The sequence below is a fragment of the Lactuca serriola genome, chromosome 3 (genome assembly GCF_051521515.1).
Source record: "Lactuca serriola cultivar US96UC23 chromosome 3, Lser_US96UC23_V15, whole genome shotgun sequence".
Taxonomy (NCBI): Eukaryota; Viridiplantae; Streptophyta; class Magnoliopsida; order Asterales; family Asteraceae; genus Lactuca; species Lactuca serriola.
The window spans coordinates 49,857,096-49,929,184 of NC_136410.1; the positions used below are offsets into that span (position 1 = coordinate 49,857,096).

At 35.1% G+C, this 72,089-nt stretch overlaps 3 protein-coding genes and 1 long non-coding RNA gene across 14 annotated transcripts; 2 read left to right on the forward strand and 2 right to left on the reverse strand.

The window, feature by feature from the left end:
• Positions 1 to 21,548: 21,548 nt before the first annotated feature.
• LOC145092230 (heat shock protein 70 (Hsp 70) family protein) lies at positions 21,549 to 27,991 on the forward strand. Its single transcript, XM_079030160.1, has 14 exons — positions 21,549 to 22,581; positions 24,029 to 24,261; positions 24,356 to 24,515; positions 25,305 to 25,550; positions 25,648 to 25,784; positions 25,863 to 26,166; positions 26,247 to 26,408; positions 26,475 to 26,549; positions 26,632 to 26,732; positions 26,819 to 26,888; positions 26,989 to 27,045; positions 27,137 to 27,198; positions 27,411 to 27,483; positions 27,574 to 27,991. Exons 1-14 carry the CDS (start codon positions 21,820 to 21,822, stop codon positions 27,748 to 27,750), a joined length of 2,619 nt encoding a protein of 872 aa, XP_078886286.1. The 5' UTR covers positions 21,549 to 21,819; the 3' UTR covers positions 27,751 to 27,991.
• Positions 27,992 to 30,077: 2,086 nt separating this feature from the next.
• On the reverse strand, positions 30,078 to 37,186 carry HVT1 (helicase in vascular tissue and tapetum). The gene is made up of 11 exons (XM_079030159.1): positions 36,828 to 37,186; positions 36,412 to 36,502; positions 35,981 to 36,296; positions 35,686 to 35,896; positions 35,522 to 35,580; positions 35,269 to 35,430; positions 35,042 to 35,094; positions 34,892 to 34,925; positions 34,696 to 34,785; positions 32,528 to 34,606; positions 30,078 to 30,852 (listed from the first exon to the last, which is right to left on the reverse strand). Exons 1-11 carry the CDS (start codon positions 36,988 to 36,990, stop codon positions 30,424 to 30,426), a joined length of 3,687 nt encoding a protein of 1,228 aa, XP_078886285.1. The 5' UTR covers positions 36,991 to 37,186; the 3' UTR covers positions 30,078 to 30,423.
• Positions 37,187 to 37,732: 546 nt separating this feature from the next.
• On the forward strand, positions 37,733 to 43,220 carry LOC145092231 (uncharacterized). Of its 10 annotated transcripts, none has more exons than XR_013702450.1 (6): positions 37,733 to 38,493; positions 38,595 to 40,351; positions 40,437 to 40,713; positions 40,864 to 40,973; positions 41,411 to 42,630; positions 42,953 to 43,220. It is a non-coding gene; the product is annotated as an uncharacterized LOC145092231 (long non-coding RNA). The 10 variants fall into 10 exon arrangements; XR_013702457.1 differs by lacking the exon at positions 42,953 to 43,220 and adding an exon at positions 41,171 to 41,257 and having other exon boundaries at positions 37,734 to 38,493; positions 41,411 to 41,867; XR_013702456.1 differs by lacking the exon at positions 42,953 to 43,220 and having other exon boundaries at positions 37,734 to 38,493; positions 38,595 to 39,325; positions 39,429 to 40,351; positions 41,411 to 41,867.
• A 1,692-nt stretch (positions 43,221 to 44,912) lies between these two features.
• LOC145094414 (cytochrome P450 CYP72A219-like) lies at positions 44,913 to 47,572 on the reverse strand. Of its 2 annotated transcripts, none has more exons than XM_079032622.1 (5): positions 47,293 to 47,572; positions 46,857 to 47,077; positions 46,504 to 46,745; positions 46,019 to 46,406; positions 44,913 to 45,397 (listed from the first exon to the last, which is right to left on the reverse strand). In XM_079032622.1, the coding sequence occupies exons 1-5, from the start codon at positions 47,570 to 47,572 to the stop codon at positions 44,972 to 44,974; spliced, it is 1,557 nt and encodes a 518-aa protein (XP_078888748.1). In that variant the 3' UTR covers positions 44,913 to 44,971. The 2 variants fall into 2 exon arrangements, with proteins under 2 accessions (XP_078888748.1, XP_078888747.1); XM_079032621.1 differs by having other exon boundaries at positions 46,857 to 47,083.
• Between the last annotated feature and the right edge of the window lie 24,517 nt (positions 47,573 to 72,089).

The window sequence follows — 72,089 nt, forward strand, 5'->3', positions numbered from 1 at the left end:
AAATAGTTATGGACTTAGACACTAATCCAACAGTCTCCCACTTGGATAAGTCTAATAACTATTATGCCTATGACTTCAGATCCTGATCTGCAATCGTAGCTTTCAAAAGCCGCTGTCAACTCTGATCTTATCAGATACGCGTCCTTTAGATAAGGGATCATATATTCCTCCATTCTAGATATCGTATAGACTTGAGACATGGATTGAAATCATTCTCTCTATATTGTTTTCCCGATTTCCGATTTTTAACAACTGACAACAGACTACAATTGAACACATCAAATTAGTCCCGGCTTGGCCAATCGCTTAGGTGCCATCACTAAATCATCGAGGGGCCCACACATATCGCTTTCATCCCACTTTGGATAAAAGGAATGGATAAAATTTGATTCAATGCTTGCTTGCACTCACTCACCGAATCACACACAACAATATGTTTTATGACACTAAGTTACTGGTTCGTTTACATATTATCAATGTGTAACCGACTCGCAAGATACAACTCACACATCTTTGTTTCAAGAATATAAGATATTATCGTCTCACTAATCACTCGTGATAAAATCCATGAAGTGATCGAAGTGAGCATGGGTTTAATCCAATGCTCAAATCATATTCATAAACACTCATGAATGTTGCAGCAAACATTTGCTTATGTCTAATACACTTTAGACAATCGACACACCAATTCACGACAGTCTTCGTTCATACCTACTTCCAACATATGAACGACTGTGGATCATTCGAATAATCTAATTATTCTGAAATAATTTAATTATTCAGGAAGTCAAAACATGCAAAGTGAAACATAAGAATAATACTAATCCCATATGGCCTCGAACTCTGGGTATAAATAAAACATTTTATTTAATCACCATATTGATTACTCATTATTTGTTGTTTCAGGTAATAAACTTCTTACTTGAATTATTACTACACTTGTCCCATGCTCTCAGCATGCACACAATGTTTACTTACGGTCCTTACTTTGTGAAATATATCAAATGAAACCATTTCCAATCATACTCATTTCACAACTCCCAATCCTTATCATAAGTATAAGAATATCACATTCTTGTTACTTATGCTAGATTCTAACATTTTATGCAATGATTCTTTCGTAAAGTCATAGCTCAAAATCATCAAGACTTGGCCAATCTCTATCAGAAACAATTCTATAGATATGATGTCTCTCACTCAAAGTACATTCCTTTGAACATCCTTCTTGCATAAAAGTTTCTAATCTAGACATAGATTCTCAATATTCAACTCCCAATATGGAAACATTTCCATATTTGCCATATGACAATTCATTCTTAATAGAATCTTATCTATTCATAATAATGTCATCCAATACCATACTTCCAACTACTCACAAGCGACCAATCCTCAACGAGCTTTGGATCGTCCTTTGATAGTTGTTTAATTATTTTAGTCAAAACCGATTCTAGTCCTTTTTCCTTCTAAATGCGCTAGACATTTGGAAAATTTTAGAATGGTCAAATATAATAGCACTGGCAATCAATCCTATACCCGGAGCGTATAGGACACGATACATAATGTCTTACATAAAGATATGATACTTTATCAATCTTCTGCCATAATATTTTATGTGTCTCGTTCTTACAATTCGAACTATGAAGAGGGATACCGTAATCATAATCGAAATTTAAGAACACACTATGTATCCTTTGACTAAATTTATTAAAATTTCTCAATCTAAGCTTTAGATTTTGAAACGAAGTACAATATTCTCTCCCTTAATTATAGCAAAACAGTTTTTCAACCCTTACGACTTTGCAAAGTATGACTCTTGTTTTCTATAATTAATATTGCTAACTTGCAATACTTGCCTTAATAATCATACAATCACAACATGTATGCTCCCACTACATGATGATTATTATCATATAAGCATAACACTTATGCTCCCACTAGCTTTAACATGTTTTAGAAAACAACTGAACTTCCAGAAAACAATACTTATTGAATTTCTGAAGTTCATATTTCTAATACCTAATGCTTTGATAATCCTTTATCTAAGCTTCTTAAACTTATACACCTTTGCCTTAGATAGCTCATATGTGTGTATAAACAATTCAGACTAATTGCCAAATCTCACAATTCGAATTATGGAAAGGAATACCGTTACCATAATCGAATTCGAGAATATAATTTTAACAATCACTATCTTCTTAAAATCTCTCTTAGTGAAAGCATTTCCTCACAGTCATTTTCATGAAGGATGGAATCTTATGACACTTAGATTTTATGGTGTATGTGTTTCTATCCATGTGAATTTGTCAAAACCAAAGTTTGCGACAAATCCAAACTCATATGGACTGAACTTTCTCAATCTTGATTTCTTGCCTTATGGTAACACGAGTGCCCACCATGTCTTCCAAGTAGTTAAGCAGCTCACCCTTTCCTATCAATGTACTTTTCATTGATCAAGGTGCTTGCCTTTTATGCGTTCAAATGTGAACTCGTAGAACTCACATGCATAATTAACTCAATTGGAATGGCACAAAAACAAAATAATGTCAACACGATAGGTTGTAAACCTCAAGTCGTGTGCTAGTGATGATCGATAAGGTTTATTCTTGATTAGTTCTTGAAATTTTCAAGACCATTAAGACTCCCACTGACTCCTTGACATATAAGATTCTTTTGTCAATAAACATTTCTCGACAAACAAATATTCAAGAGTTAGTGTAGCTTTTATCAAAACACTTCACAAAATTGGTCCTAGTTGGTCTTTGTCTTATCCAAGACATCACAACTTTCCAATTTCAAATGTGCAAGAATAAGAAAATCTTTTCCAAATTCCACATTTGATGAATATTTTAAACCTTCTTGAGACTAGTCACTCAATTCACAATCTTAACTCTAAGACTTGTTTTGGAACGAAGTATGACTGACTTCTTGATTTAACCATTTCTTCAATTCTTGATTCCTCTTCTCAGACATACAATTGCACCAAGACTCACTTATAGGATCAATTGAGATATGGTTCTTAATTATTAAGACCTATCATAAAACATAATAAAAGGTACTCTCCTTTCTTCTTAAAATAGAGAAACTTTTATCTTTCTACCCACTTGATTCTTCTTTATTCGTTCTGCTATTTATTGAAACTCTTTCAATTAACTGAGAATTACACTTAATCTCATAAGTATAATCATATTTACTTAACCTTAGTAAATCATGATGAATATCTTTGTTACTCTTGTGGTGGACTTGACCAGCACACAACCTTGTGTACTCGATCTCCTAGTCCTTCACTTGACACTTTGTCAACGAATTAGTCTACTTTCCAAATATTAAATTTCTCATTCATCATGCAACCAAGTTGTATGATTCCAAGTTTCTGTCCAATTGAAACTTGGTCGATGAGAAACTTTCCCTATTTGGTAAATTCTTGACCTTTCCACAAATAACATAATTAGGAATCAAATCCATTATTACTAACAATAGAAACTTACAAACGCCATTGCAAGGATAAATAAATAATATAAAATCAAAATTTATTTTATTGTGGAAAAATTTGTCCTTACAATGCAATTCAACTGAAAAGCTATGTTGTTAAATATTCCTAAGCAATCTATTCTAACTCCAAGTAATACCTTAAGAATTTAATCTTCAAGCAATGCGATCGAAATCCATTTCTTCACGATTAGATTCAGCTCACTTCTTCCCTTAAGCTTCCTTTCTTTTCTTTGATCCTACAAAACATTAAAATGTAATCTTATCACATCATGTATTAAGAATCTAGAATAGGAACTTAAAAGAGTTAGTTAATGGATTTTACCTAAAGTAGAGCCATACGTTTTGACTCTCCCATCTCTTAGATCTCTTAGGTAAATAGGGCAGCTTCGTCTCCAATGCCCTTCTCTTGGCAATAGAAGCAAATGGACTCTTTTGGAATGACACAAGGAACTATCTCAGAATTTACCTTTTATGGATCTCCAATGTCACCATTTTTAATGTCCATTGAAGTTTGGGAGTTTGATTCACCAGACAAATTTGCTCGAACAGCTCGCCAAATCATAGCTGATTCAGCAGCTATAAGCAAATAGGTCAAATCAATGAGGGTCACATCATGATCCATCATATAGTACTCTCTAACGAACTCACTATATGATTCAGGAAGCGACTGAAGAACCCAGTCAATAGCCAACTTACCTGAAATCTCGACACCTAACATCCTTAACCTATCAATGTGTGACTTTATCTCTGAGACGTGTACACACACAGGTTTTCCATGCTTACTTGCCAAAAGGGCTTGAGTGAGCTTGAACTTTTCAAGCCTTCGAACTTGTGGGTTAGGGAGAATAATTGGTGGAGGTGGAGGAAGTGAAACATGATCTCTTGTTCCTCGATCGAATCGTGGAATATCATCTTCATGTGGAAAGCTTGTTCCACGAGATTTGGGAAGACCATAGTTGTCATACTTTGACATCTACAAAACGGGAGAAAATTCAAGTTAAGTTGATTAGGATCCTCGATGTGACACCCAAATGAAACATCGAGGCTAGGATCCAACACAATACTCTACAACCTAGAAGAGGGATGTCGTAATCTAGTTGCAGAATATTTGAAGGTAGGTAAATGACGATTTACCAATTTCCATCATGAAAAACAAAAAAGAAATTTAAGTTTTAAATCTATTGAAAATTCCTAGATCCTTTGAGATTCATTGAACTTTTCAATGGCATGTTTAAATCTCGATATGCCCCTCGATTTGTGACTGGGATGCCGAGGATCACAAAACAGGGTGTGAATAACCATGCAAACTTACATGGTGCCCCCAAATGTTACAGTCACCTATTCGATGTGCCAGTTAACCACACACGCTCCACCGAACTATGACAAACATTGAGTCACCCTTTGCTACCTTTGCTTAGAACCACTTAGTGTGCCGGTTAACCACACACGCTCCACTAACGTCTTCGCAAGGGTACAAAGTGTAATTTCATGGAATTGCATCAATTCACTTTTGCCTAAAGTAACTAAGATTGGGAATTTTGTAAAAGCATTTAGTTACTTTTGTACTTCATTACACTTATAATGGAATGTTTCTGTCCTATCCTACCCGTTCGGCTAACGACCCTCCAATAGTCAAGAGTGCGGTGGGTAAGAGTGGATACCCATTCAATCGCCATTTTATAGGCAATTTCCTTAAACACCCCTTATAGACCAGCTTCGTGAATGAGGCCTACTAACGATAAGACTGACTGTTTACTCATACATATATAATACTAGACTTTTAATGTTATATATAGTATAGGGTGTATTTTACACTTTTAAAATACTAGGTGGTCTAATTTAATAAATTATACTTTTAATTTAATTAAATGTAAACCAAAACTTTATGGGTTTATTAAATCTCTTTTAATTATACACTTCAATTAATTAATAAAACCATAAGGGTGTGATTTGAACTTTTCAAAACAATACTAGGCTTTTAGAATTTAACATTTCTAAATTAAACTTTTAATCAACTTTTAAATTCCAAGACTTGAGGGCAAGTTTTGAAACATTTCAAAACATTAGGGTTTAACTTAGTTAAATTTCAAAACCAAAACTTTTAAGTTCAAATTCAAACTATAAAACCTAAAGGGATTAATTTGAAACTTTTCCAAACTTTGTCAAGAATATTCTAGATCACAAAATTCAAATAAGGCAATTAACAATTAATTGGTGGTTATCTAATTTGACCTAGTCCAAATTCTTGCAAGATAATTCACCAAATAATTCAAATAATTAAATCTAATCATATAAGGAAATAATTATTTAACTAATATGAAGTTATCTTTAATTTTGGGAAAGATAATCACCCAATATCATAAAAATCTGATTTATATCAATAAAAACGTTTTGGTAACTATCCCACAACCAAAGAAGCACAAAATCCTGATTTTTCCTCTTTCTGACCAGCTGACTCGTCGAGTCAGGCATGGACTCGGCGAGTTCACCATGGACTCGACGAGTTCATCTATGGACTCGGCGAGTTCAGCCCCCAGAAACCCTAAATTTCGAATTTTAAGAAAGGATAATCCATAATAGCATCAAATACATCAAACAAACAGCCATGGCTCTGATACCACTGATGGGTTTTGAGCAAAACATCATTCATATGGTGTACATGCAAACCCTAATAGCTTTTGGATCTAGTTTGTCTAATGAACATGCAATTGAATATCCAAAGCTATAAACCATAGATCTAGCATACAATTAATCATATTAACATAATATTGGGGTTCAGATCTTACCTTGATTGTTATGTAGCAATAACAATCTCAAATCCTCCTTTGTAATGGCTTTAGAAAGCTTAGAGTCACAAGTGTCACTCCTCTAATGGCTCACAAACACCAAGAGCAAGAGGATGAAGAATGATAAGAGATGAGGCACCCAAAAACGTGTAGAAAGCCTAAGGAATTAGTTGGCCACGTTTTTGGTGCCCTAGGGGTCCTTAAAGAGTGAGGCTATTAGGGTTATCTAACAAGGAAACCCTAATTTGACTGCTTAGGCCCTAAGCAACCCATGGACTCCCTCCTTAAAGGCCTTGGACGATTTCTAATGGGTTTCCCCATAGAATTCGTCCACTCCATCCTCTATGGAGTCCATTAGCTCAATATTCAACTATCACACAATTGACAGTTCTAGTCCCCTTTATTTAATTAATCTCTTTTAGCCACAAAATTAATTCTTATTAATTATTGACTAATATTAATTAAACAATATGATTTCTCCTTTAATATATTATTCTCATAATATATTAATAAATCATAATTACTCCTCTCTCTCTCTCCATAATTCATCCTATCAAGTTGCTTTGATGAAGGCAACCCAAAAGGACCATGCACCATCGAGTCAAGTACATACCAAAATAGTTATGGACTTAGACACTAATCCAACACTAAGTTGTCCATTAGGGTTTTGACTGAAACCCTAGCAGCACAAGTATAAATAGAACCCCTAGGGCATCTTTTTTCAGCCACTGGAAACCCTAGAAGAGTTCATAGCCGAAATCTTGCCTCTCCCCTCTCTCCAATATCATCCTCTTGCTTATGTGGTGTTTGTAAGCCATTAGAGGAGTGACATTTGTGGCTCTAAGCTCCAAGACAAGAAGATTCAAGCCATTGTTGAAGAGGTAATCATCTAGATCTATTTTTCATATGATAATTTTGAAATATGTATGATAGATCTAGGGTTCATAAGTCTTGGATGAATTGCATATACAATAGAGAAACCTAGATCCAAGCTTTAGGGTTTGCATGAGCACATAGGATGTTCTTTTGGCTTAAACCCATCACTTTCAATGACCTGGGATTGGTGTGTGGAGTTGCTTGTACCCAAGGTATACACTAAGTTATTTGTAGTTAGATTAAATAATCTCAGAATGGTTGATTTGAACCTGTTGCACAACTCTCGTATGAGTCTAACCGTTACAGGGATAAGTCTCCTACTCGAGGTATTATCCGAGCTTCGGTTAGGTATAGGTGTACTGCAGGGAAGTTTGGTCTGTGACTCTGCTTCTAGTGGGAATCTCTAGTAATTAGAAGTTGAGTAACCAGTTAGGAGATAGTGCAATGAATTCAACAATGATTCCATATGGGCGGTCTGACAGGGAGATAGACCATCTCGAGACTACAACTTTCAGAATGAGTAGATGTGATCATGTTGCAGGGAATTCGTTCATCTTTGGGTTTTAGAACCATGCGAGGGATAGTTTTGGTTGCCTTGGAAAGGCTGGGGTATGCTTGTGGTTGTGGCCGTGTTGCTTAAGGTGTTTTGGCCTATCAGGAGTGGTAAGGAACGATTTCGAGGATGAAATCTAATTTAAGTGGGGGAGAGTTGTAATCCGTTTGAAATTGAGTAATTAAATAATAAACCCTAAACCCCAAGATGTAAATTTATATTTTATAATATCTTATAGTAGCCCTAAAACCCATAATATTTAGCGGGGTGTCGGTTTCAGAGAGCCAAATGATATAATTTGGATTTTCGGGGGTTAAAGTGTAATTCTAGGATTTATTTTGTAAAGATTTTCATAAGTCAGGGGGTGTTTGGTAAATATTGGACTTAAATTGAAAGGATTTTGGAGTGCAGAGGGCTGCATGGTAAATTATGGACTTTATTTGAAAAGAATAAGAGGAGGGGTGACTGGAAGTGTAAACATGAGGAAGTTGCAAATGAGCGGGCATAATAACCCGTCACCACCATGTTCTGCAACACTAAACCTAATCTCGTCATCAGCCGCCACTTAGAGTACACCAACCACCACCACCCATGTTCTCTCGCTTTCCTGACCAATGAAGACCACCAACAACACCTTCTTCTTTACCTCAGGAGATACTAAGACCAACGAGGGATAACGGGCGACCTTCGGGTGCTGTCGGGTTCTCATCTCCAGCCGTCGCCTTAAGTTACGTCGTCGCTCGTGACCTTCTAGTCGCCGCCATCACTGTCGAAGCCGAAAATGACCGGGATTATCTCTGTTGTTTGCGTACCTGCTGTGGCTGAGGATGAAAACCAATGTTAGGATGTTGTTTCAGTCGGGGTCGTCGCCGTTCAAGTTGTTGTCGCCGCCGTACGCCACCGTATAGTAGTGCCTGTGTTCGTGTTTCGCAAGTTGGGTGTGTATGTTGCTGCTGTATTTCGTTAAATGTGTGTGGGTGTGTGTGGGTGTTGTGTGATCGGAATCAAAGGAGAACCACCACCACCACTGTGAGGTGGTGGTTGTCACCCTCTACCACCGCCTGCCACCACGAGGGTGGTTGTGTGTGTTTATTGTGTATTTTAGGTGTGTGTTGGTGGTATTATGTTGTATGTATGTTGTTAATTTATCCAGAAAAACCTGTCACCACCACCGTGAGGTGGTGGCTGCCACCTCACGCCGCCACTCTGCTCCCACCAACAGCTACCTTGGGTGGCCGTGTGCTCTTGTGTGTGATTGGATTGCTTTTTGGGATGTTTTGATGTGTTTTGATTTAGAATCATAGCCACCACAACCACCACGAGGTGGTCGTTGCCGCCATGAGCCGCCGTTGACCACCATCGCCCGAGGTGGCAGTGGGTGGTGTCCGGCCTAGTGAAACCCTAATTTGACCTAAAACTTAACCATTGGACTAATTGGCTTGCGATTGGGTTGGAAACCCTAATTAGGGTTTAGAAAACCCTAATTTTAGAAATGTGAGTTTTGGATTTGTCGGGACCCGCGTTTGGACCATTGTATTTTGAATTTTGAATTACGCCCGACCATATTGTATGTTTGGTCTAGTGGAGTTACGAACTTAATGGATTACGTTCGTAATGGGTTAAGTAGGAACAATTAACCCTAATCGTCATTTTATGTGAAAAACCCTAATTAGGTTTGGGTTCTTGTTGGGCCATTTCTTGGACTAAGTTGTTGTGGGCCAATTGGGAACATGTTTATGGACTAAGGAAATTATTGGGCTTTAGGATAAGGCCCATTGGAAAGGCTTGGGCCCAATTTGGAAAATTAGGCCATAGGTGGGCCATAATTAGGCCTTGATGATTATGAGATATTGGACCATCAGAATGCCAAATGTTTGGAGTAGGATAAATGTTTGGGCCATAAGATAAGACCATGTAGAGGTTTGGGCCCAAATTGGAAAATGGGGCTATATGTTGGGCTTTGGTTCATTGTTTGACTTTTGGGCCTTCAGAGTGTGTGTTTGGGCCTTGGGTTTGGATTAAGCTAGGCTAGGGGAAAAGTAGTCTTTTACCCCAAGCATGGACTTATGGTTGTGTATTGGAACCCAATTATTAATTGGGTGTTGTTTTGATATGGACAGTTCGGGAGTCTGCCATCCAGCAACTATGGTTTTATCCGCGGGACTTCGGCAGTGTGAGGTAAGTCTCCTCACCATACCAATGGGTCGAAGGCACCAAGGCCGAACCATTATATGTTATGTGGTATACTAGTCATTATGTGATATGTGGTATGCTAGTTGATTATGTGTCATGTGGTATGTTAGTTGTCTCTATGATACTTGTATGGAAGACCCCAGGGGGAGCCCGTGGCACTTGGATATCAGACCATGTGGGGGAGCCAATGGCATTCCAGGTAAATACAATGGGGAGTCCATGGCACTTGGATATCAGACCATGTGGGGGAGCCTATGACATTCTAGGTAAAGACCATGAGGGAGCCCATGACACATAGGTGTAAGACCTTGGGGGGGGGGGAGCCCACGACATCCTGGAGTAAGACCCTAGGAGGAGCCTACGACATCCTTATATGTTTATATGCATGGCTTATGTGATTGATATGGCCTATGTGATTGATATGGTTTATGCGGTTATGTGGGGTATGCTCTGGGGAACTCACTAAGCTTCGTGCTTACAATTTTTTTTATGGTTTCAGGTATCATTGGTTTGGAAAGGAAGGGCCCGACTTGATCGTAGCGCACACACCTGTTTTTTCTGCATTATGTGATTTTGGGATGTAACTTTGATAAATGTTTTAATTAAGCAATGTTTTTGAATGATTAGATGAAGTAGCATTTGTGTTTAACTATAATGAAAATGAAATTTTTACCCCTGATTTTTGGGTCGTTACATAGATCCTTGGATCTCCGGTTGTTATTCATATACCAAGCTGGTTCTTGGGGGAAACTCGCATTAGTAATCGTGAGTGTGGTGTCCAAGGTCTTTTCTTATGTAAAATTGAATTAAGGATTATGTAAGCCAAAGGTATCAGAAGTTGAGTAGTAAATTTGGAATACAAGTGGAACATAATTAACAATGGTTCAGTATGGGCGGTCTTCCAGGAATCAGATCGATTTGAGACTTCAGATTTCAGGTTAAGTAGATGTGATTATTCTAAGTGGTGATGAGTTTGGACCTTTTCGGGTGATTTCCATGGATGGAAAGGTTGCTTTGTAAATTGGATTATCCTGAGGAGCTCGGTCAGATTCACAACACTTTCCAAGTTTCGATGCTACGAAAGTGCGCATTGGATAAGGACGTGGTGATTTCATTGGATGATATTCAATTTGATGAGTGCATGAATTATGTTGAGAGGCCAGTAGCTATTCTGGAAAGGAAGGTAAAGGTTTTGCGTAGCAAGGAAGTACCTTTGGTAAAGGTATGGTGGCAGCACCGGAGGGGCTCCAAGTGGACCTGGGAGTTGGAGGCTGAGATGCGGGAGCATTATCCAGATTTGTTCACCACATCAGACTTCGAGGACGAGGTCTAGTTCAAGTGGGGGAGATTTGTAATATCCCGATTCCTAGGTATGAGATTTATTTCCTTAAGCATGTTTTTCCATTTGAACTTGGCGTGTTGGTAGCCTTAACTCGGCGTGTTGAAGGACTTTTCGGCCACGTATTTTCATGGACCAACACAACAAGTTGGTAAGGGGGACTCGGCGAGTTAGTGGCTGGATGAGAAACCCTAAATTTTAGGGTTTTGCACCTATATAATCCCCTTAAGTCCTTAAGTCTGATCTTTCCAAACCCTCATATCGACCCTTGTGAAACTAAACAACCTTCCCGCTCATATTGTGATCTAGTGTGGTATTTTGGATCAAAAGAAGAAGAAAAGTTGGAAGAAGGAAGCAAGGATCTAGCAAGTAAGCTCTCATCTTCAACTTGGCACTCTTCTAGACCTTTGTAAGTATCCAAGATCTGATTTTTAGTCCTCTATGCTGTTAGATCTTAAGTTTTCCCCTTTTTCTCCTTATTCTTGGATGTTGCAATGGATGGATCTCATAAAGTGTGCAACTTTATGAATTTCCAGGTCAGGGTGACCTTGTAGTGGTTTAGATTTGGTCTTTAGCCGAGTTTTGATGCCATGCACGGGGTTTAGGTCATATTTTCCCCTTTTTGACCCATTTTGGGTTCAAGACATGCATTGAAAATGCATGTCTATGAAGCACCAACCTTTGAGATCCATTTTGGGTTCAAGACATGCATTGAAAATGCATTCTGGAAAGGGTGGGTTTCAAATCTCAAGGATTTTGTGCTTATTTTCTAAGCCCTTGAATCTTTAAACCTTTGGTAGAGTTTTGAGAACTTGGGGTAGCCCTAAAGGATAAAGTTGGAAACTTTATCCTTTTTGATAGCCTTTGAGGTTAGATCTGAGTCTTGGAGTCCCTGAAATCGTAGGATCAGCTGAATATATTAAGCTCGGGCAAACTTGGCGAGTTTGCAAGCCAACTCGGCGTGTTGGCTGGGATTTTCCTAACCTTCTGATTATGGTAGGAACTTGATGAGTTTATTGGTACACTCGACGAGTTGGGTCAACATGGACTGTTGACCTTGATCTTTGACTTTGACTTTGACCATGGTTAACAAAGTTTGACTTCTAAGGGTATTTTGGGTATATTTTGGTTTTGATGGAATTAGTCACATGGTGGTTGTAGGCATTTGAGTCGGGATGTGATATTAGGAGTTAGACCTTATCAGTTCTGCACTACTTTAGAGGTGAGTGTTCCTCACAATACTTATTGGATCGAAGGCACCAGGGTCGGCCCTTTTGGATTGATTATCTTGATTATTGCATGATTGAGTATTATAGTGACGTGTTAGATTGTATCCTGGTAGATAGGATAATTCTATGCTTATTGATTAGTAAGATATGTGGTCGTCTGTTGATTGAGTATATGTTTATGAGTTATGCATATGTCAACATGTGTGTGTGGTTGGGTTAAGGCGGTCCTGCTTTGTGTGGAAGTCTAATAAGACCCAGGGCGGATCGGATAGATTGAAGGCATGTGAGGCGGACTTGTCAAGCCGAAGGCCCAGAGAACGGCCTAGACAAGCTTAAGGCCCGGTGCAGCGGTCCAGACATGCTGAAGGTTCTGTATGCATGTTGTTGTTGTGATATCTATGATTATGTGTTGTGGTGGTATTTTGGAGGAACTCACTAATCTTTGGGCTTACAGTTTTGGATTATGTTTCAGGTACCTTAGAGGATTGTGGGAAGGCGAATGCATGATCGTGTGCCTACTCATGTTTTTGTTTTACGATTTTGGGATTTCTCTGATATGAAGCTTATTTTGAAAACAATTTGTAAACAATGATGGTTTTTGGGTTGATTAAAAAGTTTAAAATTTAAAGATTTTTATGAATGTTACACAATCACTTCGTCCACTATGTTATCAACAACCTCTTCTTTGTGTTCTTCCAACCATTACTACATGTTACTTTCACCAAAATGGTCTACATATATAGGGACTATAACACCCCATTCATAAGCTATTCCTATAAAATCGACACAATCCATCTCACTGGAAATTAAGGTCAAACCTTTGGGAAAATGACTATCGACCCGACAAAATAAAGTTTGTTCCCTCATAAAGTCAATCAAAAAGTTAAGTGACTAAAAGGGTAAACCTTAGAAATTTCATAGGTCATATGTATCATTTTCCCATTTAAATATCGACATCTAAGATTTTGAATAACTTGTAGTTATATTCGTCGAGTTCTTACCTAAGCCATATGACATGCAAGGTAAAATTCTTCCTTATATCCAAACTTGAAGTTATTATACAAATGAATGCATGAAGGTTAAAGTTAAATGATCATAATAAACCTATCAAAGGTGCATGTGAATGTATTGATGATGGAGACGCAATCATATTTGTTATGGATCAAAGCAACAATAAGATAGGTAAACCCGTTTAGCCATTTATGAGAATGATAGTGCTAGGGCAACTAAAACAAAAAAAAATGACTTGCATAAGAAAAATATAAATCAAGTTTAAGTTAAAAAATGCTTTGAAAAAAAAAACTTAAAGTAAAGTTGTTTTAGACTCTAAAATTGCTTTAAAAATAAAAGTGCTAGGGCAAATACATTGTAAGCACTACAATTTATGTATAACACTCAATTTTGTTAATACCATAACATATTTTTTCAACACCTTAAATTTAAATATTGACATCCAAGATTTGGAAGAACTTGTAGTTATATTTGTCGACTTCATACCTAAGACATATGACATTGCAATGTAAAATTCTTCCTTATAGTCAAACATAAAGTTATTACACCAATGAATGTAGGAAGGTTAAAGTTAGATGATCATAATAAACCTGTAAAATGTACATGTGAATGTATTGATGATGGAGATCCAATCTTGTGCGTTATGGATCAAAGTGACAATGAGACATGCTAAACCCCTTTAGCCATTGATGATGATGATAATGATAGTGATTATGAAAGTGTTAGAAGAAATGTGAGAATCCTTTCACTTGCTAATATATCTCAAAGATATAATGATGTGATTAATATTTTATTGGGCAACTAAAGCAAAATAAAAATGACTCGCATAAAAATATATAAATCAAGTTCTATGTTAAAAAATGCTTTGAAAGAAAAAACTTAAAGTAAAGTTTCTTAGACTCTAAAATTGCTTCAAATATAAAAGTGTTGGACAAATACATTGTATGCACTGCAATTTATGTCTAAGAAAAATTTGTTAACAACATAACATAATTTTTTCAACACCTTAAATTTAAATATTGACATCCAAGATTTGGAAGAACTTGTAGTTATATTCGTCGAGTTCAAGATAGATGCAAGGTAAAAATTATCCCTTATAGTCAGACCTAAAGTTATTACACCAATGAATGCAGGAAGGTTAAAGATAGATGATCATAATCAACTTGTCAAATGTGCGTGTGAATGTATTGATGACGAAGATCTAATCATGTGCATTATGGATCAAAGCGACAATAAGATATGTTGTAACACCCCGTTTAACATAAAATAAATAAATAAATAAATAATAAACCCTAAAACCCCGAGATGTATTTTTTTTTATGTTAGCCCTAAATCCGTAATAATTTATTAGAATATTAGCACAAGGAGTTAAATGTTATAATTATGGAAGCCGGGGGCTGTTTGGTAACTTTTGGAATTGAATTGAAAGGATTTTTGGAAGCAAGGGGCTATAGAGTAAATTATGGATTTAATTTGAAAACGATTTGGGAAGGAGGGACTAAAAGTGTAAAAATGGACATAAGTTTGAAATGAAGGAGGCAGGGCTAAAACTTGTAACCTCTCCCTTGCCTCTCATTCAAACCTAAACCTTAACCCTAAATCTCTTCTACAGCCACCACCCTTATCCCTCCAACCTCCAGCCGCCGCCACCTCCTTGTCGCTGCCTTGCACCAACAAGCAACCGAACACACTTCCCGTTGCCGGTAAAGACGAGAATCGTGAGATCGACATTGTGTCAGTCAGGGAGATCGGAAGAAAAAGGCTCGTAGTTGATGTTGCTACTATTCTCAGTTGGGTTCATGCACCTTTCTCTTCTCCGTCTCTTTTTTGTTAATATGTCGTTGCCATCGCTGACGCTTCGAGCGGCTGTCGCATGTTGCCGCCGTTGCTCACACTGCTGCATGCCACCACGAAGGTGGCTGAGTTTGTGTGCGTGTTTCAGTGCCGGAGCTTGTGTTTCGTGTGTGTATGTGTATGTTGCTGCTGCAAGTTATGAGGTGTGTGTGGGTGCATCTTAGTTGGCCAGAAAAAGAAGAAAACCACCATGGCAACCAACCATGGTGGCTGCCGCCTTGTTACCATTTTCTACCACCACCTGCCACCGTGTGAGGTGAATGTGTGCATGTAATATTGTGTGTATGTGTGTTTTCTACGTGGTTGTTGTAGTGGGAGTTGTTTGGTCGGATTCTATCTTTATACCGCCACGACCGCCGTGAGTGCGTGGCTGCCGTCAAGGATCGCCACCGACCACCACTGCCCGAGGTGGCAGTGGGTGGTTTCTGACTTACTAAACAATAAATGACCTAAGCATCTAACCTTAGACCGAGTGGCACGTGCTTGGGTTGGAAACCCAAATTAGGGTTAGAAAACCCTAATGTCAAGAAAACCCTATTTTTGGAGTTTTATCGGGACCTATGTTCAAACTATTAATTGAACTTGAAATTATACTCGGTAATGCCCTGCGATTAACTTAATGTAGTATTGGACTTAATGAATCAAGTCCTTGAGGGGTTAAGTGTGGAAAACTAACCCTAATTATCATTTTATGTGGAAACCCTAGAATTAGGAAGCTCTATTTTTTACAATGATCGGACGCATATTTGGACTATTGCTTGGATCATTATTAAACCCGAGAACTAAGTCAAACCTTAATCAGTCCTACCCTTAGGTGATTAAGTCCTTAATGGGTTAAGGGTCCTTACTTAACCTTAATTGTCATTTTATGTGGAACCCTAATTGTCATTTCATGTGAAGTAGTCGCTGTTGCAAGTGACTATAACTTGTTATTGGGTATTGACTCAAGTATCTTCATGTAGGTGATTGGAAGTGAGTTCAATCTAGTAGAGTTCTTCGTTACTACGGTGGTTACCTACGCACATATCGAGGTGAGTTTCGCCTCATTGTACCGTGGGTCGAAGGCACCAATGCCGACCCACTAGTTTGGTTATCTTTTGTTAGCAGATGGATGCCCTTAGGGACTGTATGTAGTCATGTAAGATAGGCTGAGGACTCTTGATCTATTCTTTCTTACATGTTCCTTGTTGGTTGTTGTTCTAGAGTAGGATCACCTGTTCGGGTGGCTATCTCACCTCTGAGTATATACGGCCATGCATTCCTTGAATTGTTGATATTTAGTATGCTGATATGTTATAGTGATCTGTTAGATTTGTATTCTGGTAGTGAGTATGTTGCTTTACCGTAATAATTTGTAGAACTATATGTTATTTCTGCTTGCTGGTTTTCATCTATGGAGTGCCCTTAAGGACTATCTATGGTCATGTAGGATAGCCTGGGAACTCTTGGTCTACGCTTTCTTGCATGTTCCTTATTTGGTTATGGCTCTAAAGTAGGATCTTCTGTTCGGGTGTCTATCTCACCTCTTGTTACTTATGGTTACCCATTTCATGGAGTTTAGCTGGCGGGGGGACTGTATGTTGTGATTGGATTAGCAGGCAGTAGCGAGCTGTATGAGTGATGTTGCCTGTATTATGTGCCTACTTGATCCTTGATTGTTTAACATGACGACATGTTGTGTTTGGTGTGGGTTGAGGCGATCCTGCTTTGTGTTGTAGGCCAAGATACCTGGTGCGGGCCGACTGTAAGCCGTAGGCACGGAGGCTCGGGATGATTGGTTGGGTTGAGGTGGTAAGGCCAATCAACTCGGTATGGTTGGGCATTCCAGGCTGATGACTGACTGGTCCTGTTGCTTATTTATCTGTCTGGTTATGTGTGGTATTTTGGAGGAAACTCGCTAAGCTTTATACTTATCCAATTGTTTATTGTTTCAGGTATCAACAGTGTCTATGGGAAGGAGAAGGTGAGACTGTACACACTCATCAGCAACAACATCGAGGATTCCACATTTTATATAATACTCTGATTTTAAATAAATGTAATTTGGAATAAATGTTTTTTCTTAATAATGGATTTATAAATTGGAATGTTTTACCTAAATAAAAATGAAAATTTTTGGGTTGTGAAAATAGGACATTATAAATGGTATCATAGTTGGGGAACGGGTCGATGTATTCGATGGGGACGTCGAAACCTATAATGGGGGTGACGGTGGGCAGGTTAGCTGCACCTGATCCCACATTGGATGGGAAGGAGAACTAAGCATTCCTTAAAAGTGGAGTGGATACCTTCACTGTCACAACGTGTTTTAAAGCCGTGAGGGCAACAGATCGCATAAGAACTCTGCAGTTCAGCGTGTCCAGGCGAGAGCAATTCAAGGATGGGTGACCCCCCAGGAAGTTTTTGTTGGATTAGGTGTCTAAGACCATAACTATTTTGGTATGTACTTGACCCGATTATGAGCATGGTCCTTTTGGGTTGCCTTCACTCATACAACTTGATAGGAAGACAAGATGAGAGAGAGTAGAATTTATTATATGAATAATAAATTGGTACTCGAAAATGGTTTTATTAATATATTACAAGTTTAATATATTATTTAGAAATCATATTATTTAATTAGTATTGATCAGAAATTAATTTGGTGATCAAAAGAGACTGATTAAATAAAAGGGACTGATATTGCAATTAACTGTTAGTTGCTAGTTGGGCTGATGGACTTCATAGAGTGGAGTGGACAAAATTTATGGGGAAGCCCATCAGACTTCGTCCAAGGGTTCTAAGGAAGGAATCCATGGGCTGCTTAGGCCTTAAGCAGGAATTAGGGTTTCCTTCAGAAACCCTAGCAGCCCACACAGTTATATAAGGAACCCTTTACATAGGATTTTCGGCCCTATGAGTTTTATGAGAAACCCTAGCCGAAATCCTTCCTTCTCCAAGTCATCTTGTTGCATCAAGTGTTTGTGATTCCATTAGAGATGCAACATTTGAGGCACTAGGCTTTCATAAGTCAAGATCAAGAAGGATTGTGATTATTATTGCTACATAACAATCAAGGTAAACTTTCTAACCCTAATCATATGTGATTTTCATATTTGTATGCTAGTCAATTAGGGTTTATTGCTTTGGTATTCAATGTTGTATGTTTAATTAGAAAACCCTAGATCAAAGCAATTAGGGTTGCATGAACACCATAGGGATGATGTTATGCTCATAACCCAACAGTTTTCGTGTCGGGAGCCCAAAACGGACAATATTGTGATACGTGCCAAAGGAGGATGTTACATATGCAAAACCCTATAGCCATTGCGGATGATGATAGTGATAATGATTATGAAATTGTTAGAACAAATGTGAGAATCATTCACTTGCTAATATATGTCAAAGTTAATATTATAAAAGGAAACTAAAACAAAATAAAATTCACTTGCATAAAAAAATACAAATCAAGTTTTAAGTGCAAAAATGTTTTGAAAAAAAAACTTAAAGTAAAGTTGCTTTAGACTCCAAATACGCTTTAAATATAAAAGTGTTGGGTAAATACATTGCATGCACTACAATTTATGTCTAACACTCAATTTTGTTAATAACATAACATAATTTTTTCAACACCTTAAATTTAAATATTGACATCCAAGATTTGGAACAACTTGTAGTTATATTCGTCAAGTTCATACATAAGCAATATGACACTACAAGGTAAAATTCTCCTTTATAGTTAGAACTAAAGTTATTACATCAATGAATGTAGAAAGGTTATAGTTAGATGATTATAATAAACTTGTCAAATGTGCATATGAATGTATTGATGATGTAGATGCAATCGTGTGTGTTATGGATCAAAGCGATAATAAGATGTGCTAAACCTCTCTAGCCATTTATGAGAATGATACTTATAAGTGTTAGAAGAAATGTGAGAATCCTTCACTTGCTAATATATCTCAAAGATATACTAATTTTATTAATATTCTAAAGGGAAACTAAAACAAAATAAAAATTACTTGCATAAAAAAATATAAATCAAGTTTTAAGTTAAAATTTTGAACAAAAAACATAAAGTAAAGTTTCTTTAAATATAAAAGTGTTGGGAAAAATATATTGTATGAATTGCAATTTATGTCTAACACTCAGTTTTTTTAATAACATAACATAATTTTTTCAACACCTTAAATTTAGTTATCGACGTCCAAGATTTGGAACAACTTGTAGTTATATTCGTAGAGTTCATACCTAAGCCATATGATATCGCAAGATAAAATTATCCCTTATAGCCAGACCTAAAGTTATTACACAAATGAATGCATGAAGGTTAAAGTCAGATGATCATAATAAACATGTCAAAGGCGCATGCAAATGTATTGATGATGAAGATGCAATTGTGTGTGTTATGGATCAAAGCGACAATGAGATATGCCAAACCCCTCTAGCCATTTATGAGAATGATAGTGATAGTGATTATGAAAGTGTTAAAAGAAATGTAAGAACCCTTTACTTGCTAATATATCTCAAAGATATATTGTTGTGATTCATATTAAAGGGAAACTAAAACAAAATAAAAATTACTTGCATAAAAAAAATCAATTCTTTAAATGCTGAACACTAGAGCCTTTGAGAAAGACAAATATGTTGCTTCTAGCCTTTTATTTAAGGGAAAATGACTTATAAGGGTAAGAATGTTTCAAAAATATTAAAAAAAACCAACCAAACTTTTATATTCTTAAAAAAAATGCTATCTAACTGAAGTCTTTGTATAAAAAACACTAATGAAATATACCTTTTGTTCATATCTTATCTAGTGGTAATCGATTGTTGTGGATTAATTGATGAGTAAGATTAAAAAATTGTAGAGTTAGTCTAAGATTAATGACACATGGGAAAGAGCGAGTGACATGACATTTATGTGTGCATTTTTTTCTTTAAATTGGATTAGGGCTTTTGCTCATAATAAGGAACGACTTCTCTTGAGTTTCTTCTCCTGCATCGTCTTCTTCTTCAGGTTCTGCACCGTCTTCTTCTTCTTTAGATCATGTGATGGCATTTATGAGTATATTCTTTCATTAAATCCAATAACCTTCCATGTATAGAAGCAACACCCAAATCCACTTGTAATTACAAATGATTAACACTATATACCCAAGACTCAAAACATTTGCTAAAATCTAAGTGGTTGATTATATTAGCATAAAAGATACAAATAGAGTAAATAAGCCTCTACAACAACAACAAACTGTACTTAAACATCAAGTTTGAAAAAAGAGTACAACAACAACAATACATAAAAAGGCAACTAATAAGGGTAAAATAGTCAAAGTATTGGAAAAATCTCCCACTAGCAACTGTGAATTCTGAAAGCAATAGGTTTTAAATAAAACTGATGAACCGTAGATGAAACGATTAAACATATGACACTAAAACATACCCACACCATACAAAACCAAACAAGGGTAAAATGGTCAAAATAAGATAAAAGATAATGAGATTAATCAATCAATCATCACCGGACAAATGATTCAAATTATATTCATATCAATGTGATTGGAAACCCGAAGAGAAGCAAGAGAAGGAGCTCAAATACTAATTATGTGAGATATTAACCATGAAGAACGATTAAATAATTTATTACAACCATTTGTAGCTCAAATATTTATGAAGTGAGAAAATTATAAAATAGGAGCACGAGCACTTCCTCATCCATGCCATTTTCTTTTTTCTTTTTATTTTTTTAACATGTAGAATAAAATAGGTAACCTACATGTGCCGAATATCATAGGTAACATTTGAACAAAAATTATATTTTTTTGGTGTTTTTTTTTTTAACAAAACCTTTAGCTGAAATTGTGAAGAAACATTAAATAAAAATATTAAGTTTTAAAGATGCTCTAATGATAGACGTTATTTAAGATATTAAGATAATATTATTTAGTACTCATCTCCATTTTAAAAACATGTTATTTGCTAAAAGCTCAACTTTAAATGAACCGCGTATCTGTAAAAACAAATGCAAACAAAACTTTATAATAATGTTGTAAAACAAGATATTGTTAAAAAAAATAAAAAATTATAGTAATTATTAATTAAAAATTCGGCTATTTCTCAATCGACGCTTTCCAAATATAGTTATTTTAGTGATTGTCTAGAAAAATGTCTGATATTCAATTGTGATAAACCCTAGTGGCCTACTCGAACTCGACCTCCCAAAAGTCACGATTTCGCCAAACAACGCACCAGGGCTATCATAAGCAACCACATGGCACTTTGGCTTACGTGGCGTCTTACTATTGGTTAGCCATACCAATGACCACGTAGAGTCAACCTCACACGTCCCCCAGAAAATAGATCACTCCTCCTGGTTCTGTTAAATTCACTGCTACGCTTAAAACCTTCGACTTACGTCTCCACAAATCCTAATTTCAATCCCACTTCGCCATTCGTATAGTTTCCCCAAGGAGGAGATTTAGCTAGGGCTGTAGATCCATCAACCGATCTACAATGTCCAAAACAATGTTTCGGTTAGGTTTAATGGTGTTTTTGCTGTTGTTAAATTCAGTTCCTTCGCGATCAGCTGTGTCTAGTATTGATCTGGGTTCTGAATGGATAAAAGTTGCCGTGGTGAATCTAAAACCGGGTCAAGCTCCGATATCCATCGCCATAAACGAAATGTCTAAAAGGAAATCACCAGCTCTGGTGGCGTTTCACGCTAATGATCGTCTCATTGGCGAGGAGGCAGCTGGGATTGTTGCACGGTATCCTGATAAGGTTTATTCTAATGTACGTGATTTAATTGGAAAGCCCTTTTCTCATGTCAAGAAGATTCTAGATTCCTTGTATCTGCCTTTCAATGTGGTTGAAGATTCTAGAGGCGGCGCCGGGATCAAAATCGATGATGGCGTTACTGTGTATTCGGCGGAGGAATTGACTGCTATGATTTTGGGTTATGCTTTGAAATTGGCTGAGTTCCATAGCAAGGTGCCGGTGAAGGATGCTGTTATTACAGTGCCTCCGTATTTTGGGCAGGCGGAGCGGAAGGGTTTGCTTCAGGCGGCGCAATTGGCTGGATTGAATGCTCTTTCTCTCGTTAACGAGCATTCAGGTGCTGCACTTCAGTATGGGATCGATAAAGATTTTGCCAACGGGTCGAGACATGTTATTTTCTATGATATGGGATCCAGCAGCACTTATGCTGCTCTTGTTTACTTCTCGGCTTATAACACTAAAGAATACGGCAAGACTGTTTCTGTCAATCAATTTCAGGTACTGACATTTTCTATTACAATAAACGCTTATACTATTTATGTGTTGCTTTCTTTGTAAATATTTAGTTGTGTCACTGGTGGCGTGCATTATATTTAACTTATCTGTTACCAGCAAACGATAGAGATAACCATGAACATTTGCACAAGAAGTAGAAGTGCAAATATAGGATGAATACAGATAGACATCATGGGCTCTGTTTATATTCTTAGAGTTCTGCACCAATACCCTAACAAGAATGGGGTAATGATAGGTAAGATACAGAGAGACAGTAAGACCTGTGATACATCATACAAGCAATAGAGCTGACATTTCAAAGGGGAATGGAAAAGAAGATAAATATCGTACACAGAGAAAAGATACAAAATGTTGCTAAGACTTGACCTGTGCTCATTAAATAAGGAGTGACAGTAACCACCCCATCTCCACTTGCTCTTGTAATCCTTTACTAGAACTTGACCACTGTCATCCACTCATCCTTAATATGGTTTATGTTTCTTATGTCCCTTTTCCTTCTCTCTTTAACTCTGTTGATTTTGCTAACTTGTAGATTCTATTTCCCCCATCTTTTCATCCAAACTCTTGTAGCCATATGCCTGGATTTAGCAACAACTATTTTCCCCTCTTGTTTGGCCTCCCTGCATCTTCCCTTTGCCTTGCCTCCATCCCCGTCCCCACTACTTATTAGAGTTCCTTAAGGCTATGTTTGGCGTGCCATAACTAGCTTATTTTTTGAGCTTTTTTAGGTTGTCATGTTTGTCAAACCAAAAAGTAGCTTAAGTGCTTTTTAAAAAGCTATGCAGACTAGTGTTTTAACGAGCTTATTGAGCTTTTTTAAAAATATTTCCAAATGTACCCTTTATAGCTTTTTTAGAATTCTTCCAAATATACCCTTTATTAATTATAAAAAAACTCAATCTTTTACTTGCCGTTTTATGTGATTTTACTTAATCCAATGCACATTAGAAGCTATTCGGGATTACACCAGGATTTCTGAGTTCACTTATTAGATTACACCAGGATTCTACTCTTATTTAGTATTTACAGATTATTAGGTATATGATATGGCAACATTTGAATCATATATATAAGTAAATCATAACCAAGTGTTACTCATTAAAGACCGATAAAATCTCTTCACCTGACCACCCTCCTTAAACTTATTCCCCACAGAAGTAATTCAAGTTTGTTCTATAAAAGTGTCAAAAGTTGTATTATTTTGAAAGGCTACTAAAACATACTGGGTTGTATTAAGCCATATGCACCAGAATTGAGACCCAACTAGCTAAACCAACACTCTGCAGATAAGAAATTGAGAATGGATGTCTAAATCCTGTTGTGGCTAGTAGCTATGTATTTGTGCTATGTGCTTTGTTACGATTCAGTACTTTTATCACATTAGCATTATTATGATATTGGTTGATAACACGTATGAATTGTGATACAGGTCAAAGATGTTAAATGGGATCCAGAGCTAGGTGGTCAAAACTTGGAATTACGGTTGGTGGAACACTTTGCAGATGAGTTCAACAAACAGGTTGGGAATGGGGTTGATGTCAGAAAGTCTCCCAAGGCAATGGCTAAACTGAAAAAGCAGGTTAAACGTACAAAAGAAATCCTCAGTGCAAATTCTGCAGCACCATTTTCAGTTGAATCACTTCTTGATGATCGTGATTTTAGGTACACTCCATTAATCTGTTCTTGGTTCCTCAGTTTAGGTCTTTCTTGTTGGCAATTAATCATTCCAAATTCCTGGTTCTTTTGTTGTTATCAGGAGCACAATTACTCGTCAGAAATTTGAAGAGATGTGTGAAGATTTGTGGGAAAGATCTATTATCCCTGTCAAAGAATTGCTTAAACACTCTGGTTTGAAGGTCGATGAGATATACGCCTTTGAGTTGATTGGAGGTGGCACTCGAGTACCCAAGTTGCAGGTTTTTTTCTACATCTTTTTCATTTTATAAATCTTCCCATTACTTACTATAATATTATTTCCGAATCCCTTCACGAGGTAGTGTTAATTAGTTAGTGTTCTTGATCTTGTTTTTATTAAGTTGCCTAGCCTTTCTTCTGTTAGAGCACCTCAATGGGATTTTTTTTTTTTTTTGAGGATTTTTACTATTACCATAAGCTTTTCAAAAAAAGTTTATCAACATTGGGGGCCAAACCTTTTGTATTAAAAAAAGTAAAAAACCACTTCTTTTTCCATGAGAAATATTTTGTTTTTTATATTTTTGACCCTTCATCCCCTCCCCTCAACAGCATTTACATATTACCATTTACCCCCTCAATATATATTATCTTCTGATTAATTAATCTATTTTACTATGAATAAGAAAGAATGTCAAGACAATCAAAATGACACCAATGTCAAACATCAAGGAACATAACATACCAATCATATATTATTGCCTTTTATTTTTATAACTACATATTCGACCAAAATGACACCAATATCAAATATGACGCTTGCTTAAAAAACAACAAATTGGATAAGGGGGTTTTGTAAAAACATTTCAAATAGATGAGGATGTATGTTTTATTGCTGAAAAGAGCTTTTGCATTGGAGAAGATTTATAAAGATAGGTATGAGTTAAATAAAGTTAGTGGAAAGCCGATGTGGCAAAAAGAAAAAGCTTTTAAAAAGGCTAAAATCATTGTGGATGCAGTTGCAAGGTTTTGGATTTTTTTTTTCAATATTGATTTATGTATCCCTTTTACAGGCTAAGCTTCAAGAATTCCTTGGAAAGAGTGACGTGGACAGACATCTAGATGCTGACGAGGCAACAGTTCTTGGTGCTTCATTACATGCTGCAAATATAAGTGATGGGATCAAATTAAACCGTAAACTTGGTATGGTTGATGGTTCCATGTATGGTTTCATGATGGATCTAGAAGGTCCTCAACTTGTAAAAGATGAAACCACCACACAGTTACTTGTACCAAGGTTAAAAAAGTTACCCATCAAGGTAAATAAATCAATCTCATCAAAAACACTCCTCCTAATCTTTTCTATCATCAATACAACAACTCTTACCTAACTAAATTTTTCATAATCATTCACAGATGTTCCGATCAATCACTCACAACAAAGATTTTGATGTTTCACTTTTATATGAAGATGAACACCTCTTGCCACCTGGCGTTACTTCACGTACTTTTGCAAAGTATTCCGTCTCTGGTCTAACTGATGCTAGTGAAAAGTAAGTACACAGATTAATATTTATATGCAGCTAAAGATAGGTTTCTTTTTTGTAATGTATTTTTTTTTAACTGTTTAGGTACATGTCACGCAACCTTTCGTCCCCTGTGAAAGCTAGTCTCCATTTCTCTCTTAGTAGAAGTGGCATATTTTCATTGGATAGAGCAGATGCTGTGATTGAAATTTCTGAGTGGGTAGAAGTTCCAAAAAAGAATGTTTCTGCTCCCCTCAACTTAACTGTTGAAGCTGATTCCACCAAAGAGACAGATGCTAGTGATGATATGAGTACCCACTCGGTTAACACCACCGCAAATGACCAAAATACCCTTGATCTTGGCACGGAAAAGAAACTGAAGAAACGTACTTTCAGAATTCCTCTAAAGGTTTGAGCTTAATAAATCCCATTAAGATTTATATTATTGTTGTAGTTTTCATTGATTGTGTATGGGTATTTTGGGTATAGATATCTGAGAAGACTGTGGGGTCAGGGGTACCTTTGTCAGATGAAGCTCTTGCTGAAGGTATCAAAAGGTTGAATGCACTTGATGCAAAGGATGCAGAAAGAAGGAGAACTGCAGAGACGAAAAATGATCTTGAAGCATACATATATGCAACCAGAGAAAAGGTTAATTTTTCATTTTACTATTAATATTAGTTTTTAGTTCTCATTTCTATTTATTGCGTTTGGCAGCTTGATTATCTGGATGAATTACAAACAGTTTCTTCTAGTGAGCAACGCCAGTCATTCATTGAAAAACTTGATGAGGTTCTCTCTCTCTCTCACACACACACACATGCAAAATGGGTATTCGATTGACCTTAACATGGATTTTGTTTGTGTTTTTTAGGTGCAAGATTGGTTGTACATGGATGGTGAAGATGCTTCAGCTACTCAATTTGAAGAACGTTTGGATCAACTGAAGGATATCGGGGACCCCATATTTTTCAGGTATGCAATAAATAAAAAATAATAAAATTTGATTGTGATATTACAAAACTTAAATTTTTATAAACATGTGGGATATATATATGTAGATACAAGGAGCTTACAGCAAGGCCAGAAGCATCAAAAAGTGCTAGACAGTATTTAACTGAGCTTCAAGAGGTAAAAAATAATATCCTCTGATTAAAAATTTCTCATAATAAATTGAAGAATCCTCTGCCTCTGCCAGGCTGTCACTTATAATTATTTTTCATTTGTGCAGATTGTTAGTGGGTGGGAATCCAAAAAACCATGGATTCCAAAAGAGAAAATTGACCAGGTCAATTGCTTTCTTTCTCATCTTTAAAGTTTAAAGTATGCACAGCTTTATTTTATGGAACATAAAGTTTAATATTTTTGTTAATTTCCAGGTACTACGTGAGGCAGAAAATCTTAACAAGTGGTTGAATGATAAGGAGGCTGAGCAAAAAAAGTGAGTTGAGTTAATGTTATTTTTGCAATTCTGGTCCCCATGGTCCCTAAGTATAGCCAATTTATGCAATTACGGACCAAAATTTTAATTTACTTTAAAAAAAAACAGCATTTATCATCGGGTTATATGCAAGGATTATGTACAATTGATTGATTAACATGGCAATGGCATAAACGTAATTGGTTAAAATGAAATTCCTTGTACTTGTACAGGATATCAGCATCTGCGACTCCAGCTTATACGTCTCAAGAAGTTATGAGCAAGCTATTTGATCTTCAAGACAAGGCATGATATGATATGTTTTTGTTTATTTCCACTAAGAATTAAGATGTTCTGCTTACTCATATATTTATGATTTTATTTATTACCAACCAGGTTGCGAGCACTAATAGAATCCCAAAGCCTAAACCGAAAGTGGAGAAGGTGAGCGTGAAGAATGAAACCGAGACTCCAACTCCAACTGAGAAAGAGGAGACAAAAGGCAGCGATGAGAGTAGTAGTGAGTCCAAAAAAGAAGAGACAGACGGGGAATCTACACATGATGAGCTATGATTTAACCAACATTAACATATAGAACAAGCCGTGTAAGCTTCTGGTTTTTATAGGGAAGGAGGTTAGGGGAGAGAGGTAGTTAAAAGTTGAAAGTAATATATCTTATCATATATCATGAAAAACCAATTGAGTACTTCCATTCCATTATTTGGATCTATTTTTGTCCCAGTTTTGTATCTCATAAGCCACTCATGTATAATACTTACTACTTGTATACGTTCATGGATTTCTACTTGTTTAACCTATTCCCATATCAAGGTTCAAATCAAAATGATTACAATAAACACCAACAAAAACACAAACTACTCCTAAAGACTTTTCATAAAATTAGGGTTTGCCAAAAATAGCCACTAATTTTCCACAAGTTACCATTATGAATACATCTTAAAAATGGACATTTATTATTTCTCTTTGCGAAAGGTCACTATTTTTTTTTCTTAATCTTTTTATAAATCCCACCCAAGTCCATTTTTTTAATAATTACCTAATTGATAACAAATCCCTCATAAAACACACTATGCACCCACGGTGTAAAGATTTTTTTAAAGGTATATCATAATTCATACCAACCAACTCAAAAAAAACTTTCTATCTGTATTTTTGTCAAAAAATGTCTACTAATGGATCCAACAAGTCACTCGCAACCTCGTTTCACTATCTTTCTAATGACTACCTTAATTTCATTATCTTTCTAATGACTACCATAACATACTTTCACAACCTTTCCGGATGTTGAAGATCAACCAAGCTGGGACCCATTATGGTCTCGGGGTACTTCAAAAACGTATAAAAGAATATATGTGAAGAGGAAAAAAAAAGATAGAATGGGGGAAAATATGAAAAATGAATTAAAGTGTGGAGAGATGGATTTGTGAAACCGATATAAATGTTTAGAACTTATGGAAGAACATGATTGTCTTGAACATAACATTAGAATTAGACAATTTCATTTGAGGAAGAAAAAACATTGTGTCCATTATAATTTCTAAAGAAAAATCAAGATGATAATTGGATGTGTTTTTAGTATTAACTGTCTGTTTGTGATTTTATATTTAGAAATGAAAATATTTTCATGCAACTTTTTATAATATATAATCTTTAGATTAAAATAATGTATTCTTATTATTTTTGTTGTTTTGCTGTAAGTTTTTGCAATTTATATTTTTTATTTTTTATTCCTACAAATCCTTCTACCCAATGAAATATTTGACATGTGTAACATTTAATGATATTTTAATGTACTAATATGACATATGTTGTCATTTAATTGAATAGGAGAATTAGAAGGAACAAAAGTAGGTGGATATTTAATTTCTCTAAATATAAATATTAATAAAATATTAGAGTTTATTCGGATCACGATAGGATGGGACAATTTTTCTTTTGGACCAGGCAAAAAATGGTTTTGACGATTGTCCTAAACATGCCGACTTTTCACCCCCACGTGGGTGATAACCGGGCTAGGCTTTTTCTGAACCAACAATAAAATATTAAGTATTAAAGAAAAAAGGCTGAACATGGGATGATATATTTTTAAAAATCAAAATGATGCATGACATTACAATTTTATTTTAAATATTAAAGAATATCATACTGAATAAAGTGGTTGGTTCGTTAGATGTTTGTTAGTTAGGTAGTTTGTACTTTGTATTGATTAGTATTCATTATAAACACGATAGTTGGCTTGTAAATATAACGGTGTAAAACTACAAACAGTGAAAAATTGCATGCCTCACGTTTTCCGTTATCTCCCGATTCAAATGTTTTAACTCCCATCTAATCTTAAGATGTAATAAAGATAATTGTTCGATTAAACAAGAATATTTATTAATTATTATATAGTTTTTTATGTATAAAAATAGTCGAGCTTTGGTTTGTTAGTCAATAGTATACTTCCAGTTTAAACCAATCTTATCGGATCTTTCTCTGCAACGAAACCACATTAAGAAAACGGATTAGATTAGATAGATACATGTGGGCATATCCTTTCAATTGATGAGTGCAATGCAACAAGTAATGATACAAAAATGCCTACAAATTTTAGGTTTTGATGACTACATAACACGAATCCTATAATAATTGCTCATACTTTGAATGTGAAATTCTCAATAAAACATAGATAACTACGAATCCGTTGCATTATCATATAGAAAGTTATTTGATAACAAACTACAATCTAACAAAAATAAAATCAGTATCCATCGTATATATATAAAAAATAAAAACAGTAAAATATTAGGTGGCCCACTTCCATGTTATAAGTGGTGTTCATGCACCCCTTGTAATATACAGAATCCCTGTATTTACATATGTGTGTAAACATAACCTATTGGTAAGGAGGTGAGATTTCATATCACATGAGTACATGAGTTTGAATATCGATCTACATACATACTTGTGCAATACATATACATGTATGTGCATACATACATACATACATTGCTATATCAATAAGACAAATTACGATTGTCCCACCCAAAAAAGTGTGAACGTGTATCCAAATAGAGACCTAAAAGCTTGCTCATCCTGTATAAGAAACACACGCACCCTACAATAACAAGCTAACAACACATTCAAAATGGCTGGCTACCACGTCCAACAACATTGTTTACATAAAAGGGTAACCCCATTTGAATCAAAAACCAATTCACATTACATCAAAATACAATCAAATCAAGCTCTGCTTCCACGATGGCGCTTCAAAGAGTCAACCCTCAAACTCGAACCATTCATTTCATTCCTGTTTCTCTCATGAACATTCCCCATGCCACCCTGTGAATTCTGAATCTGATGTTGATGTTGATTTCTTTGTGTAGAATAAGAAGAAGTAGATGGATGATGTCTGGGTCTCCCTGACCATTGTCTCTGTGAATCATTATTATATAAAAGCGATCCAAGAAAGTTGTTTGAATTCTTGAATTTGCCTTTATTTCCGCCAGCTGGCGGCTGCCCGATGTCGGTTTCTCTTACCATTGAAGTCAACGAGTCAACGGATACAAGTGGCGCGTTGATGCCAGCGAGGCCATCGTAAGAAAGTACATTCGCTATTGCGTGTATAGAGGCTGCAAGAAGTTCCGGAAGATCTTTTCCTGGATGTGTAATCTGATGTTTTTTTAAGACGATGTCATTAAATCGTAATCAACTTTCACAACTTACAACATCAATATTAGTACCACCATTGCTACAAATACATTTATTCTAGTGATTCAAATTGGGTGAAAAGAGACGTAAATGTGGATTTATGTAACAATGTTTGGTTATATAATTGAAAAAAAGTATTGAGTGATTGCATAGGATTGAGGGTTAAATGTGAAATATACAAGATGCAACATTTTACCAATTGTTTAACCCGTTGAAATGTGGTGTACCTCACATAAGGATCTAATAACAATTGTGGCTTTAGTTTGTTAGCAAGGGCAATTAGGTACATTCTCCTATTAGATCAGTTAGGTGGGTGCTAATAGAGAATAAATAGGAGCTTGGTGTAGTTGGTTAGTAACTTTTCGTCTTAACCATTTGAATGCTTGTGAAACCTTGTGCAGTCCTTTCAATTTCCATTCAATTCTAAATACAACTACAATTAGTCAGTTCTAGTTCTATGCATCAGTGTACAACAGTTATCAACCGTGACTGCAATATCATTGGACGCCTTCCAAGTGTTCGATGAAATGTGAGACATAAACGAAGATTGATTCCAAAACTTGATTATTGTTTGACCTCCATCCCTAATTAATCCTCTTCTGATGTTGCTTCTCTTACATGTTCAACTAGTGCTCTACTTTTTTTCAATTTTTCTTCCTCAAATTCTTCCTTATTTAAAATTCTCTTATCCGGTTCTTGGGATCGACTTAGGGCAAATAATTGATGAGCCTCTATATGAAGACTGCATTCGATTTAATCGAATCTTGATACAATTTTGATTTGTATGACTTGCAACGAATAACAATGCCCTCATTCTTTCCAATTCTCCTACGAAATTGATTTCGTAACTTGTTTCCATGGCTCAAACTTGCTCTAATACCAATCATTGTACACTTATATATACAACTGGCTGGTTTTATTAAGAACTAAATGAATGACTCGAAATTGAAAGGATTACATAAGGTTTCACTAGCATTCATTTTGTTAAGACCAAAAGCTACTAACCAACTACACCCAACTCCTATTTATACTTTACTAGCACCAACCTAACTGATGTAATAGGAGAATGACCTCATTGCCCTTGCTAACAAACTAAATCCATAATTGTTAATATATGATCCTTTTACGAGGGATACCAAAATGTGGCTACATAACTTGTATTAATTGAATAAATTGGTACACAATGAAACATTGTTGCATAAATAAGCATTCAACCAATGCCACATCATTAGGTAACCGGTTTCTTAGTTAAAATGTTGCATATTTTGGTCCTAGAATAATACGTGGTTGCATAAATTAGTATTTAATTCTAGAGCACATTGTTGGTAATATCAACGTAATTTACTCTCGCTACCAACAAGAGCAATATACTTTGTTTTTTTACCCATAATAGCAACATACTTACATTTCTTCGCTAGTAATAACAATGTTTTTTTAACCATTAGTAGTAATGTAGTTACATTTTGTTACTATCATTAGAAAAATAGAAGTACGTTGCTATTATAGGAAAGAAACTGTAAGTACATTGTTATTATGGGTTACATATTGCTATATTAGTAAAAAAAATTAAGTATGTTGCTATAACGGGTAAGAAAAAGAAAATAGATTGCTATTATGGATATATGTAGTTATGTACCTTAAACATGATTGCAGCAGACAGCCTTTCTCTTAAACAATATATCTGAGCAACATCAAGAGCTGTAGACTCAAATGAAAGCCACCTGTCCGCAACAACTTTGACCACATTCTCAGGGTCAGACATAAGTCTATCTCCCTTTTCCCCATCATAACCCTCTTCATCATCACTACCCCCAAAGCTGGCATCATCATCATCATCATCATCGCTGACATCATCAAGTGGGGCCACAGCAATCTCAGTAGCCAACAATAACAAAGGAAGTGGTCCAACAATACTACAATTCTTAATATGCAAACCCCCATCTCCACGTGTTATCTCATCATATATCACCAAAGGACAATAATCTTTCTTCTTGAAAGTCAACTTAGAGTTGACTGACTGAGGGTGCAATCTCACCTTATCATTGTTTGCATTTTCAATAACAATTCTTTTTGCATTTTTTTTCGGTGGATGTAATTTTCCCACCATAGGGTACAACCCTGCAACAAGAACCGCATGAATCACACCAATATCCTGAGCATTTGCACTAAACCTTGAAGAATTTTCAGGAATAAATCCGTTTCTATAAAGTTCATTTTGAAGTTGCTTTCGCATTCCAAACAACATATTCATAACACCTCCAGACACAAAATATTGAGCACAGAATCTCGATTCTTGTCCCCTTTGTTTGGCGTTTTTCCAGCATTCAAAAGCTGCTATTGTGGCTAATTGATCACCATGTCCACCGTATAATGAAGCTAACTCACATTTAGCATTTGCTGCTTTTCTTTTATCATTTGGTAACATTGGAAGGGTGAAAGGGTCTCTATAGTCATTTGCACAAGCTAAAGTCAACGCAGGGTCAATGCAGTCCATGGATATAGCAAAAAGAAGCATTTTGCTTGTTAATGGATGAACAGGGATAGATCCGAGTTTTTCCCCGAGTTCTGTGAGTTCTTCATTTGGTGATAAAGCTCCAATATCTTGAAGAACAGTAATCGCATTATGGATAGCTTCTGAAACAGGTGGATCTAATGTTTTTTTCAAGAAATCTTCTATTTTGCATCCCGGATCAAGAATCTTTACCTGTAAACAAAGTTCTTCAATTGGTGTTCTCTTAATCTCGGGCACTTGGAATTCGGGCAGGGAAGCTGCCCGAAGTTTTGAATACAAATGATAACATATTCCAGGCTGGCATCTTCCTGCCCGACCCTCTCGTTGCTTTGCACTTGCTTGTGAGATCCAAGAAGATTGAAGAGTTGAAACTTTATTATACGGGTCATAGCTTTTTTCTTTCATCCTTCCACTATCTATCACAAAAACAACATCATCAATCGTGACAGCTGTCTCAGCTATATTGGTTGACAGAATGATTTTCCTGCAACCCTGTGGAGGCCTTTTGAAGACCTTCTTTTGTTCTATAGATGGAACCATGGAATGAAGAGCCAATATCAAAAACTTGGAAGAATCTTTAAACAGAGCACTAGAGGTTAATCTGTCACGTGCTTTATTTATATCATCCCACCCTGGTAGAAAAACAAGAACAGCTCCTTCTTGTGATTCTGTACATATTTTTCTTAATAATTGTTCTATAAGGATAACATCGATTAATTCAGGGTTCACGTCTTGTAAGTATCTATCGAGTAAAACCTGTTCTTCTTTGGAATCTTTGGAACCTACTGAGGTTCCGTTTACATGTTTTCTTAAAATCTCAGAAGTTTCATTTTGGTTTTCATGTTGGGCCCACGCAAGTGCGGTTTTTCCTTCTTTATCTTGTAAATGACAGTTGGCACCCAAAGAGAGAAGCATGCACATGTCACCTACTCTTCCTTTTCTAGCAAACACCATTAATGGTGTAACCCCAGTTACAGAATGCTGAAAATTGAGAAAATTTTCTCCACCACTTGAAACAATATCTAAAAGAGAGTCAATCTCATCGGTTGACCAAGCTATGTGAATTGCTTCTTCAAGGGCAAGTTTGAATTCTTCAGTTAATTGGGAGTTTTCATCGACATTTGTTTTTGAAGTGCAATCAAGGTGACAATCTTTTTTTGACTTCACAAGCAAAAGTACATCTTCTAAATAGAGCCTTTTCACCTGATATATTAGACATGCAAAAAAGGTCACCAAAGAAATTGGATGCCATAAACCGGATAAAAAGATTCAGGGTTAGAATGGGAATTTACATTGTAAGTGAAGCCAGGGACACGTATGATTGGGCAACCTCCAAAGTACTGAGAAAATCGCTCAGCATCAAGTGTAGCACTCATCAATACCTTTCAAAATATGATTAGGATTAATCTTTTTGTGGTAAATCAAAAAGTGCATAATTATAGACAAAAAAGTGAAAGATATGAAAAAAAATAACTAAATCATACTCACCACACGTAGATGAGGATATAATGGAAGCATATCTCTGTGAAGAAAACCCTAAATTAGAACATGTACCCGAATACCAATATTGGCAATGTATTTTATTTTTATCCATAACAGCAACATACTTATATGTAAAAGTAAAAGCCTAAAAGGTACCTGATGATTGTTAGCATAAAATCAGAGAATCTGTCCCTCTCATGAATTTCATCCTGCAAAAAATTGTAGCCCCCATTAAATATAGCAATTGATAATGCAATCCCTATTCCAAATTCAAATTCTTTCCAAAAACAGCAAAAACTGAAGTCTTTAGATGCTAAATGAACATATCTTTAAATAAAAACAGAATGTAATTCTAACACATCACATTTAAAATAGATTTATACCACAATGATGTGAGTGATGTCAGGAAATGTATCCTTGACCATCTTTGCTGAGGCTTCTCTTCCAGATCTTCCATTGCCAGCTCTTACTAAGACCCTCAATAAGACACCATTCGTGCAAAACACAATAGATGAATGTCTTCCACCTTTGTTCTCCAATCTTATCTAGGGTTTTTTCACCATAAGATCATAAATAATAAAAGATGAAAAGATAATGAAACCAACAATCAATGAAGTTACCAATTCTATACTGTACCTTGTATCCAACACTCTCTCCAATAGATTCACCTCTTTCATGAGATATTCTTTCAGCAACTACAAAAAAACATAGCATGAAATAAACAATCATATAAACCTAGTAAAGACAGAAACATAATTTGCTATATGTGTTATAAAGACCAGAACTTGAGTGATGGATACCTGATATTGCAGAGATCCGACGTGGTTGGGTGCAGACTATTTTACATGCACTGCCCTTACCCCACATATAATCCAACAAATACTGAGGCACCTGTGTTGTCTTTCCACACCCAGTTTCACCAGATATGAGAACAATCTGATGAGATTCTATTGTTGATGTAATAACATCCTTAAAGGATGCAATTGGAAGTTTGTACCTATCTTCAGTAATCTACAAAGCAAGAATATAGAACACAAATCATGATATGAGGAAAAGGAAGTATACGGTGTCTTTATAAAGTGTCAGATGAAAAACCTGTTTCAATTTGAGGTCTGATTCCATTCTGGCAACAACTGAATTAAACTTTTCAGCAATTTCAGCCTTTTTCATTGAAGGTTTGCAAAGAATATCATCCGTCTTTGTTCGTATGTTATCAGTATTTTTCTTAGATGTGGACATGATCTTTTCACCCTCCCCTTGATCACCAGGTGGATAAAGAGAAAAAAAGTCCCTCAAAACTACTTTTCCCTCTTCTGAAAATGTAAAAGAAGTGAGATCGTTATTGGTTTTGACATTCTTTGGCTTCCCCTTGAACTTGTAAACTGTAACACGCCTGTTCCCTGATTTAGGCCTACAAAAATCCAGGTAGTCAAATTCTCAGGAAAAGACTATGAATTTGAAAATATGCAATAAACCTAAGAGCAGGTTTTTGTATTGTTTTAATATGTGTAACAAGCAATACTCACCCAGAACTTGCCGACTTCATACCCATCTTTCTGCATAACTTGTGTACCTCAGCACGTTCAAAGTTTGTAAGGTTGGCTTCAAATGTGTATGCTGAAACCATTAAATATGGAAGCTACATGAATTTCATTCCTCATTAAATAGCACTATGAATTTAAAAGTATGAACATACATAATTTCATGAGCAGAATGAGCATCGAATAGTTAAAAGTTAACAGAACATTAATTCAGACGAATAAACAAAGAGTCTATGTACAGATGACCAAACCATTCAATTGTTCAATCAGGGCCTCAATTATAAGCATGCTACAGATATTTCTCAAATAGCAAGTCTCATGAGGTATCGCATTTCATGTATGTAAACAGAACATGAAACATTTACATCCTGTTCCATTTCTTGTGGAGATTTTTGTCTTACCTTCATCATTGGATGCCCGAAACTGTTCAAGTGTCCGTCGAATATGAATACGAGTGGACTCAGCAATCACAGGGTTTTGCTGCTGCTGTTGCTGTTGTTGTTGTTGTCCTCCGCCTCTCTTTCGCCTTTTCTTGGTTGATGAACTTGATGGCGCTGGCATCATTGTTGCTTCCTGAATCTGGATTACCGTTCCCTTCGTAGAGGAATCAGTTGTATGAGGAGATTTCTTCGGTGTCACACCACTTCGTGGTAAATGTGCGTAGAATATTGCAGAAAGAGAGAGCGGTATGTACTACGGAGGTAGGTTGCTTCCAAGGGAATCCGATTGGAGTTTTCCGTATCCAATTTGTACGTTAGAAACCCTATTCGGTTCATTACCACGTACCAAATGGCTCTCGATTATTATTATTATTATTATTTTTTGTTATTATTAGTTTGTATTATAAAATTAAAAGTTATTAACTAATTATTTTAAATAAATTATTAATTAAAAGATATCTTTTTAGTTATATAAAATTATAATCGTTGATTTAAATAAATATATAAAATTATCACATGTATTAATTTTATTTTAAATTTTATTCTAATACTATTAATTTAATGTAATTACAATAAAATTTTAAATTTTGAAATTTAGAATAAATAATCAATAGGTTGACAAATAAAATATTATTAATTAGAATGTCTAATAAAATGATACATGATAAAATATGAGAATAAACATATTTTTTATTAGAATAAATAGAATAAATTATTATTATTATTATTATTATTATTATGTCCAAACTTAGCAACGGTGTACTCCATCATTTTTTTTTTGTCTATTTTCGTCCTTGTAGTTTTCGTTGGTTGCAGTTTCAAATTGTTTTTTGTAGGGGCATTTTATGTCATCGTTGGATTTGTTGATGTTTATCTTAGCGACTTTCTGGAATTTTCCACCGCCTCTCCGATCAAATGTCCTTTCTATTCTCTCTTCCCATTCCACTGTTCTTTCCGACCAGATATCTATTTTGTGTCCACCACCTCTCAAGCCATCCGGTCCATCTCCATCTTTTCCGTACTATGTCGAACTTAACTTCCTCCATTTTGCGTCGTCTAAAACTTTCCCTAATTATTTGCTCTGTCCCTTGGGTTATTTACTTCCACCAGAGTCAGTTACTGCTTGATCTCAAACCTTTCTCTAATTTCAGTTCACCGCTCCACAAAACACGAATTGAAATTCTTCCATCGTCGATCCATACTCATAGTCTCCTCCTCCTTTAGCCACCCAACCCAGGCACCGTTTTCAGCCATAAATCAGTTGAAGGAATACCCTCAAATTTCCCGTTTGGAGGTGAACGGTGACCATGAACGCACCATTGCCGGCCCCCTTCGCTTCTCAGGTGCCCCGAAATTCTCCATTGTTGCTTCTTCAGACTTCCTTCACCAGGTTCATACTGTATAATCTTCGTTTCTTTGTTATTTTTCTGTTACGTTTGTTTAGGTTTAGGTTTCGTATGTCTGATTTTCGAAGTTGGGTTATCTGATGTTGTAATTGGGTTTTGTTGTGGTTGTGGTTCTTATCTACTCCACTCGTTTCCTCGCAATACCACCGTCTGACGTTGTTGCGGCTGTGGACTTTCTTCATATGAATCATACGTCTCGCCGTTTTTTGGTTTCGATTTGGGTACGTTTGTTGTGGTTTCTTTTTGATTTTGAACTACCTGTTTGTAGACTCCTCTCCCTGTTTGTTATATGTACAGTTTTGAATTTTGGTTTGCTTTACAGCTATGGGTTTTGATTGGGCCTTTTCGAATTCCGATTCAAGGTATTTCTCAATCTCTTTCGGATTCCATTTCAAGATATGGGTTTTGTGTTCTCTTTGTTGTACCTAATTAGAAGGTGAAAACCTATTAGGCTAGCATTTGGCTTTTTGGATTTATAAATATATATGATTTGATTTCGTTAGTTAAAGAAACAATCACCTGCTTCATGTGAGTTTTTTTTGTGCTTTGTTTTGTAATTTTTAATGTTTAAACTCATTGATTTTGATTTCTTTTTTTGAAATTCGTCAGGAAATTGACAGATAAATCATTGTTGAAAGTTCAATTGATCTGAAAATAGATCGACTGATGCTGCAATTGGACATCTTTCAAACTATTGTTGAGGAATTCAAATAATGAAGCTATTTAAGAATGTATTTTTAATTTTAATTGTGTAAATATATGAAATAAACCTTATGTGATGTTCTTTTTGCAAGATTAAAGAAGACCCTTTAATCCTTTTTCACCTCTGTTGCATATCGCTTACACCACCAAAGCTATGTATGTTCATTTTTTATGTGGTGGCGTCTCCGATGCCGGTGATAGCACCGTCTGGGAATCCTGGATTTTTTTTCTTGATGGATTCTTATTGAAGACTCCATTTCCCGTTTCTTTATCTTCTCCATATGTTGACTATCTACTTTTTTCAGGTATCATGTTTATTGTGGGAATAATGAGCTTGGTCGACGACTAAAGGTGCTCATTTTGACTTTTCAACTTCAAAATTGTTTGACTTATTTATCAATTTTACTACAATTTTTAAAAAAAAAACCAAGAACAAACATATTCCAAAACCCAGGAGCCACGGTAGGAGTATCCCAAAGGAAAGAAGTGGTAATTTCCAATCCTCTTCTGTGATAAAAATTAAAGGTAATTTCTGAAATTAAGTCCAAGTCTTGAATAAAAAAAATATATGACATTAATGAATGGATTTTGGTTAAAAAAAGAATGCTTGGAAAATGTTTATAACCTATAAAGAATTAAGTGAAAGGGTAAATTAGTTCATTTTGACAACTTTGAATTTCTATCAAAGTCAAACATAGAATGCAAAATGAAAATTACTTTGAATGCTCTTAATGTATGTTGGAATTGAGTTCCGGTTCATAAAGTACTATTGGTAATAAATTAGAAACATAAAATAATCAAACAATCTGAGCTTTTGAGCTTAGCGATAAGTTGATTAAAGGGTACAAATTTGGCTTTTGTAAAAGCCATGCAAAAACGATGGAGAAGTGTAGATGGCGTAAAACAAGGGCGGTGGAGGAGGAAAGCAATGAATGAACGAGAAGTACAGAGGAAAGCATTAGTGATCCAGAAGCGTAACTGTTCACGAATATGTTCAGCCTTTTTAACCTATAGATATGAGATTATTTTTTAGAAGCTGTAACCGTTCATAAACATATTCATTTTTATTCTATATATTAATGTCCTGTTACACCATCATATTTTGAACTTTTTCTTCTTTTGACACTTTAAGATTTTTAGCAATCGCTTTGGTCCAACTTCCCTTTTCCAACTTTGGTAACAGGTTTTGTTCTTTTTAATATTTTTTTAACCTATACAATTAAGGGTTCAAGCTTGCTGACTAGGTGTTTCTCATTTTACCTATAACCAATCCAAAAGAAAAAAGAATCTTATGCATGAATAAAGTAGATTTGGTGAAGAAAGAAAAGAGTTATTCAAGGTTGCTGACCAGTTTAGAGATCTTCCTAGATATGAACTGTACGTTTCCCTTTTGTGTAATATGTTTCTTTTCGTCCCCGTTTTGCCCCTGAATTTACAATTATGTGCTCTTTTGTTCATGTAGGTGTTTCATGATTTTTGGACTTAAGGGTTCTGGCGTAAAAGATCTCATATAATATTTGATGAAACAGGGAAGCTTTCAATAATTTTCATGTTTAATGCTATTTTTCGTATAGTTTTGCTGCTGATAATTTTGTGTATTTGTCGGTGTATGCAATTTTTTATGTTAGCCAGTTAAAACACCATGGGATGAAGATCTTCTCATCATCATGGCCCAAAATGTCATCAAGAACATATCAATTGAAGTGGTTAAAGAAAAGTTTACACACCGTATACATCGGGTATTATAATTATATAATATATTCTTATCATGATAATATTTTTCTTATTGGAACCTTTTAAGAATAATCAAATTACCACTTATAGTCCTCCAATAGTTTTGCTGCTGATAATTTTGTGTATTTGTCGGTGTATGCAATTTTTTATGTTAGCTAGTTAAAACACCATGGGTGAAGATCTTCTCATCATCATGGCCCAAAATGTCATCAAGAACATATCAATTGAAGTGGTTAGAGAAAAGTTTACACACTGTATACATCGGGTATTATAATTATATAATATATTCTTATCATGATAATATTTTTCTTATTGGAACCTTTTAAGAATAATCAAATTACCACTTATAGTCTTTTAAGAATGACCAAATTACCACTTATAGTCCTCCAATAGAATAAATTTTCAGTCTTAACTTTAAATTGTAACAAGAAATTCCATATGATGTTGAATATCGATTATTAGATTGGAAGGAATTGCATGATGAGTCTATAAAGATTGAGTACCATTTCATTGGAACACTATACTTAGGAAGGAAGATTCTAAAATAGGGTAATCTACTTTCATATCATAACTTAACTCACCTCCGCCTTTCTAAATACAAGAAATAGTAGCATACTTTCGCTTAACTGTGTATTACAACATCCATCCTAATTTTGTTTCTTTCTATTACAAATAAATGAATCAATTTTTTTTGACAAACAGATGCGTAACAATCACAAGAAGAGTGAGGTCCCAAGATTCTTATGAAGTATGGGCGTTTTGTTGGTTACACTTGCCTCCATCTACTATCTTTAATTTCCACATACTCTTTTGGAGGAACTGGAGGCTTTTCTGGTGTTCCTTGGCTTGTTTTCAAGTGATATTTTCATTTGATTATAAATTATCGTGGATTTTATTATTGTTGTTGATTTTTTGGTCATAAATAAGGTGTATTTTGCAGATAGGGTGGTCAAAAAGTAGACAAGTACTTTGCTACACTTTGAAAAAATGTGATTTCTATCTATCACTGATTTTCATTGGTCTCCTTTTGATCCTATTTTTGCATTCCTTGTACGTGAACAAGGTGGTGGACATCAACATGCTACATTAAGTTCCTTTTCAAGTTTGCAACATTTTTAATTTTTTGCTAAATTTGAAACTAATACTATCATTTTGTTTATTATGGACCTCTAATTACAACTACTCACCTTTAATAATTATTTATTTTAATCTTGGATGTGACATGGAAGCATTTGTATAAATGCAATAAATAACAACATACTTTGAATTTTCATGTCTTTTTTCTGTTGTTTGGATTTTCTATTGATTTTTTTCTCCAACAACCTAACCACATTGCCATTAGGTGCATTTTCTATTTTTTGTACTAAAATGCCTAAATAGCAATGTACTTTGAAGTTGTACCTATTTTTTTTTTCTGTTTTTTTACATTGCCATTTGGTGACTTTTCCATTTTTATGTTATGAATGCAGTAAATAGCACTGTTCTTTCAATTTACAAAAATTTCCCTGTTTTTATTGAAATTTTTTTTCGTAAAACTTACGCATGGCCAAAGAGGGTATTTTTGATGATCGAAGGTCACTTTCAGCTTAGGCAGAATATTCCTTCACATGTTAAAAATCATTCTTACCTCACTAACATTCTAATATTCATGCACGGATGTTTCATTTTTGTGTTAAGCTTACTTATTCACCTGTTGTCGTTACAAATAAATATATTGAATTTTACTTGGATCCTTTTCTTTGTTTATTGAAGCTTATTCTAAAAAAAATAGACAAATCCATGCTTTTTTTCCCAGGTTTTGTCGTAGTGAATCATCTTCCTACGGTTTATGGTTATCAAAATGAAAATGCATTGTCCTTTCATTGTACCGGATGACAAAAATAACATTATGTTGCCTTTTTCATCAACACCAACATTACCAGGTAACACAAAATACATAGTGCTATTTTTTTAACATGCTTGATTTACAATTTCATGGAATGGCCGAACATCAAGCTTTTTTAAATGCACCCATTTTATACCAAGTGTAGATGATTTAAATGCACCAAAAACATTGATCTAAAATATCCTTACTATTTAAATACACCAAACATGTAAATGCATTGACCAAATATAGAATTTTTACTGTTAGGAGTAAATTTAGGCTTTTCATGCTCATCGTTGGCTTAACAACTAACAAAATTGCCATTTTTTCTGAGTTTTGTTGATATTGATACATTCAAATTTGTTACTTGGATTTTGCAGATCACAATTTGATACCAGCATCACTCCCATATTTCAATAAGATGGAAACTAGAATAAATTCAAATTTTAGGAAATTATACCGCAAGAATGGGCACACATGTTTTTTTGTTGTACTATTACTTTTGAAGTTGAAATCACCATATATTAGATTGGTTTAAATATTGATAATTCAAGTACAATTAAGTTTATAAATAGATAAATATGTATTTTATAGGGAGGGATTATTTATGATGTTTTTTTAAAGTAGACCGTTTCAACATTTTGTAAACATGAAATATTTTTTGAAATAACTAAAAGTTTTCCTAATTATAGCAATGTACATCGAAAGTATAATGCTATAACAGAAAACCGACACCTTACGTACCACGCAATGCGCGGGAAACCTTCTAGTTATTATTATAGATTTACACGTACCAATGTTTATGTGATCTGTCACTTTTCTTTGTATTGATAATACATTTTTTGTAAAAAATATCCTTATGATCATCATTAATTTTTCTTTCAAACAAGATTTTTAATCCTATATTATGATAAAAATATAAATGGATATATACAATAAAGTCTCAATATTTTCATTGATTTGACAAGAAAATCCTAAACTTTATTTTTTTGACAGTAAAGTCCTAATTACTGGCAGTTTTTGACACGTTTACCTTTTGTTTTTTCTTGGTTAGCTGGTAATTAGGATTTTACTGTAAAAAAAAAAAGTTTAGGATTTTCTTGTCAAATCGTGAATTATGACTTTATTGTAAAAAAATAAAGTTTAAGACTTTCTTATCAAATCGTTGAAAATATTGGGACTTTAGTGTATTTTTGTAGCCCAAGAGAGGGTGAGAAGACTTCTAAAGATTTCTTCTTGGTTCGCCACCAAATCTTGCACTAAAAGGAGGGGACAAATTCTACAAACACAAACAACACACACCTAGTCAAAAGGGTGTGAATGTGGAGAAGGGGTAAGAATGATAGTTTCGGTTTCTTAGTTCTTCATTTTTTAGGACTGCAAAAAGCCAAACACAACAATAGTTCTTTTTTTTCTTAATTGTCTCCATTTTTTTCAATGTCAGTTTGTTGAAATTAAAAAAATTATTTAACAAGAAGCAAACGTGAAGGATTTCAATATGATTTAGCTGACTAGAGCAGATTTCAATAACTGGTATGCTTAAAGACTATCATACCATTAAATATCTAACAAAAAATGATATATACACTAAAGTGCTAATATTTTCAATGATTTAACAAAAAAATCTTAGACTTTATATTTTTTTTTACAGTAAAGTCCTAATTCATAATTTGACAAAAAGTCCTAAACTTTATATTTTTTGACAGTAAAGTCCTAATTACCGGATAACCGGAAAAAAAAGGGTAAACATGTTAAAAACTGTCGGTAGTTACGACTTTACTGTAAAAAAAAATAAAGTTTAGGACTCTCTTATCAAATTTATAAAAATATTGGAACTTTAGTGTATATATTCCAAATATAAATTAATAACTTTTATAATCTAATATGTTCTTTTCAAGTTTAAGCTTCAAGTTAATTGTCTATTTTTTATAATGTTGGTAGAAAATACATAATTGATCAACTAGGGTTATGTTATAATATATGTGGTAAAAATAAAAATAACAATATATTTTTTTATGTATATGCAACACATATACACAACCCCACATACAAAAGTTAGTAATCATAAAAATAGATAGTAAAATACACATCAAAATCAAAAACTAATTCGCCGCAATTTGTCCTTGAGTCTTTTAACATATGTGATGTTTTTTAACACACCATGACTATCCTTTAGGATTTCAATAGGCTATGACTTTGTTGTTTGTTTATTCCTCTTCTAACATAAGATATATCATTATTTGTATGAAGTTTTAAATTTTTATTGTTTAAACTTAGTATTCTTGTGAGTTCATTGTAATTCAAACTTATTCATTTGGTAATGTTGGACTTATTGTACATTTAATACATTAGACAAATCAAATAACAATACATGTAACATGTATTTGCTACAATAACCACTAAAATTTGTGTAAAATCAGTTGAGCACCAAACTGAGGTTGTAGAGAGATAACGGTATGTGGAGCATGAGCGTATGATGGAGAAAGCTCGAAGGAGAAGTATCTTAGAATCATAACAAGTGCCAATTTCGCTTCCAACATAGCAAAGTTTTGCCCAACACATATACGTGGACCCCCTCCAAAAGGGAAGTATGATGCTTGTCCCTTTGTTGCTTTTAACACACCTTCTGCAAATCTCTCGGGCTTGAACTCTGTCACGTCATCACCCCATACATCACTATCATGATGTAAAAGCATCATGTGCAATTGCAGTAGTGAACCTGCGGGTAAAGTTATGTTTCCTAATGTAGTTTCTTCATGAATCATCCGTCCCAATATTGTACCGGGTGGGTATAACCTAAGCACCTCGTGTAAAATCATATTAATCTGCAAACAAAATATTAGTATATAAAATATTATTCTTGTGAAAATTTATTATAATAAAATGTGACCAACTTTTCCTAGAGTAGTTAATTGCTAGTTACTTTTAATTAAAACTCAATAACCTATAAGTGAGAGCATACAAACTTTGCTATGGGCCGGGCTATAATGATTAACCTTCGTTATGAACTCCGAGACTTAGAGCATCCACAATGTTGAGTTCAATGAGAGAGTTGAATGAGGTGACAAGTCCATGTGTCATTCAATGGATGAAACTCAACCATTGTGAGATGCCACCTTGACATTCAATGGATTTGGAGTTCAATGGCCATTGAACTCTTCAATGGGAAAAAGGAAAGTTTTAATCCTTAAATATTTACTATAAATTACATTTTATAACATTCTATTAAACTTTGTAGAGTCCAATGCATTGTAGAGAAAATAATAATAGAGTTGTATGAATTTTAGAATGATGATGTGACAATACATTAAACTCTTTAGAGTTCAATGCATTGTGGATGCCCTTAGGTTGGTATCAAAATAAACTTATTTAATATCTATTATGTGTTTAATTTGGATAAAGTGATTAGTAAACCGTTTGGTAAATCCTAGCACAAAAAAACTTACAACTTTTAGATGACTTAGTCCGTCAATATCTGGTTTTCTTTCTCCAAACACCTTTAAAACTTCATCTCTAGCGCGGTCTTGCCAATTTGTGTGTTGACCTAACAAAATCATTGTCCAAACTAGCAAATTTGCAGTAGTTTCTTGGCCTGCAAAATAGAAGAGTTTGCACTCTTCAATGACTTCATCAATACTAAGTCCAAAATTTTTATCTCCTTGTTGTTTGATCTCTTTGTAGTTGGAATCCAATAATATGCCCAATAAATCATCACTACTACTTTCCCCTTCTTTCATTGTTGTCACCCGTTTATTAATAATAATTTTTGTTATCGAAGCCTTCACTTCTCTACCAATCTCCTTCATCCTTCTATTGCTCTTTGTAGGCATAAATCTAAAAAGTAAAAACTCATAATTGCTCAGGCCTTTTTGTACAAATAATTAAAAAAGAAGGTTACAAGACCAAAAATATTAATGGAAAGCATACTCACTGAGATCCTGGAATATACAACGATTGTACAATCTTCATAAGTAGCCTTGCTTGCTCTTTTTGAAGCTCAAATATCTTTCTTCCTTCCTGATAGCTGCTACCAAATGCCGTACGTGAAATTACATCACTGGTGAATGTTTGGAGATGAGGATACACATCCACTTCACATGATCCTTCTTTCATTAATTCTTCCCATTTGTTGATCATCTCGTCACAACTTATGTAAAAAGCGGGTATCATATGCTGCAAAAGGAACACCGAATCAGTTTTACATGTGGGGTAAGCTAGAAGTGAAAAAGTAATTTGTTGGCACTTTTGATCTAGTAACTTAGAAAGAAACATGCGCGCATGAACCTTGAGCTTTTCGACATGGAAGGCAGGGTTGATAATCTTTCTATGTTTTACCCATTGATCAGCATCAACACTCGCAATCCCTCTTGCCAGCAACCTCGCTAATGGATTTCCTCCTTTCTGCTTTTGAAATTTGTTATAATTACCCAAAATATCTCGTATTAGTGCAGGTTCTGTTACGTGCACCACAGCTCGTGGCCCAATCCATGTAAAGAAAGCTTTCCCTTTACCTGTTGTAAATATATATTCTCACTCTTTCATTCAACAGCAACTATATATATATATATATATATATATATATATATATATATATATATATATATATATATATATATATATATATATATATATATATATATATATATATATATATATGAACTACGACAATGATATTTATCAGCTTTCTTCGATATATATAAATATATAGCTAGTTACATACCATGAGTCTTAAGGGAGTTATGCATAAATGGCATGACACGTGGAACGATATTGTCTGTAAGATTTATGGGTTTCAATTTGGCATTGGCTGTCATCTGTACCATTTCTTTCACGTCTCCAAATAGAAACTTGTAGGGATTTCCGTTCAGACCTTGTTCTCTCAGGAACTTCTCCATCTTCTTCGGTTTCAACCAAATCCAGTTGAAAATCCTCCATGCATATACCAACATCATCACTCCGACACCACACAACACTGCCTTCATATTTAGGCTTACCTCCATTAATCTCTAGAAGGGGGGTTTACCAATAAGTTTTTTATATATAGCAGTCTAGTCAAAGATGAATTGTGGTGGTTTTCAGAGTTGACGTTATAATTAATGAACGGATGGATTCTATATAATGATGCATAATTTTCAATCAAAATCCCTTCGGTTTGAGTTGTTATGGTTAAGCACCATATGGTGTGATTGTTTATCAATAGTCACCCCAAAACATCAAAAGTAAAAACAAGGAAACAGTGTTGTAAACTAATTAGGCTATGGGGAGTGGTAGAGTCATCCAAGATATCGGAAAAGTGCTGCTAACTCAGCGCCACGTCAACTCCACCCTCAACTCACTAGATATTGGAAATGATTATCACTCCACCATTTTTTTAAAATTTTTTTTATGATTAAATTAAATAAAAAATAAAATTTAAAATATAATAAAATATTTTACATTAACTGAAACCACATTACATTAATTAAAAAACATAGAAAATTAAACCTAAATTAAAGCTAAATTACTATAGAAAAAACATAAAAAAAATATAGAAAATTAAACATAAATTACTATCTAAACCCATTTTTAAGGTTGCTCGGAGTGGGAAGTGGTCACAATCAGCCAAGCTATCGGAAAAGTACAGCCAACGGTTAATGCATTCAAGATATTTTTAGCCAAAAGGTCATACTAATAAGCTTGGTCCAATGTACCGTGTGTTTGGTGCTGTCCGCATGCCCACTTCGACTACCCTGGCATGCAGTTCCTATTCTGATTATTGTAGTTATTATATTTTTCGAAATTTTTAGCATAAATTAGAAATTTAATAAATTTGCATTGCTAGAATAAAAGTTATAGTATAAGTTTATAAATTGAATTCGTTTTCATGAACTTTCTAGTTTGTTGCCATTTTCACGTGGTTTATAGGACACACAAGGATCTAATTGAGATGATATAATGAATTTTGGATAAACAAACAAAAAACAAACCTTTATGAACTAGACTTGTAGGTTAATGATAAGTCCAGGTACCAAAATTGTGATTTACTCTTATCTAAAACTAGAACATATAAAACACTGGTATTACGACATAAACGATATTTTCAAGGCCAGATGCACGATGAGACGATTACAACGACGTAGCATATGTATGCGTGGAGAGAACCTAAGCCTATATATCACAAGAATCGTTTCTAGAAGAAAACATTGTCTTGTATATTATTTTAATCACGAGTTAATTTTAGTATTTGGCACATTTGATCCGGTCGATCAATAGAAAACACAAAGACGTTGATTTGTATAGACAATCTTACGTTATATGGTTGTATTTTACTCATGATATGGACAACAACAAGACAAGGTTTCACAATAGACAATAATATTTGTAACATCGTTGAAAGAAATTATTAAACGTATAATTTACTTTCATTTATATCAAATAAGTGTTTAAAGTTATTATTCTACGATTCAATTTTAACTTAGATTTAGACGTGCTTATAAGAAAGGTGATACAACTTGAAATGCTAATCAATATGACTAAAATCGTGTTAGAATTTAGGGAATCGGAAATAACAGATTCAAGGATCATGTTTTCAAACACTTTTCAGAATCTGTAATACGTTCCTTTTACCTGGGATACATGAATTCAGAAGTGGGATAATCCAAGAATGAACCAATTCGAATTACAGACCTAATTCAGATTGTGAAACACAGAAGACCTTGCTTAATGTTTTCTTGAGAGATAGAGAAAAACTTAATGAATAGATTTCGAGTATATGTTTGGTAACCCTTTTTCTGGAACATAAAACATGTTCTTATACAAGAGGGAAAGGTGGTATTGGTGGTTATATGTAAATTTGGCGCTAAAACAGGTATATAATGGACATGACCAACACCTACATCATCATAATGTCATCAAATGAGTTTTGGCGAGAAAATGCATCGGTTGGTAGGTATTGGACATAACCAACACTGCTAGGGGCTCTGCCTCTTGGACCCCATTAGGGGCCCTATCCCTTAGAACCTCGTACCAAGGGACACTGCCCCCGGACCCTCGTATCCCAAGCTCATATTAATCACTCTGAGTGTGCACCCTGCACCTCCAATCTCGGTGAGTGAAATAGAACTCAACCTATCTCAAGATTAATAATAATTACACCAAAATATGTTGATAACACTAAAATCACCACCACACCGTCTTATCGATACCTTTGTTTTTTCACTTCTTAGAAGATAATAGCTCCAATAAAAGTAATTAGAAAAGGGCATATTTGATTGTCTCAATGATCAAGTACTTTCCTTATGTTTTTGGTCTTTGCACATTTCTCTGTTTAGAAAGTTTTGTTTGAAGGTCATACACACAAGGAGATTAAGTTTCTTGCCCACCGCTTGTTCAATGAAAGTCCTCAACAACTGTTTTTTTGATTCACAACAAAGGGTTGACCCCGTTTGTTGAATTCAAAGGGTACCAAGATTGTGGTACAAATTCATGGCTCCTTAAATGGGAATCAAAAAAGTTATTAGGAATAATAACTTTAGTCCATAGAGGATTAAAATAAGGAATTTGAGTTCGTCTTTCCAGTATGAAACAATATTAATGGATGAAATAAAACATATATGCAATAAGAAGATAAGGAACATTTGACGATTTCATTTTTTTTATTAGGTTTTATACGAATTATAATTGGATTATGACTTCATTGTGGAATGAAGAGTAAGTTTAGTTGGATTATGACTTCTTATATATATATATATATATATATATATATATATATATATATATATATATTGGAAACACTTTATATAAATGTTAGACTTTTATGTAAAGCTGTTATATATATATATATATATATATATATATATATACACACACACACATACACACACATATACATATAACTAGTAAAGTAATGAGCACTTCACCTTTATCTCTTTAACCATGATGGTGTTATGATAGCTTTTAAATTGTTTAATTAATATCCTATACTTGTAAGAGATGGTCTCTTACTTTAACTTTTATCATGGATGTAAGAGAAGCCCATGCTTTTACTTTATGTATTATATCACCTTTTACCATTATGGGTTAAGGCATAAATGAGAAGGATGTGACAACTTTGTTACCACTTCTAAAAATGCATTTTTTGGTGCTTTTTGGAGCACAAAACTGAGAGCATCTTGCTCTTTTTGAAGCTGCCAAAATTTGAAGTTAAAACTCCTATCCTCTCCTCCATTCTCTTGCATTTTGATGTTAGATAAAGTCTCTTTGTTGCTTCACCTTTGAACATATATTTTGTATATATTTCAAAGGCTTATGAACAACAAATTACAAGTGTATACTAGCATATCTTGATGGTTTTACTCTTGATTTGGTGGATACTTCTAGAGAGCTTAATTTAGAGCTCAATGTCATCTTCATCAATTTCTAACCTCCCATGAGGATCAAAGTCTTCAAAAGTTGCTATGTTTTTTCTTCTATGGTTGTTTTAATCATTCTAACTCTTGCAAAATGATCTTTTGGTGGGAAGAAAACTAGTTTTATATTTGTTCAAATCTTAATTCTTCCGTTGCATTGTTTATGTATTTGAAACAATTTTTGAATAAAATCCAACATATTCCAACCCAATATACAATCATGGGCCCAGCCCTAGCGTTTCTTTCAACCCATCATATATTCTTGGGCCCAACCTTGGGGCCTAGCCTTGGGGTTTATTTCAACCCAATCATAAAATAATAGGCCCAACCCTAGGGTTTATTTCAACCCAATCATACAAACATACAAGAGTCACAAAGACAACTAGCATCCTACATACACAATCTAGTGGGCCAGCATTGGTGCCTTCGACCCACGAGTATAGTGAGATTACTCACATCTCAGAAAATGCTCAACTGCTACTGCTCTCACTATCAGAATACCGCTGCTACGCACCACCTATATATTCATACTAGGTAAACCCTTAGCTCTTTTTCCAAACTAGGTGTTTGACCAAAAGTCAAGTCAAGACAAAAGGCAACGATCAATGTTGACTTTAGTCAACCTCCATGTCATGGCACCCATGGCCACACCGTGTCCCTTAAACAATCAGACAGTCACGATTTTCCTAGTCGCCATGCCATGGCGCTTATGCCTCTCCGTGGGCACTATGGTTTTCAACAACTTAATGGGTTAAGTTGTTTTCTTCGTTCCCAAGAGATCTAAAGCTTAGATCTGGTCTGAAACAAAGTCTAGAAGGGTAAAACTTTACCCGTTAAGACCATCCAAAAGGTCAAAATCTCAAACCCTATGTTCCAAAAAGGTTAAATAAGACATGACTTCACTCATTAAGCACTTATTCCAAAAAGTCTAGCTCATTTGCTCCAGAAGGGTTTCTAATATCAAAACCAACATAAGAGTTGGTGCTTTATGGACATGTATGTCCAATGCATGTCTTGAAACCATAATGAGTCAAAATAAGGGTTTTTTCCATGGAAATCTCATGCACGGCTCAAAAGCCAACTAAAATTACAATCCAAACCAACAATCATGTTAAATGTTCCAGAGATTCATAAAGTTGCAAACTTTATGAGATCTCACCACTCTAACCAACAAGAACATGAAGATTTAGGGACAAAACTCAAGATCTAACAACCTATCATGATAAAAATCGAGTCTTGGACACTTCCAAAGGTCCAGAGGAGTGCTAGAATAAAGGATGAGAACTTGCTTGCTGAATCCTAACTCACTTCTTCTTCTTTTTTCCTTCAAAGACTTCAAGGAACACCAAAAAGGGCTTAAATGATGGAGGAAGGAAGTTAGGGTTTCTCAGATCTTAAGGAGGTTGAGGGTGAGCAAACCATAGCCTCCTCATTCCTTTAAATAGGGAGAAAAAACTTGGAAAATTGTGTTTCTTAAATGCCAGCTGCCACGTCGTGGCGGCTCAAATGAAGCACGCAAGCCATCTTGGCTTGCTATGTTGTGGTGCCTCCACCACGCCGTGACAAACCCTTAAATGCAAAAAATTGAAAGCATAAAGTACCTTGGGATCCGGGTGTTACAAGTTTAAACCGTTCGGTCGAACCAGCTAAACCGAGAACCGGGGAATGGAACAATTCAACTAGCACTGGTTTTATGCCTATTTCTAAACTGAAACGCACCGACTGGTTTTTAGAAAAACCTGGTCGAACCGGTTAAATTAAACTGGTTAAACCGGTTAAATTGAATAAAAAACACATAGAAATGAATCATTTTGCACAACAAACTTTGGTGATATTTTTTCACATCTATTTAGATTTCTCTGAATAAAAATAAATGGTAAATGTTATGAATTATTTTTGATGCGTTAGTATTCATCTAAAACTATATTTTGATTTGGTATTAAACTTTAGTTTCTTTTTGATGTACGTGGATTGATGCTAAACTTATGGTTATGCGTTTTTTAATGTATTTGGATTAATCTATAAGTTATTTTATGTGTATTTTAATGTTTGAACTTATGGACGTCAAATTCTTGATTTATGTGTGTGTGTGTGTGTGTATATATATATATATATATATATATATATATATATATATATATATATATATATATATATATGTGTGTGTGTGTGTGTGTGTGTATAAATAGAAAAAAAGATGAAAATTATAGAAACCGATGGACCCGACAGTCAAACCGGTTAAATCAATCGAACGAGAACCGATCACCATGTCGGTTCAACTAAAAAAACATTTTTTAAAACATTGTTTCTACACATACCGTAAGTGATCTTTGTTACGTAGTCATAGATATTATTCGCTCTATAGAGACCTGGCTATCTACATTTACCTCCATCCCTACCCGATTCAAGTGGGGCTATTCGTATGGGATTTAGGGAGTTTGTTGTCGTATATAATGATTTTTTTAATATATCAAAAATGAAAATTTATATATCCACATATAACAGGTTTAAATAATTATGTTTGTATTATTAATCAAAAACATATATAAGTATATCAATTATTTTTAACTAGAAGGAAACTCATGCTTCGTGTGGGGCGGGACAAAGGAGTCGTTATTGTATTTATTGGGTTAAAAAGGTGATTTCTAAAATATCATTATACCTTTATGTTTTGTCTAGATAAGCAATGTAATTTCATATGCACAAATACATAATCATATACGAAAGGAAAATCAATAGTCAGTATCATTTACACATTTGGTTCGTGTAGCGTAGCAGTTCAAACTTCAACTTTTTCCTATACGATTCTTGTCAGCAAAAAAAAACTTAATCTGTTAATTGAATTGTTTCCAGGCAGCCGTATTTCATAATTAACAGTGATATTCCACATTACACACATACACACCCCTACCATATGTGACACACATATTGATGCCCCTGCAACCTGCCATAAATTATAACATTGTATTTTCATTAGTATTTTAATAACAAAATATAAAAAATTAAAAAAAGATTTATAAATAAGAAACGAAAGTAAGATATCATAATAGTAAAACAAAAGAAAATATATTGCTTCACCACCTCCTAAAGGCACATCTTCTTGTGTTGTTGAGTGATGTTGATGGACTTTAATGTCAAAACTGATTCATACATATGCTAAATAAAAAATCCAAAATTCAATTAGTTTTGGATATAAATTAAGAATGGGAAGGAGTGGAATGGATGAAAAAGTGAAAAAAAAAACAGCAAGAAACATAAAAAAAATATACAAAACACACACTCAAATCCTAACAATATGTATGAAATTTGTTGTAACGTCCCAAAAATTATAAGGTAAAAATTTTATTTTTAATTCAAACAGAAACACCAATTATCCTTTTCAATCATTCAAAAGTATATCAGAATAAAAACAATTATCATAGTATAATCCTAAAAGTCATATAGTTGCGGAAACAGGAGTGGATGCACTGCGATTAAGCTTAACCCTTCCCTTTCGTACTAGAAGTACTTGAAACCATAACCATAAAACTGTAAGCACAAAACTTAGTGAGTTCCCTAAAATACCATATACCAAAACATACAAGTGCCATGGGTTATCCCCACGTTCTTTCCTTGCAATGATGAGGGCCAAATCCCGGTCTTACATACAAGTGCCAGGGGCCAGATCCTGGTCTTTCATATAATTGCTAAGGGCCAAATCTTGGTCTTTCATGCGAGTATCACAAAGACAACTAGCATTCCACAACAAAGTAATGGGTCGACATTGGTAACTGCGACCCACAAATATAGTGAGAAAACTCACCTCGATCCTAGATAACCGAAACACACGCGCTGCTGCTACCGGAATCCTCACACTGAACACAACCAAAATATCCTTAATCAATAATTTATTACAATTTCCCAACATCCAAGGTCCCAAACCATATTCTATACTTCCAATGGGTAAAATACCATTTTACCCTTCTCAAATCTGATCCAATTGTTGGATAAGGTGTCTAAGTCCATAACTATTTCTGGTATGTACTTGACCCGACCCCGCATGGTCCATTTGGGTTGCATGGCACCATGCAATTGGATAGACTTAATGAGAGAAATAACACTTGTAGCTTATTAATATATTATAAGTTCTAATATATTAACAATATTATTTAATTAGTTTGATCAAGAATTAATTTAGAATTAATTAAGTGGTCAAAAGATAACTAATTAAATATATGGGTTGATTATGTAAATCATCCATAACTTATATAGTGGGCTAAGAGGCTCCATGGATAATCAAGTTGGGTTAAACCCATTGGATACTCCATGGAGGCTCCATGGGAGTTACAAACCCATGGGTCATGGAAATGAAGATTCATGACACATTAGGGTTTACATGGTGTAACCCTAGATGTGTCAACACTATATAAAGCTCATGTTTCTCCCAAAATCGGCTACACATGCATGCTTGAGGGCTAGAGCCGATTTTTAGAGTGTTATACTTTCTCTCCAAGTTTACTCCATAGCATTTGGTGTTGTGTGAAGCATTTGAGGCATCACACTTGGGGTGCTAGGCTCACAAGGTTTCAAGGATCAAAATCAACAACAAGGTATGTATTTCTATCTTTTATTCAAGTTAATATTGTTCCCCATGTATGCTAGATAGGATCATAACCTTGGAAATCAACTTTGCATGAGAATTAGACAAACATAGCTCCAAGGTTATTAGGGTTTCATGTATACTTAGGAAGTGTTAGAATGCTCAAAACCCATCACTAATAACCCATGGCCCAATCTCCAAAAGGCCCAAAAGAAGACCCTGCGAGTATGCCCTGTGTACCCAACTCGTACGCCTCGCATACGGCCCACTGAAGCACAAGGTACAACTCGCTAAAGCTCAAGGACGGGGGCTTCATGAAATACGCTGAGCGTACGCATACTTACGCCCAACATACTCATCAGATGACCAAAACTTCATATTAAGCACTTAATGCTTAAGACCAAAACGTCCAAACTCAGATCTAACCTCTAAATAAGGTCTTAATCCATAAAGTTGCCAACTTTACTCCTTTGCATGACTTAATGAGACCTGAAACCCGTTTTTATCCATCTAAATCTATAATATGAACATCAACTTAAGCATGATTCATCAAAAACCATCAAGATTACATTTTTATGGTTCCTAATAACTCCATAATGGATAAAGTTTCCAACTTTATCCATTAGAATGGTCCAACCAACCAAGATCTAGTTTTTAAGTCTCAAAGGGACCAAAAGTGCATCTTTTCCAACTTAATCCATTAAGTCCATGTCTCAAGCCTTTAGATTTGAATCAATTTAATGTTTAGATGGATAAAGTTTCCAACTTTATCCATAACAAGGTCACAAACTTTCAAGATCTATACTTTATGAACTAAAGTGACCAAAAGCTCATAACACCCAAGACTAGTTAGATCTATTAAATGCATCATCAAGATTCAAACTTTATATCTCTAAAAGAAAGATCAAGGTGAACAAAGTCTAGATCTACAAGCTTCAATGCAACCAACACTTCTCCAATGAGTGTATTCTTCTCCAAGATGCACCAAGAACACTCCAAAGCACTTAAAAACACTTTCTGTTTGCTCACAAGGATCAAACTAGGGTTAAGGCTTCAAGGGAAAGTGTTGGAGAGGTGGAGGCTGAGAATGGAATGGGTTTGTGGAAGTTAAGGAGATTAAATAGGGCTTAAACCATGAAAATAGGGTTTGGGCACTAATCACGTATGTCCAGCGTACTTAGGGATACCCTAGTACGCCCACGTACATCCCCGTATGCCCAACATATGCCGCTTAACCCACAACCAGCCTAACTTCAAACAGTCATAACTTCTTTGTTTCAAATCTGATTTCGACGATCTTTATATCCACATAAAGTTATTGAGGAGCTCTACAATCCTATGTAATTAATTTTGACTTAAAACACCTCGAACTAAAATTCTTAATTCATGAAAGGCCTAAACCACCACTATTACCATTATACCATTGGGCTCCAAAACACAAACCGAACTCTTGAATCACATAATCCTTTATTACCTTCATCCAAATGGGTCTAAACCTCTCTTTCCCCAAAGCCCATAGTGTTATGATAATTGATCATCGATTCACGACCCTATGGAACGAATCAAAACATGGTGTTACACCTACAAAGAACATGAAGCAAGCAAATTTACATTTAGATGTATAAATATCTATTCCGGCCACTGTTTTTTGTTATATTTAGGTATATTAGATTACATGGAAAGGCTTACCACTACTTTTTCTTCAATGGTTTCATGTTCAGATTCATGTTCCTTTGTATAACTTTGACTATAAAGTAGATGTGGCAGAAGGGGGTTAACCTACCCTCCTAATCTTCTCTAGAAAATCACCATAATCAATGCGGACAAAAGTAACTTGAATGAATTTTAACTCAAATGAGATAAATATATAAAAGAAAATCAAAAGTAAAATTATGATTTCTTACTTGGATGTTAAGAAAAACTATTACATTCAGTTTCATTTTAGAATTTGAATGTATTAATAAATTAAGATAAGTATAATCTAATTCAAAACTAATTGGATAGAATTGTGCGGCTCGTCGATACCTTCGCGTGCATATAAAGATCATTGAAAATGGAGTTAGAACGAATAAGTTATGGTTGTTTGAATAATTCGCTGAAATCCGGGAAATTATGAATTTAGCTGAAAAGGCGTGGGGATCCCTCTTAAATGCACCACGCGCTTTCGGCCCAGTCGACTGTGATTCTTAGGGTTTTTGGGAGTAGTTAAAGGCCACTAATCCCCTAAGGTTGATCATTCTCAGCTTCATGACCCCTTGAACGATTTTTCTTTAATCCTAACCCTTTCTCTCTCATTTTGAACCTTGTAATCATTTTAGGAGCTTATCTTCTTCATAATCTGCTTGAAGCTTGAAGATCAAGTTTCCTTTCAAAGCATTTAAGTAAGGGGCAAGTGTAGATCCAACAAGTTGACACCTTTCTTGGACCATTGTGAGTATAAAGCTTCAAGATTTCCTCTTCATTTGTTAGATCTTGTTACTTGTCTATGTTATGCACTTTTGGCCCCATTTTAGTGATGAGCTTGGAGTTGAGGTGACTCCAGATCCTTCTAAGTTGATAGAAGTATGTTTTGGACCATTGAATCTAGAAAATTGGCATCTTGGAGCTTGTTCTCTTGGCTATGCAAACTATGTTTCCTTTTGGTGCATTAAAGTCTAGATCTTGTAAGTTTGTGGCACTATTATGGATAAAGTTGGAAACTTTATCCATTTTGGCGTCATGTTTTTTCAAATTTGAAAGTTAGAGACTTGGACTTAATACGTTAAGTTGTTAAAAGTGCATTCTTGGACTTTTTGGACTTAAATATTAGATCTTGTTTGTTTTGGAAAGTCTTAATGGATGAAGTTGGAAACTTTATCCATTTAGACCTTATGGGAGTTCAAATTTGTGATTTTGGGGATTGACTTAATAGATTGAGTCATTTTACCCTTTGGATTAAGCCAACACGTGTCACGCTTTTTAGTGAGCGCGATGCATTTTCTATACTTTCTCAGCCACACTTGTTTTAAGCCTAAAAGCCCAACTATTATTTCTTCTATCAAAGTGTTGGGTGCTTCTTAAAGTACATGATGCACTTTTAAACAAGTGTTGACTTTGTTGACTAGGTTTGACTTTAAGTCAAACTCTAGGGTTGGGTCTTTGACTAAGGCTTGACCTTTTCTTGGTGTTAGTTGGTTCATGGGATTGAGCAGTGTAATGTAAGAGTGTTGACGTGCTTCTCCGGTTCTTTAGTTCATGTGAGTTTCTCAGTATGCCATGTATCCCATTATATATCCTTTGCATGGTAGGATATAAATATTGTTAGAGTATAAGTATGCTAGTTCACTAGGATAATTCCTTAATATGCATGTGCAGCTTAGGAAATTTGGTGTCTTGGTATGCTAAACTGGTAGGGTCTTGCCTATTGTTCATATGATACTGCTAGGAGTTATGTTTGGTTAGGGTAACTGGGGAATGACAGTTATCAGGGTTATATATGTTTAACTAGTGAAGGACTTAATTAAGAAGTGGTCGATGGCAGTCTTAGTTGGACAACATGAGAAATCTTGGTCTAATGCATGATTGCGATGCTATTGTCTGATTTTTCGCTCTTGGGTGGATCATCAGTTCGACTGTCTATCTAATCCATGAACATATATGACTTTACGTATTGCATGAAATACTAAGATTTGGGCACTGACAAATGTATGGAAGACCAAGATCTGGCCCCTATCAATTGTATGGAAGACTAGGATCTGTCCCTTGGAACTTGTATAAGTAAAGACCAAGATTTGGCCATTGGCAATAGCAAGGAAATATCATGATGTGGCCCATGGCAAGATGTGAATTTAAGACTATGATTTGGCCTACAGTGTTCACTTGGTGTTGGGGTGGACCCTTTACTTCATATATGATTGTTATGTATGTTATATGTATGTTGATATGATTTTTGGCAGGTCGGCGCTAGAGCCGATAACTTTTTGTGGATGCATTGTATATATGATGAAATATGTGGTATAATAGGATACTCACTAAAATTTATGCCTACAGTTATGGATAAAAATGTTTTTGTAGGTTGTTCATGAGAAGAGCTCGGCAAGACTGTACACACATCGAAGATATTTGTTTCCGTGGCTTTGTCATTTAACTCTGATAACGTATGTTTTTTAACAAACAAATATTAGTTAGTGATTTTTGAGATTAGGATTTTAATTGGTTAATTTATTTTGAAAATGAAAAATCTCTTTGTATTTTTCGAGAAGTTACACAAACATGAAGATATAGCTTTATAGGTCATATTTGGTTTCTTTTATTCCATCCATAATGATTTTACACACATGTATACGTCTTTTCTAATATGTTTGTAATAACATTAACGTGGGGGCCATGACAGCTTGAATCATCGTTATGTCAGATATCCTTTTAATCCTTCTAGTTTTCCCATAATATACCTTCCAACTAGAGGAATTTACACATGAATAAATCATTTTCGATAAAAGGTTATTTAGAAATACAAAAAATAAAGGCCATGATATGTAGCCATGAAAGAAAACATACATCGAAACATATAAGAACACAAACAATATGAAAATATTAAAACTTTGGGTGTTATAATAGACAATGAATATGCATTGTTATTTCTTTGATTCTATAGCCATTTGACCCAAAAAAATGTAGAGTAACATAAAAATTGTAATTTACAAAAGTTTCATCTTTGTCACTTGTTCTATATCAAAGTCATTTGTAGCCTACAAGGGTAGTAGGGGTGAAAGGAATAAAATGAAGGTACATTGTCATTTCTTGCATTCAACCCAATTCATGGAACCTAATAGGGGCAGAAGTAAACCTGAAAATCATGTTGATTGTATCCACATAATTAATTATTGTGAGGTATGTTTGGAATTTTCTTGGAGCAAATAGAGTCCTAAATAACTTTTTATGTAACTCACCAACACCTATTAATGAAAAATATTTTTTAGCACATTGAAAAGAGAAATACCCAAGGTACTGTGATCAATGAAGCCTAACTTTTAAAAGTAGGCAAAGAGAACATGTTCATCAAGAGTAAACTTATACCCATACAATCGACTTAGGCAAAGAGAACATGTTCATTTTGAATGCTTTTGTCTCCATTTTTGTAAAATATATACATAACTTTTAAAAGTAGACACAATAAACTTAAAATAAGCTGAGAAACACATGTAAAAATAACACATTTACCATCCACCTGTTGAGACACTTGTCTGAAGCCTGCCCTAATTGCTTCGATTTTTACGTGTATTTCATAACTTTTGTAAAATATATACCTAGAAGTTTATAAGTAGACACACTAAACTTACATTCAAAATTTATAAAAATGAGCTGTAAAGTAGCTTTAGGGCTTGTTTCCACCAGGTTGCACATACGTAAAACATTTGAGTAATATTGGCTTGATCGTTCACCTATACATGAATCATAGTTCACATCAAATAAAATTGCATTTAATTCAAATTTACATCCTAGGGAAAGAAAATGATAAAAAAACAATGTTTTCTTTATTTTTTTTATGTTTTAAGAGTATAACAAAAACGAACACGACATTGTTAGGCTATGTAGAGTGGTCTCGACAACCACTTAGCATTTGCCTAGTTGACATTTGGCACACCGCACCATGGCCTCAACAAAATGTCAAGTATTTTGGTAATAAGTTGCCGAGTATTCTCCCCCATTTGACTTTTTCACCAACCAATCACAATGCTTTTATTTTATTTTTTTTTCAATTTTTTTAACATGGCAAAAATGGCAAATTTATTGGGCCAATCTTAATGTTCAGGTTAGCCCACTTTTTTAGGTTATGTTTGAAATAAGGCCCAAAGCCAAGAGTCGGTGTAACTTAGTAATCCTATGTAACACCCATAAAAATCATGCCAATTTAAAAAAAAATTAAATTTCTCAAAAACCAATAATTATTATAATTTTTTTTCAAATTGGTTTCATGTCAGAGTATCCCAGAATCAAATCATAAAAATATAAGGAGGTGCACGATTACGCCTTCGCCTTCCCGCGATCATCAGAAGTACCTGAAACAAAATCAACAACTATAAGCCCGAAGCTTAGTGAGTTCCCCCAAATACCAACGCCATACAAACCATAAAAATATCATACAAACAACATGCATACTGAGCCATCAACTTGAATGGACCGCCTCACAGGTCCTACAACCTATATGGACCGCTCCCGAGCCTTCGGCACATCTGGACCGCCTCGCATGACCTACAACCTATCTGGACCGCTTGTCGGGCCTTCGGCCTGACTGGACCGCCTTGCAGGGCCTTCAGTCTATCCGGGCCGCCCTGGGTCTATTTGTTGGATTAGTGTCTAAGTCCATAACTATTTTGGTATGTACTTAACCCGATGGTGCATGGTCCTTTTGGGTTGCCTTCACCAAATCAAATTGATAGGATGAATTATGGAGAGAGAGGATTAATTATGATTTATTAATATATTATGAGAATAATATATTAAAGGAGAAATCATGTTGTTTAATTAATATTAGTCAAGAATTAATAAAAATTAACTTTATGGCTAAAAGACATTAATTAAATAAAGCGGACTAGAACTGTCAATTGTGTGATAGTTGAATATTGGGCTAATGGACTCCATAGAGGATGGAGTGGACGAATTCTATGGGGAAACCCATTAGAAATCGTCCAAAGCCTCTAAGGAGGGAGTCCATGGGTTGCTTAGGGCCTAAGCAGTCAAATTAGGGTTTCCTTGTTAGATAACCCTAATAGCCTTACTATTTAAGGACCCATAGGGCACCAAAAACGTGGCCAACTGATTCCTTAGGGTTTCTACATGTTTTTTTGGGTGCCTCTTCTCTTATCATTCTTCATCCTCTTGCTCTTGGTGTTTGTGAGCCATTAGAGGAGTGACACTTGTGTCTCTAAGCTTTCTAAAGCCATTACAAGGAGGATTTGAGATTGTTATTGCTACATAACAATCAAGGTAAGATCTAAACCCCATTATTATGTTAATATGATTAATTGTATGCTAGAACTAGGGTTTAAAGTCTTGGATGAATTGCATGTATAATAGAGAAACCTAGATCCAAGCATTAGGGTTTGCATGAGCACATAGGATGTTCTTATGGCTAAAACCCATCAGTGGTATCAGAGCCTTGATTGGTTTCTATTGTATTGATGCCTTGTTTATTTGTTCAAGCTTTAAAAATCGTTTTTTGTGCCCCTGACTGATGAACTCGGCGAGTTCCATAGTGGACTCGGCGAGTTCAAAGTGGAACTCGGCGAGTTCGAGCGTCAGTTAGGGCAGATTTTGGGATTTCTTGCTGTTTTACTTGAGGATACTTGCCTTAATTGTTTTGGGTCATTAATATTCGAATTTTGATATATATTTGAGTATATCCTTGACCAAACAAAAGATAATTACCATTTTATTGAATGATAATTGCCTTATATGATAATAACTGATTATTTGAATTAAATTGGTAAATTGGCTTGCAAGTAATATTGACTAGGTCAAATTTAGATAATCATTAAATTAATTGTTATTTGATCCTTAATGTTTTGAAATGTTTCAAAACTTGCCCTCAAGTTTTGGAATTTAAAAGTTGATTAAAAGTTTAATTTAGAAATGTTAAATTCTAAAACCCTAGTATTGTTTTGAAAAGTTCAAATCACACCCATATGGTTTTATTAATTAATTAAAGTGTATAATTAAAAGAGATTTAATAAACCCATAAAGTTTTGGTTTACATTTAATTGAATTAAAAGTATAATTTATTAAATTAGACCACCTGGTATTTTAAAAGTGTAAAATACACCCTACACTATATATAACATTAAAAGTCTTGTATTATATATGTATGAGTAAACAGTCAGTCTTACCGTTAGTAGGCCTCATTCACGAAGCTGGTCTATAAGGGGTGTTTAAGGAAATTGCCTATAAAATGGCGATTGAATGGGTATCCACTTTTACCCACCACACTCTTGACTTCTGGAGGGTCGTTAGCCGAACGGGTAGGATAGGATAGAAACCTTCCATTATAAGTATAATGAAGTACAAAAGTAACTAAATGCTTTTACAAAATTCCCAATCTTAGTTACTTTAGGCAAAAGTGAATTGATGCAATTCCATGAAATTACACTTTGTGCCCTTGCGAAGATATTAGTGGAGCGTGTGTGGTTAACCAACACACTAAATGGTTCTAAGCAAAGGTGGCAAAGGGTGACTCATTTTTTGTCATAGTTAGGTGGAGCATGTGTGGTTAACCAGCACATCGAATAGGTGATTGTAACATTGAGGGCACCATGTAAGTTTGCATGGTTATTCACACCCTGTTTTGTGATCCTCAGCATCCCAGTCACAAATCGAGGGACATATCGAGATTTAAACATGCCATTGGAAAGTTCAATGAATCTCAAAAGATCTAGGAATTTTCAATAGATTTAAAACTTCAATTAATTTTTCGTTTTTCATGGTGGAAATTGGTAAATCGTCATTTACCTACCTTCAAATATTCTGCAACTAGATTACGACATCCCTCTTCTAGGTTGTGGAGTATTGTGTTGGATCCTAGCCTCGATGTTTCATTTGGGTGTCACATCAAGGATTCTAATCAACTTAACTTGAACTTTCTCCCGGTTTGTAGATGTCAAAGTACGACAATTATGGTCTTCCCAAATCCTGTGGAACAAGCTTTCCACATGAAGATGATATTCCATGATTCAATCGAGGAACAAGAGATCATGCTTCACTTCCTCCACCTCCTCAAATTGTTTTCCCTAACCCACAAGTTCGAAGGCTTGAAAAGTTCAAGCTCACTGAAGCCCTTTTGGCAAGTAAACATGAAGAAGGAAAGTCAGTGTGTGCACACGTCCTAGAGATGAAGTCACACATTGATAGGTTAAGAATGTTGGGATCCGTTGTCTGTGAGGAGCTGGCTGTTGACTGGGTTCTTCAGTCGCTTACTGACTCATATAGTAAGTTCGTAAGAGAGTACTATATGATGAACCATGATGTGATCCTCATCGATCTCACCTATATGCTTATTGCTGCTGAATCAACAATGGTTTGGCGCACTGGAAAAACAAAGATGATTGGTGAATCTGCCTTCCAGACCTCTATGGGTTTAGGCAATGGCAACGAAAGGCATGCCATGATCGAAAAGTTTGATCATAAGAGAAAGGCAAAGTCTGAAGTAGTTCTGTGTGCTGTTCCAAAAGAGTCAATTTGCTTTTATTGCCAAGAGAAGGGCATTGGAGACGAAGCTGCCCTATTTACCTAAGAGATCTAAGAGATGGGAGAGTCAAAACGTATGGCTCTACTTTAGGTAAAATCCATTAACTAACTCTTTTAAGTTCCTATTCTAGATTCTTAATACATGATGTGATAAGATTACATTTTGATGTTTTGTAGGATCGAAGAAAAGAGAGGAAGCTTAAGGGAAGAAGTGAGCGGAATCCAATCGTGAAGAAATGGTTTTCGATCGCATTGCTTGAAGATTGGATTTTTGAGCTACTACTTGGAGTTAGAATAGATTGCTAAGAAATATGTATTAACATAGTTTTTCAAATGAATTGCATTGAAAGGACAAATTTTCCCGCAATAAAATAATTTTTGATTTTTATATTATTTATTTATCCTTGCAATGGCGTGTATGAAAAATTGATGTTTGAAGGTTTCAAGCAATAATGGATTTGATTCTTAATTATGTTATTTGTGGAAATGTCAAGAATTTACCAAATAGGGAGAGTTTCTCACCGCCGAAGTTTCAAGTGGATAGAAACTTGGAATCATGCAACGAGTATTGTATGACGAATGAAAACTTCCATGTTTTGGAATTTAGACTAATTCGTTGACAAAGTACACAAGGTAGTGTGTTGATCAAGTCCACCACAAGAGTTACAAAGATATTCGTCATGATTTACTAAGGTTAAGTAAATATGATTATATTTATAAGATTAAGTATAATTATGAGTTGATTGAGAGAGTTTCAATCAATAGCAGAACGAATAAGAAGAATCAAGTAGGCAGAAACATAAAATTAAGTTTCTCTATTCTAAGAAGAAGGGAGAGTACCTTTTATTATGTTTTATGATAGGTCTTAATGATTAAGAACCATATCTCAATTGATCCTTTAAGTGAGTCTTAGTACAATTGTATGTCTGAGAAGAGGAATGAAGAATTAAAGAAATGGTTAAATCAAGAAGTCAATCATACTTCGTTCCAAAAACAAGTCTTAGAGTTAAGATTGTGACATTGAGTGACAAGTCTTAAGAAGGTTTATAACATTCATCAAATGTGGAATTTGTAAAGGTTTTCTTATTCTCGCACATTTGAAATTGGAAAGTTGTAATGTCTTGGATAAGACAAAGACCAACTAGGACCAATTTTGTGAAGTGTTTTGTCTTGATAAAAGCTACACTAACTCTTGAATATTTGTTTATCAAGAAAAGGTTTCTTGAAAAGAGAATCTCATATGTCAAGGAGTCAGTAGGAGTCTCAATGATCTTGAAAGGTTTCAAGAACTAATCAAGAATAAATCTTATCGATCATCACTAGCACACGACTTGAGGTTTACAACCTATCGTGTTGACACTATCTTGTTTATGTGCCGTTCCAATTGAGTTAATTATGCATGTGAGTTCTATGAGTTCTCATTTGAATGGATAAAAGGCAAGCACCTTGATCAATGAAAAGTACATTGATAGGAAAGGGTGAGCTGCTCAACTACTTGGAAGACATGGTGGGCACTCGTGTTACCATAAGGCAAGAAATCAAGATTGAGAAAGTTCAGTCCATATGAGTTTGGATTTGTCACAAACTTTGGTTTTGGCAAATTCACATGGATAAGAACTCATACACCATTAAAATCCAAGTGTCATAAGATTCCCCCCTTCATGAAAATGACTGTGAGGAAATGCTTTCACCAAGAGAGATTTTAAGAAGATAGTGATTGTCAAATTGTATTCTCGAATTCGATTATGGTTACAGTATCCCTTTCCATAATTCGAATTGTGAGATTTGGCAATTAGTCTGAATTGTTTAGACACACATATGAGCTATCTAAGGCAAATGTGTATAAGATTAAGAAGCTTAGATAAAAGATTATCAAAGCATTAGGTATTAGAAATATGAACTTAAGAAATTCCATAGGTATTGTTTTCTGGAAGTTAAGCTGTTTTCTGAATACATGTCAAAGCTAGTGGGAGCATAAGTGTTATGCTTATATGATAATAATCATCATGATAGTGGGAGCATAAATGTTGTGCTTGTATGATTATTAAGGAAAGTATTGCAAGTTAGCAATATTAATTATAGAAAACAAGTGTTATACTTTGCAAAGTCGTAAGGGTTGAATAGTTGTTTTGCTATAATTAAAGGAGAGAATATTATGCTTCATTTCAAATCTAAAGGCTTAGGTTGTGGAATGTTAATCAATTTAGTCAAGGATACATAGTGTGTTCTCAAATTTCGATTATGATTATGGCATAGTTCGAATTGTGAGAACATGACACATAAAATATTATGGCAGAAGATTGATAAAGTATCAGATCTTTATGTAAGACATTATGCATCGTGTCCCATACGCTTCGGGCAAAGGATCGATTGCAGATGCTATAATATTTGACCATTCTAAAATTTTCCAAATGTCTGGCGCATTAAGAGGGAAAAAGGACAAGAATCGGTTTTTGACTAAGATAATTAAACAACTATCAAAGGACGATCCAAAGCTCGCTAAGGATTGGTCGCTTGTGAGTAGTTGGAAGTATGGTATTGGATGGATCATATCAACATTATTATGAATAGATAAGATTCTATTAAGAATGAGTTGTCATATGGCAAGTATGGAAATGTTTCCATATTGAGAGTTGGATATTGAGAATCTATGTCTAGATTAGAAACTTTTATGCAAGAAGGATGTTCAAAGGAATGTACTTTGAGTGAGAGACATCATATCTATAGAATTGTTTCTGATAGAGATTGGCCAAGTCTTGATGATTTTGAGCTATGCCGTTACGAAAGGATCATTGCATAAAATGTTAGAATCTAGCATATTCTATAAGTGGCAAGAATTTGATATTTTTACACTTATGATAAGGATTGGGAGTTGTGAAATGAGTATGATTGGAAATGTGTTCATTTGATCTATTTCACAAAGTAAGGACCATAGGTAAACATTGTGTGCATGCTGAGATCATAGGACAAGTGTAGTAATAATTCAAGTAAGAAGTTGATTACCCGAAACAACAAATAATGAGTAATCAATATGGTGATTAAATAAAATGTTTTATTTATACCCAGAGTTTGGGGCCATATGGGATTAGTATTATTCTTGTGTTTCACTTTGCATGTTTTGACTTCCTGAATAATTAAATTTGTTCAGAACAATCAAATTATTCGAACGGACCACAGTCGTTCATATGTTGGAAGTAGGTATGAATGAAGACTGTTGTTAATTGGTGTGTGGATTGTCTAAAGTGTATTAGACATAAGCAAATGTTTGCTGCAACGTTCATGAGTGTTTATGAATATGATTTGAGCATTGGATTAAACCCACGCTCACTTGGATCACTTCATGCATTTTATCACGAGTGATTGGTGAGACGATAACATCTTATATTCTTGAAACCGAGATGTGTGAGTTGTATCTTGCGAGTCGGTTACACATTGATAATATGTAAACGCACTAGTAACTTGGTGTTATAAAATATATTGTTGTGTGTGGTTTGGTGAGTGAGTGCAAGCAAGCATTGAATCAAAGTTTATCCATTCCTTTTATCCAAAGTAGGATAAAAACGATATCTTTGGGCCCCTCGATGATTTGGTGATGATACATAAGTGCTTGGCCAAGCCGTGACTAATTTGATGTGTTCAATTATAGTCTGTTGTCAGTCGTCATAAATCAGAAGTCGGGAAATAGTATAGAGAGAATGATTAAAATTCATGTCTCAAGTCTATACGATATCTAGAATGGAGGAATATATGATCCCTTATCTAAGGACACGTTTCTGATAAGATCCGAGTTGACAGCGACTTTTGAAAGCTACGATTGCAGATCAAGATCTGAAGTCATATGCATAATAGTCATTAGACTTATCCAAGTGGGAGACTGTTGGATTAGTGTCTAAGTCCATAACTATTTTTGTATGTACTTGACCCGATGGTGCATGGTCCTTTTGGGTTGCCTTCACCAAAGCAACTTGATAGGATGAATTATGGAGAGAGGATTAATTATGATTTATTAATATATTATGAGAATAATATATTAAAGGAGAAATCATATTGTTTAATTAATATTAGTCAAGAATTAATAAGAATTAACTTTGTGGCTAAAAGACATTAATTAAATAAAGGGGACTAGAACTGTCAATTGTGTGATAGTTGAATATTGGGCTAATGGACTCCATAGAGGATGGAGTGGACGAATTCTATGGGGAAACCTATTAGAAATCGTCCAAAGCCTCTAAGGAGGGAGCCCATGGGTTGCTTAGGGCCTAAGCAGTCAAATTAGGGTTTCCTTGTTAGATAACCCTAATAGCCTCACTATTTAAGGATCCCTAGGGCAACCAAAAACGTGGTCAACTAATTCCTTAGGGTCTCTACATGCTTTTTTGGGTGTCTCTTCTCTTATCATTCTTCATCCTCTTGCTCTTGGTGTTTGTGAGCCATTAGAGGAGTGACACTTGTGACTCTAAACTTTCTAAAGCCATTACAAGGAGGATTTGAGATTGTTATTGCTACATAACAATCAAGGTAAGATCTAAACCCCATTCTTATGTTAATATGATTAATTGTATGCTAGAACTAGGGTTTAAAGTCTTGGATGAATTGCATGTACAATAGAGAAACCTAGATCCAAGCATTAGGGTTTGCATGAGCACATATGATGTTCTTATGGCTAAAACCCATCACTATTGGCATTCAGCACAAAGCAAGACCACCTCAACCCAACGACACACACATATGTCGACATATACATAACACATAACAATCAACAAACTATCACAAATCATACATATCACTAAGCATAGCATCATCCTATCTACCAGGATACCGATATAACAGATCATAATAGCATAACTACATCCTATCTACCAGGATACCGATCTAACATATCATAACTGCATACAAGCATACTATAACCAAGATAACAATCCAAAAAGGGCCGGCCTTGGTGCCTTAGACCCTATTGATATAGTGATAAGAACTCACCTCACAATGTCGAACTGTACTTAACTGAAAGATCAACTCCCGAGGCACGACTCCAAACTCAACCACCTATAACCACCATTAATCCAAATCCATAAATTCCCAATTAACCAAATATCCCCAGAAATCACACTTGCTCAACCCCTGGTCAAGGTCAAAGTCATCAGTCCATGTTGACCCAAATCGTTGAGTGCAGCTCACTCACTCGTCGAGTTCCTTCAGAACTCAAAGAATCGCGAAAACCCCAGTTGACTCGTCGAGTTTACAGACAACTCTTCGAGTCCATGCAATGTCCAAAATGTCATGAAAACCCTAACCAACTCGTCGAGTCACCTTGATAACTCGTCGAGTTCATGCAGAATACAGAAAACGGGAAACCCTTATCCAACTCGTCGAGTTGACTATGCAACTCCCGTCGAGTTCCTTCAGTCAATTTCTCATTCGAATGCTTTTAAGTGAAACCAAAACTCCAAACTGTAGATCTAGGCTCCTAGGATGTATTTATTACGTAAAGTTGCTAACTTTACGTGCATGCAAGGCTTAAAGAAGCTAAAACACTCAAAACTAGCCCCATAAGAAGTTTTTGGACATGGAAAAGGGCTAGGGCTAGATAAAGTCGAGGACTTTATGTTCCTGAGGGACTAGGGGAGTCCAGATCTGATACCACATTCTCATGACAAACTCAACCCGAGCATGACCCCCTTTTTGCACCAAAATGCCCATAAACTAACATGCAAAGAGATCTAGGGAATGGAAAACCAAGGTAAAGACTTTTTACCTTCTACTAGATGCCAACACAATGTAGACACTGGATCTACAAGCTTCTTATCGTTCCAAGCCTCTAAATCTTCCAGGCCCTTCAAGGAATGCACCAAAATACACACTTAGCCTCTCACACACACACACACACACACACACACTCAAGAATAGGGTTAGATCTATTAGGGTTTGCTTCTAGTCTTGAAAAGTGTCAAGGGTGGCTGGGGGAAAGGACTTAAGGTCCTTTAAATAGGGTGAAAACCCTAAAAATTAGGGTTTTCATATCCAGCCTCAACTCGTCGAGTTGAGTCCTCCAAGTCGTTGTGTAGGTTCTAGAATTTACGTGGGTTGACTAGTTTCTACACGACGAGTTGGGGCCTCCACTTGTCGAGTAGGCTTCCTTAATTGCATGAAAATCCCTAAAATCTCATTGCTGGATATCAAGATGTTACATCTAAAGTACCAGGTTGTTTCCTTCTTCTTCGTGTTGAACGCAATTTAGGGAAGATATCAATTTGTTATGTTTTGAGTCTTTCTCGTTCTTTCTGTTATTTGTAATGGCTATAAAATCCCTTTTGTTCTTGAATAAATTCTTAGATATTGTGAGTCCAATCAATTGTTATCACTTGTTTTCAACAAGTGGTAACAAGGCACAATTCCATTCATGAGAGTTCCTAAGAGGTGCTAAAAGAAAATTCACAATCAGTCATGGGGGAGGAAACAGGACAATTTCATGGACCTAGTGTGCCTTAATTCGATGAAGACTATGATCATTGGAGTATGGTAATGGAGAATCTTATCCGATTGAAGGAGTACTGGCGAGTGGTAGATGATGGGTACACTGTGATAAGGCCAGGTGAACAAGCAACGACAACACAACAGAAGAACTATGATGAGAACAAGCTTAAAGATCTGAAAGCTTGTAATTACCTATTCCAATCGATAGGCAAATGATTTTAAAGCAAATCCAACAGAAGGAAACGGCAAAACAGATATGGGATGCCATGAAGCTAAAATTTCAAGGAAACGCCTGTAATGCCCGTAGATCAGGGCTAGTCAATTAGAGACGATAAGCATCAAGAATGACTTTTTGATGGAAGATTATTTTGAAGGATTAATCTTAACTAATTTTTATTATATGTCACAAGGTTTTCGTGCATATAAAGAACGCCGAAATCCGAGTTATAACGAAGAAGTTATGACCTGTCGAAGTTTCGCGACAGAACCGACACGACACAGCACGACGTAAATAGTGAATTTACATTAGAGTGATATTTGTCCTTATCAATCTAAATGAAAGTCGTAGAATACATTAAACCGAGAGCGTGCATAAAAAGAACGTCTAAATCTGACTTCGTATGAGGAAGTTATGATTTTTCGAAGTTTCAGCATTAGCAGTATGCAGCCCGAAACTCGAGATTGAGGTTGAGTGATATTTAGCCAAAACTTTCTAAATGATAATTGAAGATCTCATCAATATTAGTCCAACGATAAAAAGACAGACGAAAATGGAATTCAGATGAAGGAGTTATGAATTTCGAATGGAGTTTTCCTGTCCCGACCTACTAAAAATAGTATATTATTAATATATTAAAAATA

Excerpts from the sequence above, each read along its gene's own strand:
- LOC145094414 (XM_079032621.1), bottom strand. The coding sequence starts at position 47,572 with ATGGAGGTAAGCCTAAATATGAAGGCAGTGTTGTGTGGTGTCGGAGTG. Across the intron at positions 46,746-46,856 it reads TCCATGTCGAAAAGCTCAAG|CATATGATACCCGCTTTTTA; the intron begins GTTCATGCGCGC and ends TTCCTTTTGCAG. Across the intron at positions 46,407-46,503 it reads TTGTATATTCCAGGATCTCA|ATTTATGCCTACAAAGAGCA; the intron begins GTGAGTATGCTT and ends TTTACTTTTTAG.
- HVT1 (XM_079030159.1), bottom strand. The coding sequence starts at position 36,990 with ATGATGCCAGCGCCATCAAGTTCATCAACCAAGAAAAGGCGAAAGAGA. Across the intron at positions 36,503-36,827 it reads TCGGGCATCCAATGATGAAG|CATACACATTTGAAGCCAAC; the intron begins GTAAGACAAAAA and ends TAATGGTTTCAG. Across the intron at positions 30,853-32,527 it reads CTGCTGCAATCATGTTTAAG|ATTACACATCCAGGAAAAGA; the intron begins GTACATAACTAC and ends AAAAAACATCAG.
- LOC145092230 (XM_079030160.1), top strand. The coding sequence starts at position 21,820 with ATGTCCAAAACAATGTTTCGGTTAGGTTTAATGGTGTTTTTGCTGTTG. Across the intron at positions 26,550-26,631 it reads TCATTGAAAAACTTGATGAG|GTGCAAGATTGGTTGTACAT; the intron begins GTTCTCTCTCTC and ends TGTGTTTTTTAG. Across the intron at positions 27,199-27,410 it reads AAGGAGGCTGAGCAAAAAAA|GATATCAGCATCTGCGACTC; the intron begins GTGAGTTGAGTT and ends GTACTTGTACAG.